General features: G+C 38.9%; 5 protein-coding genes and 1 long non-coding RNA gene across 17 annotated transcripts in view; 1 reads left to right on the top strand and 5 right to left on the bottom strand.

Moving 5' to 3' along the window:
• Positions 1-2,398, bottom strand: part of micall2b (mical-like 2b) — a 20,018-nt gene extending 17,620 nt beyond the window's left edge. Inside the window, exon 1 of the mRNA XM_067585300.1 lies at positions 2,064-2,398. Within this exon, the coding sequence (XP_067441401.1) occupies positions 2,064-2,206 (143 nt within the window). The 5' untranslated portion in view covers positions 2,207-2,398. The remainder of the gene's footprint in view (positions 1-2,063) is intronic.
• A 5,286-nt stretch (positions 2,399-7,684) lies between these two features.
• On the bottom strand, positions 7,685-22,178 carry gaa2 (alpha glucosidase 2). The gene is made up of 21 exons (XM_067585299.1): positions 22,018-22,178; positions 20,654-20,799; positions 18,885-19,445; positions 18,391-18,536; positions 18,098-18,263; positions 17,853-17,952; positions 17,142-17,261; positions 15,955-16,073; positions 15,719-15,850; positions 15,524-15,634; positions 15,304-15,417; positions 14,738-14,822; positions 14,519-14,636; positions 14,112-14,245; positions 13,394-13,545; positions 13,154-13,302; positions 12,443-12,584; positions 12,247-12,345; positions 11,201-11,365; positions 10,662-10,808; positions 7,685-9,683 (listed from the first exon to the last, which is right to left on the bottom strand). Exons 2-21 carry the CDS (start codon positions 20,744-20,746, stop codon positions 9,621-9,623), a joined length of 2,916 nt encoding a protein of 971 aa, XP_067441400.1. The 5' UTR covers positions 20,747-20,799; positions 22,018-22,178; the 3' UTR covers positions 7,685-9,620.
• Positions 22,179-23,649: 1,471 nt separating this feature from the next.
• Positions 23,650-32,755, bottom strand: LOC137180081 (zinc finger protein 271-like). Of its 6 annotated transcripts, none has more exons than XM_067585294.1 (6): positions 32,661-32,755; positions 29,865-29,995; positions 27,704-28,653; positions 27,410-27,593; positions 27,153-27,284; positions 23,650-25,241 (listed from the first exon to the last, which is right to left on the bottom strand). In XM_067585294.1, exons 2-6 carry the CDS (start codon positions 29,980-29,982, stop codon positions 24,544-24,546), a joined length of 2,082 nt encoding a protein of 693 aa, XP_067441395.1. In that variant the 5' UTR covers positions 29,983-29,995; positions 32,661-32,755; the 3' UTR covers positions 23,650-24,543. The 6 variants fall into 6 exon arrangements, with proteins under 6 accessions (XP_067441395.1, XP_067441394.1, XP_067441396.1 ...); XM_067585293.1 differs by lacking the exon at positions 32,661-32,755 and adding an exon at positions 32,388-32,503; XM_067585295.1 differs by lacking the exon at positions 32,661-32,755 and adding an exon at positions 32,204-32,271.
• A 1,441-nt stretch (positions 32,756-34,196) lies between these two features.
• Positions 34,197-55,118, bottom strand: LOC137180079 (zinc finger protein 234-like). 3 transcript variants are annotated; one of them, XM_067585286.1, is made up of 11 exons: positions 54,913-55,118; positions 52,632-52,921; positions 52,164-52,528; positions 51,479-51,859; positions 50,199-50,699; positions 48,592-49,305; positions 47,656-47,717; positions 47,420-47,572; positions 42,955-43,174; positions 36,558-36,830; positions 34,197-35,048 (listed from the first exon to the last, which is right to left on the bottom strand). In XM_067585286.1, exons 3-11 carry the CDS (start codon positions 52,249-52,251, stop codon positions 34,426-34,428), a joined length of 3,015 nt encoding a protein of 1,004 aa, XP_067441387.1. In that variant the 5' UTR covers positions 52,252-52,528; positions 52,632-52,921; positions 54,913-55,118; the 3' UTR covers positions 34,197-34,425. The 3 variants fall into 3 exon arrangements, with proteins under 3 accessions (XP_067441387.1, XP_067441385.1, XP_067441386.1); XM_067585284.1 differs by lacking the exons at positions 34,197-35,048; positions 36,558-36,830 and adding exons at positions 41,039-41,898; positions 42,073-42,345 and having other exon boundaries at positions 54,913-55,112; XM_067585285.1 differs by lacking the exons at positions 34,197-35,048; positions 36,558-36,830 and adding exons at positions 41,039-41,898; positions 42,073-42,345 and having other exon boundaries at positions 52,164-52,518; positions 52,681-52,921; positions 54,913-55,112.
• LOC137180084 (uncharacterized) lies at positions 44,507-47,221 on the top strand. 4 transcript variants are annotated; one of them, XR_010927910.1, is made up of 4 exons: positions 44,507-44,902; positions 45,862-46,019; positions 46,120-46,240; positions 46,343-47,221. It is a non-coding gene; the product is annotated as an uncharacterized lncRNA (long non-coding RNA). The 4 variants fall into 4 exon arrangements; XR_010927909.1 differs by lacking the exon at positions 44,507-44,902 and having other exon boundaries at positions 45,786-46,019; positions 46,343-46,412; positions 46,506-47,221; XR_010927908.1 differs by lacking the exon at positions 44,507-44,902 and having other exon boundaries at positions 45,786-46,019.
• Positions 55,119-56,860: 1,742 nt separating the features above from the next.
• On the bottom strand, positions 56,861-67,207 carry LOC137180080 (zinc finger protein 37-like). 2 transcript variants are annotated; one of them, XM_067585287.1, is made up of 12 exons: positions 67,044-67,207; positions 63,583-63,757; positions 62,986-63,461; positions 62,485-62,668; positions 62,142-62,194; positions 61,329-61,494; positions 61,138-61,230; positions 60,856-60,930; positions 60,644-60,730; positions 60,165-60,227; positions 59,000-59,242; positions 56,861-58,010 (listed from the first exon to the last, which is right to left on the bottom strand). In XM_067585287.1, exons 1-12 carry the CDS (start codon positions 67,050-67,052, stop codon positions 57,232-57,234), a joined length of 2,403 nt encoding a protein of 800 aa, XP_067441388.1. In that variant the 5' UTR covers positions 67,053-67,207; the 3' UTR covers positions 56,861-57,231. The 2 variants fall into 2 exon arrangements, with proteins under 2 accessions (XP_067441388.1, XP_067441389.1); XM_067585288.1 differs by lacking the exon at positions 67,044-67,207 and having other exon boundaries at positions 63,596-63,730.
• Between the last annotated feature and the right edge of the window lie 3,436 nt (positions 67,208-70,643).

Raw genomic sequence — 70,643 nt, 5'->3', positions numbered from 1 at the left:
CACGAGAACAAACAGAGCTGGTTCTACGTCTTTTGGGGAAAGTCCAAATCCAGTCTGTCTCTCACTGAGCTGCTTCAGGGCAGATCTAAGTCAAGTCACAAGTCTTGATAAGCAAATTCAGTCTCTCAGGACTCTGAACACTCAAAATTACATTTCACCATTCCTTTCAAAGCTGTGTTAATATTGTCCTTTACAGCTGAGAGCTTTTTTTCAATGAATAGGCATTAAGATTAAATATGAGAGATGTATGGCTATGTGCCTGTTGCCCTCTTAGTTCTTTTAAAGGTCAAAATGAACACTTTTGCTTTCAGATCTCAAGTCAAGTCTTTAAAGATCCCCTCCAGACATGTTTTAAGACATATAGAAACATACAGCGGTGAATAATAATTTGCATCTGATATGTTTTCACTAAAAAGGCAAATGGTTTCATTTTAAAAAGTCTTGTTTTCTCCAACCATAGTCCAGAATTCAAAGATAATCAGTTTATTATCACATAGGAGTATAAAAAACCAGAATATATTCACATTTGGGACGCTGGAACCAGTGAGTTGTTGCAATTTCTGCAAAGATTCGACAATCAAAATCACTGACAATCATTAATCTGATTGTTGCAGCTCTACATATGATACTTCCTACTTCACTGTAACGTCTGTTCTCAGTACACGTGAACCGGAGGCTTCGGCTTTCCGCATCAAACTAGTTGTGACGTCACAGTTATAGCTCGCAGGAACATGTCTTGAACTCTGAGATTTAAGGTGAGTACAGACAAATGCGAAAACAGCTTCAAACTCTGCACAGTGAAGCTAAAACATCCGAGCGGCGATAAGCAAAACACATTTTTTGAGCGGAGGGGGAACTTTAAGGGGGTCTAATCTCAAGTCCCCCTTGTTGTTTACAGCTCTGCACAGTGTCTTATAAATATTGTGTAATGGGTGTTACAGACATGAGTGAAATGTCCAGTCGCTGATCTGAAAGCTGCACAGACAGATTCAAATCCAGTCCACGTGTAAAAACATGCAGACTCTCTGTATGACGGTTCCCCCTGTGGGCCACTGTGGATGTTAAGTAACACTACATGAAAGTGGATATTGTTTAAAACAATTGAATTGTTAATGTTTAGGTTTGTTCGGTCTAGTTTACATTCCTACACTACAACACATGGAGTGGCAGAAGCTGGACAGTTCATCTGTGACTTTTAGCTAAATATTTTGACCTCTCAGCTGGTTCCCATGCTGTCTCACTGGAAAAACATGGTCTTTTGTGTTACAGCTGACTCATGTTGGATGGAGGTAGGGCTGCAGCTAATGACTATTTTCATTAATGATTAATCTCATGATTACTTTCTCCGTTAGTCAATTAGTTTGGTCTGCAAAATGGTGAAAAATGTTCCCAAATGATCCCAAAGCCCAAAGTGACACCCTCAAATATCTTGTTTTGTCTTGACCAGCAGTCCACAACCCGAATATAGTCAGTTTACTATCATAGAGGACTAAAGAAACTAGAAAATATTCACATTAAAGACGCTTTTCTTCTTTTCTCATGACTCGAAAGAATTATCAACATGGTTGGCTATTATTTTTCTGTCTATCAACTAATCAATTAATCGACTAATCGTTGCAGCTCAGATGGAGGTGTGCACTCTTCAGTCAGCCTGTTGTAGCTCACAGCTTATTGGTTACCGTGACAACAAATTTACTTTAAACACAAATATGTGAATATGTTATTTTCTTTAATGTAATTATAATTTCTATCTTTTTAATCAGTTGAGCTACTCCACAATCTTCCCCTGTCAGCAGCAGAAGTGCTCTACAGACTGAATCCATCAGTCCACAGTTGAGCTCCTCTGCTGCTCCTGTTTTTCCTACAGACCAGTGAGACTCAACTGTTCCCTTTAATAAAGTCCCATTGCAACGTAAATCATAATGAAAGCAGGAGATGTTGTTCCCTAAACAGTTTGTGTTGTAAACAGACTGCAGGTTAAAGTTAAAAGGTTTGTGTCTAAAGAGTCTGAACTGAAAACTTCCTCTCCGTCGTCCAGTCTGCTGGTTTCAGCTGCTACTTACATGAGATCGGGTCTGTGTTTGTGGATGAGGGCGCAGAAAGCCATGCCGTCCCTGAAGGACGTGGTCATGTTGGTGATGGACACATCCCGGTAGCCCTCACACCGGACCCGGCACCACTGCTGCAGCGCCTTCACGGCCGACATCCTGGAGCTCCGAGCCGCACACAAACTGCTGCAGGAGCCGCGAGTCAGTGCAGCAGCGCCGCTTTAACACTCACGGAGCTCGCACCTCCCTCTCCAACCTCCCTGACAGCAAACTTTAGGAACTTTCCACAGCAGCCCGGACACACACTCCGGATCCGGGAAGAATAAGACTGCGGGAATCACCTTCCCTCCGCTGAGAACATGGAAAGAAACTGGATGTGACACCTGTTAAGAAAGGTCGACAGTGACGCGGCATGGGTGGAGTTCAGACCGCCTTTGTGTTGTTTAACTCTCTCCGTGTGTCACACTGGACTACATGCACACACTGAATCACAGGGTCATGAATAAGATGTTTAAATTACCCCACACCCTCATAAAGTCAGTTAATGTTTTCAAATCAGGCTTATGTTTATCTATTTAACTGATTTATTATGTTTTCTATACATTTTATCTCCAAAATACAAGTCTGAAGGCTGTTTCAGTGAATCTTCAACACTGCCAGAAGTAATTAACCCATTAATTTTGATGGATAAATGCTAAATTCCCATTTTAATTTAACCCAAACACATTGAATTAAAAGATCTTGACTATATAAAGCAGCTTTTTGAAGACTCTCTATGTGTAATTGTGGAATGTATATTTTTAAAATCCCCCAAAACAAACCTGAGGATGTGGAAACATGTAATTGAGCAATCACAACTAAATTTAGAGAACACATGAGCAAAGCAAAAACAAACAGTCCCTCATAATTTCATGTTTGTATGACGACACAGTCAAACTGACATGACTCAGCGCACTTCTTGCTTACTTTAAAGTGCAACTTGACACCAGATGAAATTCCTGTTTTTACTGACCTCCAGCGGTTTGACTTCAGTGACTCATTGGCTCTGCTAAGTCATATATTATCCTTTATGTCTATTTCCTGTGTTACTTTAGCAGAATGTAATACTTATTTAAGGGTTGTAATGTGTGGCTATTTTAGTTAAATGGAGGATAAACTGTGAAACCAGTTAACCAGGTGTGGTTGTTGCTTGTGAAAGCCAGCCTGTCTTGTCCTGTCCTGTTCACTGGGCGTGATAAAGGAGGCGGTTGGCGTCTGTTCACTAAAGTTATCTGACACCTGCACACATGCAGTGTTCATAAAGTAGGGGTCCGATAGCAGAGAGCGGCTTTGTTTGACTGATTCAAATGAGCAAATTCTTTGTACTTCCCCTTTTTCACTGTTGTGTTTGTTTGTTTGCAGGATAATCTGCAGATTTCAATGACATTAGGTGGAAAGTTATGGAAAGGAACAAATAAACAAATGATAGTTTCTGATGCTGATAGCGCCACCATGTGGGCATTCATAAAACACTTAAATCCTCCAATCTTGAACTGATTTGCACCAAATTTGATGCATGTTTCAATACCTTAAAAGTTTTTCATTTGCATTTTTGATGTTCTATATAATTTTCCTACATTTAGTGGCCAAATTCTTGTACGTGAGGCAATTAGGTAATTTTTCCTTTAAGTGGTGTTACGTCAACATGATTAAATAAACATATCTCAGTGCACTTTAAACCTGCGTCAAGTCTTATTTTGGCCACTTGGGGGCAGCAGATACAGGTTGTGAACATAACACGGACATATCATCACCTTTTAGGTTGATATGTTGAACTTGTTAGCAAACAGATTCTTATTTACACATCCAGCAATTATGGAGCAACATCATTTATTTGGAGTCGTGTTTAAGTCCAATATTCACTCTCTTTTAGTTCTGTTTTTGGTTTCTACCGACTCCTGAGGGAAATATTTGGCTCTTTAGCTGCTAAATGCTTCACTCTGTTCACCAGGTAGTTGTTAACTGTGTCTGTTTGCAGTTTGGTGCTAAGCAGGTGGTGTACAGTGGATTTTTACAGTGGTTTTTCCATGAAAACAGCTGCCTGAGTGAACCAAAACAGTAAATTTGCAGCCGGACAGCAAAACAATGAGCTGAAACTCACTATAAAGCTCCGTAAATCCAAGCGGAGCTGCAGAGTCGCTGATAATTCTCTGTAGGTTCATCACTAACAGCAACGCCGCTGATATTACACATTGTCATTTGATTGTTGTTATGAAAAGTATTGATTATAGAAGCTTTAAAATTAGTCTGACCAGTTTAAAGTTACTATTTAAAGCAGTATTCTTTGATTTTTTTGGCCACTTGGCGGCAGTGGACCAAGTCGTGAACACTGACATATTGTCACCTCGTAAAATTTATACATCAAACGGTGTAACAAAGAGTCGCCTATTCACACTTCCAGCAAAATTAGCTTTTATTAGGAGTTGAGTTTCTGATGAGAGCCGTGAGAGTGAACCAAAATGTTGCGAGCCGTAAAAATCAAAACAAAGAGCTGGAAGACGCTAAAACGCTTCATAGAATTGAGAAGAAATGCAGAGTTGTGTAATAATTATTTGTCATTTCAAATCACTTTCATGGCACACAGCCATTTGATTTATTGTTAATATCTATTATTTTAAAAAAAAATCTATTATTCCAGCCATTTGGCAAATTAATCTGTTTAAAGGGTTCTAATATTCCCAGACATTCCTAGACATTCCCAGGTTTTGTCCTAAACTTATGGCCACAGTCAGCCAATCATAACCGTCTATCACTGTGTGTGGTAACGCAGATCTGGATTCACAAACTAAAGCTTCCTAAATATTTTCAGTTATTGTAGGATTGCACAGCTTTGGCGGAGGTCCAGTATGTACTTCCTGCTGCTTTTTAGTTTATCATGATTGTATCGCTCAGGGTTGATTGATGTATTCTTGTGCTGTGACAGTGGCATTGTCAACCGCATATTAGCCCACATGCTCTGAATCATCAGTTTCCTCTTTATGTTAGGGGTCAAACAAGTTTTTTCTATACTTACACTGTGGAAATAACTATCAGTTTATTCATATCCAGCTGCTGTTTGTCCGCTAGATGCTAAAGTTATTGCTGGAACAGATAAATGGACACAACGTCAACCACCAATGATGAATTAAAGCTGCAGACCAAGGAAATCTGTCATCTGGAGGACATCTTTCTGGACTTTCCAAGCCTAATTTGGTTCTGTGATAAGCAGACAATAATTTTTGTTTACAAATCAGAAACATACAGACAAAGACTTTGCATAAACATGATGTCAACTGGAGCAGAAATGAAACAGTTGAGAGCAAATAGAAAGGAAAAGTAAGGAGCTGGATCCCATCTGATTACAGGGTAAATATTTGACTAGGTAAGTCATATCATGGAGCGACAGACCTCACCACACCTTAAAGAAAGACCAAAATCCAAGGACTATAGGTGTGTGTAGGTGTACAGATTAATAGAAAGACTTTAGACTTTAAAGAGTGCAGACGATCTCTTCTTCCAAATGCTTTCACTGAAGAATTTGTTGCAACATTTAACAAGTACTCACATTTTTTACTGTGGTAAAAAGAAACAACAGGATGACTTAAAAATCATTTTTGTGTCAGATTATTGCAGAAATGTTGCTTTTTTTTAACCCCTTATGTTAGTTCACCAACATGCTTTTAATGTTTCCCCTTTAAGAAGTTACACATTTATAAAACAATACATAGAACCATCTATGTGTGACATTTCTTCCCTTAATTATTACCTACATCTAACTCAGATATTCCTCAGGAAGTGAGAACTCGCCAAAAGTGACCTCACTTTACAAAACTGGTGGTCTTGATAGACTGAATAGAAGCAGTGAAACATGCACACATAAGAGCTGTAGTTAGGTTTGTTGTGCTCTTTTGTCCCAGACCACTAACTTGAACGCTTCAGAGTGAAAATAAAAGGAAAGAAACAAAGAAGGAAGGTTGTTTTTTTTTTTTAGCTTTTTATGACCCATAACAGCCTCATGCTTGATTACATACCAAAGCCATTTTATTTTTAAATGAAGTTGAACATATTTCATTTCACAACAATATTTAACAGTTTTTTTTGTTGTTGTTTGGGAAGTTTTCTGTATGAAATGTTCTACAGAAATGTGACTCAACATGACAAAACAAGCCAACCTCAGAACTCCAATGAAACACTATTTGGCAACAATGGTTTTTCTCAGCTCTGTGTGCCTTCAAAAATCTGTTTCATGTTTTCCTAACTAGCATTACGAGGATGGTTACGCAAATCCAACATGCACAGAATCCCCCCCAAAAAAGATCTGTACTTTGTCCCTCTCTCCACATGCCGACCCCACAAACACCCCCCACGCACAAATACTTAATCCTCCCAAATCCAGACAGGAAATGCCCTCGTCAGTAGAGCAGAATGCTTTTGACAGACCCCCGCTGCTCGCTCTCTCTCTCTTTCTGCTCTCTCCTCCCCCTCTGTTGAATGATATATATGCCCTCCGCAAACTGCCATCTGGAAACAGTTAGCCTGTGAACGTTTGCACAGAGCCAATAAAAACATGTCTATCCTGAATGCAGCTTATCAGTAGTGGAGTACAATTCAACCCCCGCCATCAGAGGGGAATATGGGACACGCTATTTGCTTTCACTTTCTGCCACTTGTGTGTGCGTGTGTGTGCGTGTGTGTGTGTTAGGGACAGTCGAATACTTGTTTGGTGTCATGACTCATGAGATCCAGTTTTTGGCTCAATGCGACAATGCTCCTTTCACAGTTTACTTTCCTTGTATGTTTCTATGGAGATAACATTTTATATATATATATATATATTTTTAGGACACAAACTATTTTAGCTCAGTCCTCAGGCGACCCGTGTATCTTAATTACAGACATCCTGAAACTCCTCTATCTACATAAGCACTGGGTTTACATGGATGGAGAGCTGGTTAAATGGGAGCAATGGGGAACTGAACTTGAACTTGATTCCTCCTTGGTCTTCCTAATGTGCATATTGCTATGGACCATCATAGACAAAATTCAAGACATTTTGTACAAGTAGAAATATGTTTCTTCAGTGGATTTCCTGTAAGACTCCCACTATCTCCGGCTGGCATAAGATAATCATGAAGTATGTTCCGCTGGACTTCCTGACTGGATAATTCACTCCAGGACTGTTAATTTTTTGTGTATATAAATGTGAACGTGTCTGCGATTTTTAACTAGAAGTTTTATATGAATTATGTGAGATAATAAAGCCTAACTATGGTGATTGCTGTGTTGTTATAACTGACTCAAAGTGATGTGCAATGTGCATGTAAAGAAGGATGTTTTTTCCTTTTCTTTACCGTCTAAGCTGAGCTTAACAGTTTTGTGCTTGAAATCGCTTTTAATGATCTTTTAAAGCATAAAACAGGAAGAGAGAACAAAAGAGGTGAAACCAGTAAGAACCTCTGATGCTGTGAAGACAATAGGAGGGAAATGTGATATATTTCTTTAGACAGGAAACAAAGAGTTTTAGTCAATTTAAGCAGAAACACAACCAGATTTTCCACCTTGTTGATGGCTCAAATAGCAACCATGCAAAAATATATCAGATAAACATCAACAACACATTTTGCCAGTCCACATGGGTTGTAATTTATTCTAGATTAGTTGGTGGTAAAAGATGAGACAATTAGATGTTACAGTTAAACAGATATTACATTGAAACTGTAGTTTAAGTCTCATGCAGAAGGCAGTGGGAGGGAACAGCGTTTGTTATTCAGTTTCATCCCTAAAAACATTCTGCTCTTGTGTTTCAAACCAGAAAAGCACAAAAAAAACCTAGTTACTTTCAGTAATTAAGGCTGACAAACGTATCTGAAGTCAAATCCTTTGTCGCCATGAGGAAAATGACAGTTTCTGTTATGAGAAATAAGACCAACAATCGTCACAGTGCTGAGAAATTGTGTCCTCTAGTGGCACATGAGCTCCGGTGCTTCAGGTTCAAGATCCCAATGCAGGCAAGCTCAAAATACTATTTATTCAGATATGATCTGTTGATCACAACAGAGCTCAAATAAATGGAACTTGGTTCTTATAAATCTGCAATTTAAAAATAATAGAACTAAGATTTTTCTTTGCCTTGAATCTTTAACATGACATAAGTTTAGAAATCAACAAATGTTCTTTTTCTTTACTTGTTGTTGTGCTAAAAGGTGTCAATCATCATTTTTGGTAACGTGCTGAAAAAAACAATTTCTTCATATTGTTCATATAATTAAATCTGAACAATCACACAAAAAATAATACTCAAATATTGCAAACTGTTGTGGTGCTGTTGACTTATATTGCATTATACTTAGAGGTATTTCTAATACTGTGTCCACCTTATTAATATGAAAGAGTGTAACTTTTCAGTTAGTGTGTGTTGTGAGAAAAGCCTTTAGACATTCATATCAGATGTCCACAGCATCATGGTCAGATTTAAGCAGAATGAATCTTGAAAATGTAACTAAACTGCCTCAAGAAGTTCATCTGGCTTCAGTTTTTAAACTGCATTCTGTCAGAAAATCAGTGCTGAGAAAATTCACAGTATATTTACAAGAACCCTCATGGCTGCTAATGGTATCATTTTCCATTTAAAGCCACTGTCAGGCACAGCAGTACCATGGTCTTCAGCATTGCAAACATGTTTACAACATAAAGCAACATAAAAAAAAAAAAAGGATCATCTGGAACAAACCCAGAGATGCTCAAAAACACAGAAACAGGAATCATAAGGCACCTGTATCTACCTATAAATTACTGCAGGACTAATTAGTGCAAAAATAGGCTGTCGACTGCATTCACACATGTACAATATATTACATCATGAACTCTAATAAGACTCTTGTCACATTTGCAGGAAAGTAGATTCTCCTCTCTGTAATTCATTGCACTTTATCCTTCTGCTGATGAGAATTTTCAAAAATACAGATTTGATATACAGATAAAAACTAATAATTAGTAACAAGGCCAAGCCAAGCTTTTTGGTTAAAATCAGCCGACGGTTCGTCTATAATTTATCATTTATGAAATGTCCGCACAGATATTAAAAGCAGCGTCGAGGCTACCGTTGGATTGTGTTTTGTTGTTTAATAAGCGTGTTTTTGCACAAAGAAACACTTTTGTGTGCAAAGCCTCTTCAAGATGATGTTGCAACTATGAATAAGATGAACACGATCACAACCTTGCTCCCTCCAGAGCGCCTCCGCTTTGTCTTATCTGCTCATCTCTCCTGACGGATGGACAGTTTTGTGTTGGCTCTGTACTCCGGCACGCTGTTTACGAAATGAAAACAATAACTATAAAGTTTAAAGCGCTGACTCTCCTAAACTGTTCACCGGATATGGACGTGAACTTTAACACTTTAACCTCAGTTATCGTTCCCTTTATCATCCAGTGTAGAGTAGAGAGCCAAAACAGTGAAAAACATCACTGTGCTAATACTGACAGGCTGCGCTCTGTGTGTCAGCTTCAATAGGCGTCAACAAAATAAAACCAACAAATGAAACAAAATCTGATTCTTTACATCCAGCTGATGGTGAAGTTGTGACTGAGGTTCAGACCCAGATTTGTAACCGTCAACACCTGCAGGGACACAAAGAAAAACAAAGATCATTTCAACGCGAAGAATTTATTCAGTCTGTAAACTAAAAGCATAAAAAACATGCAAACTGCACACATCAACGCGCTTTTAAATCAAGTTCAACTGGGTCTGCTCTTACATAGCTTCATAGATATTAATAATTTAGTTTATTAAATCTATAAACATGAATCTCATACAAAGAGATGTATTGTTTAGCTACTAGCTAGATCATTTCCATCTGTGGTCACCGAGCAGGTAACATAAACACAAATACAACTAATGCAATTAATAATTAATATTATAAAATGGAGAAGTAGCTGTTTCTAGTAAGTTCTTGCACACCATGAAGTCTCAAGAAGCAAAAACTGTTGACTTGGAAAGAAAACAAACTCTGTTTATATGCTTCCAATATTCATCAATCTTCTTGTTAAGATACATTTCTCTTCATATATATCTTGTATATTTTCTCCTGTTGATATGAATGATTTTGGAGTATTTTGTTTTTTAGGCTTTTTTCCATTGTTAGATTGCTTTTAGTTTTTTTTCTACTTTTTGAAGAATATTGACTACATTGTGTAAAATGGGACTGATTTGTTCATAAAGGACCTTATTGACTGATGTGATCCTACTTTCTATTATATTTTTTTTTACAACTGGAAGAGCTCATTATCATGTTTCTTTATATTTAGTGCTCATTGACCTTGATTTACATGCATACCAAGTGTTGCAGGTGTCCTCTGATTGGCAGCTTTTTCCCTGCTGTTTGTCTCTATTAATTTTGCCTGATAAAGATATGATGGCTGAAATGTCGTCAATAAAGTGAGAACAAGTGATGGACAATGTGTGTGATTCTTTGTTTTCCCTCAAAGACAAAATGTAAAAGCGAAACTAACAATCATGTTTCACCGGATGCAAGATCTCCATCGAGCCTGAGCGACTGAGTGTGAATAAACTAACACGACCTCTGACCCTCGCCTCACCTGATTGACTCTGTAGCTGAACGGTGCATCTTGGGAGTTCACCAGCACTCTGCTTGGTTCCTGCTTCACGCCGTAGAAGGTCACCGACCTCACCGTGATGTATGTGGCCTCCACGTTGCTGTGGAGCACCTGTGATGTCATCACTTTCTATATAATAAGCAGATGGACGAGTGTGAGTTTTATGGCAAGACATGTTTTAAAGAACAGTGACCCAACATTAGATATTAATTAATAATAAATTAACGTCTGGGTTCATTTAGTCACTGCTCGGACTCCTGGAGGCCAAATGTACACAATGTGATGTGGATTTATTTGCAGCACGGCAACAATTCTCGTTGAAAGACTTTTGATTATCTTAGGTTCTCACGAGAAACCCCAATTTCTACCAACGAGACCTGGACTCAGTAGACCAGAATGCATTGCTGTGTTCTTTTCATCTACACAGATACCCCACAACTAGATCCATTTAGTTCAGAAATGGGAAATGTGAGTAATGAGACAAAGTGACAGATACTGAGAGTAAAAACAGACGTGAGCACCTGAGTGACGTTGAAGGTGATGTAGGCGTACTGGTTGTTCTCGTAGGTGTCGATGGTCTCTCCGTCATCCCAGAACAGATCTCCGCTGGCTGAGCCATCATCAGAAAGAGCACAGACCAGGTGGAGAGGCTGACCGCTGCTCACCCACAGGGTCACGTTGGGCTCCTGCGTGTGAGGTCAGCAAACATTACGTTACAAAATTTAGGAAGCGTTCACAAGTCAGATCCAAATATCAGGTGTGACCAATATTCTTGTTTCTCTAGAACATTTGAAATGTGGTTTTAAAGTTTTGTCAGGTTCACTTAAAACATCTTGAAGGGTCAGTTCACCCAAAATACAAAAAAAATCCCAACAATTTTATCTTTTTTTTACCAATTTTCTGACTTATCTCTAGTGGTTAATTACCACACAGAGAAATGAGCTTTTATGTGTATAGATTTTGAAATGTCTGCTTCTGAGATTTCTGCCTCCAACCAAACTCAGTGCAGTTGAATGGAATTTCATTTGCAGAGCTCAAAATGTTGAAAAAAATTGGAAAAAACTCAACATCTCTCTCCAGAAACAACATCCCGTTTGCTCAGGATAATCGCACAGAGGTCAAAGACAAAACAGTTTTCAATGGAATCACTTCCTGTGAAAGAAACAGTCTTGACAAATCCTGTCGTATAAAGCTACAACGACTAGTCGATTGACAGAGAATTAATCTTCAACTATTTAATAATCGAATAATCATTTCAGTCATTTCAAAATGATCAGTCATTTCAATCAAAAATGCCAAATATTTGCTGGTTTAAGCTTCTCATATGTGATGATTTAATACTTTTCTTTGTCATAAACTGATCATCTTTTGGTTTGGGACTGTTTGACAAATGCAAAAAAGATATATGAAGAAGTTTTAACAATTTTTCTTTCTCAAATACTGTACATGCTCTGTTTTATCAGCTGGTGCAAGTACTTTACTCTCGTGTCAAGTTTGGTAAACCACTTCTAAAATCTATCAGAAAAAATACATAAACAATGTAAATTTATCCAAGAATCTGATTTACCTGTGTTGGTATAACAGATCCTTCACGCAAATGCAGGTTGATCTTCTCTAGAGGTGCTACGAGTCGCGTCTCTTCACCTTTACTGTTCAAAACGTCGCCCTGGATAGAAGAGGAGCACATGTTGGTGTATGAGTACACAGTTTACAACGTTTCATTCCCAGCTCATACAACAGCGTATATAATGTGTGGGTCTTACCGTGTAGTAGTCATACCACAGACCCGCTGGGAAGTAACCATCCACGTAGTCGACGCCAGGATCCAACACCGGTGTCACCAATAAACTCTTCCCCCACAGGAACTGTTTGTCAATCCCATAGGTTCTTATATCTTTTGGGAACCTGTTGAATACATACAAGACACATAAAGACTAGAGATGCAACAAATTACTATTTTCATTATCAGTTAATCCGATCGATTATTTTCTCGATAAATCCTTTAGAAAACTTCAAAGAATTGTGTTTTAAATGTAAAAAAAATGTTTAGTTTACAATCACATATAGAAAAGAAACAAAAATTAACAATAAAGAAGCTGGAAATGGTGAATTTGAATAATGACAATTAACAACAATTAATTGATTATTAATTGATTTTCTTTCAATGAATGATTCATTAATAGAGTAATTGGGAAGAGACTAAATGCCCCTACTCTTTTATATTACTATTTTACCCTAATCATTTCACTTCTTATGTCTAAACCTAACCAATCGACTGCAAGGTATACCGGGTATGCATGCACAACAACAGCACTCAGTCTCTCCTGAGTAATTGTTGCTGCCCGAATAAAGACACAATACATGTAAAGCAAAGGATCTGCCCAGCCAACCCGAAATATAAAATCAAAGAATTATTGTTTAAAAGTAAAATTAAACATAAAAAAATGAAGAATACAATGCTGTGCTTCACTTACTCAAACATGATTGGCCGTGCAACAGTGTGTCCGTGTACGTGAGCATGATGGAAGAGCGTGTAGAGGAGTGGGAAGAGAGAATAGCGCAACAGCAACGCTTGCTTCATGGCGAGCTGAGCCTGAGGGCTGAAAGCTGTTGGGTCTTGGGGCTGAAAATAGATTTCAAAAATAAAATATTTAAGAAATAAACTATGAAAAAAAGACAACAGAGCAGTTGGAGCAGTGATGTTAAATACTTACGTTCATGTTGATGGCGTTGTGGTTGCGCATGAAGGGATAGAAAGCTCCCACCTGCGTCCAGCGGACACAGAGTTCCTCCTGCGGCTCCTCACTGAAGCCACAAATATCTGCTCCCACCAACGGTATGCCCAGAAGGTTAAAGGTCAGGATACCTGAAGGAGAGAAAGGAAAGGTAGGTGATGTTTGGAGAATATGGAAAGGAGGTACTTGGCTAAACTAAGAAAAGTGAACAGAGTAACTGCCTTGTGAAACAGCTTCAGCTCTGTGGATAGCATTTTTCTTCAACAGCTAGTCACTAACTTTGCCAGACATTTGATGTTGGGTAGTATAGAGTTGGTTTATCAGAGCATTTTTACTGAAAACTGCTGCCTGCTGCTGCTGGAAGTGTGGCTGATGAGAACGGTGAAACAGCACCATACCGCAAATGTGTGGGCTAAAAAAAACAAAACAATGCTAAAGAGGTTAAAAGATGCTAAAAAAGCTCTGCAGAGTCAGGTGATCATTCTCTATGGGGTCATCACTACAAGCAACACCTGGACCTTGAAGAAGAAACAATGTGAAGGAACCATTTAGTTGGCTTGAGTCAATTCAATGTTAAATATCTCAATAAAGATCAGAGAACTTAAATGTTAATATTAGAATCCACTATTAGCTGTGTGTGAGAGCATGTTTGTATTTTTTAAAATACGTCTATGTGATCTAAAGTCTGGAATCTAACCTGCTATAGAGGTGTACAGGTCTTTCCACTGGCTCCTGTTGTCTCCCAGCCAGTGTCCAGAGTACAGCCCCTGACTGGGGAAGGTGGAGCGAGAGATCACAAAAGGCCTCTTTGCCACGATCCGCTTCAGAGCACTGGACAAGAGGACAGAAAGCAAGAGGAGATGACCGACAAGTAGAAGATTTAAGGAGAGAACAAAGACAAATTGTTCAGTTTTTTTAGCCATGCTAGCAGCAGTTGGTCGAGACTGAAATATCTCAGCAACTATTGGTTGGATTACCATGAAATTCTCGACCGACATTCACTGTCCCCAGAGCAGCTAGCATGGCTGTAGACTTAGTCTTGTTAATAAAGACACTTTTATAGCATTTGATTTCTTTTCACATGTGCACATTATAAGTCCTAACCTTGCAGAGGCCTTCGCTTCCATGAGTCCATACAGGCTGTGCATGTTATAGTGTGTGGACTGCTTCTGCTGTGCAGATGCACACACAGTTTTGGCTCTCAGCAAACCTCCTAGTATACCTACAAGGTAAAAGACATAGTTTTACATTTTGACAATCATGTGTACTCTGTAATTGTGAGTTTGTGTAACGGTTGTGTGGTGTGAGCTCCATGTCTCCCACCTGGTGTGTAAGGTGGATTTTCAAGACTGTTTGATGGACATCCATTAGTGGACCCATCTAAGAAATTTGATGGCTCGTTCATGTCCTAAAACGAATGAGACAAAGATCAGGGAGAAGATCATGAATTGTTGAGAAGCACTACAACAATGGGATTAAAATCAAAGTTGCTCGGTTTTTAAAGGACCAGTATGTAGAATTTAGTGGCATCTAGTGGTGAGGTTGCAGATTGCAACCAACTGAATGTCCCTCCCCTTCCCCTTTCAAGCGTGTAGGAGAACCTGCAGTGACCATGAAACTCACATAAAAGGCCCTCTCTAGAGCCAGTGTTTGGTTTGTCCTTTCTGGGCTACTGTAGAAACATGGCGGGCTCTGTAGAAGAGGACCTGCTCCCTATGTAGATATAAAGGGCTCATTCTAAGGTAACGATTCTTATTTTCATGGGATTATACACTAATTAAAACATACTTATGAACATTATACTCCATTTCTGCCAAGTCTTTTCCGCTAGATGCCACTAAATTCTTCACGATGGTCCTTTAAATAATGTCTCCCATTTCCATACTTACAATCCATAATCCATCAAACGGCACCTTCTCATGGAACTTCTGAAGGTTTTCGTACCACCATTCATGCGTCTCATCGTTAGAGAAATCAGGATATGCTGTCAGACCAGGCCACACCTGGAAGGAGGGATTGAGATTTTCTTCTGTAAAACACACTATATGTTTCCTTCCGAAAAGACAAGCAGTTGAGTAGTAAGTGGGTAAGTGGGGATTTGTGTCTCACCTTCCCAATAAGTGTTTTTCCTTCAGCATCTTTAATAAAAACTTCTCTCCTCAGCCCTTCATCGTACGGCCAGTACGATCCCTCAGGCTGAGTGCTACTGATACCCGGATCCTGCAGGGTGACAAACAACGGTCACATACAGATATGCAAAACAAGAAGCAGCACGTATGAAAGCAAGTGCACACTCCTTTGTACCAGGATCATCACGTAGCGCTGGTCATGAGCGTGCAGGTCTTTGACCAGGTCAGGCAGCGTGGCAAAATTTGTTTGGTCAAAAGTGAAGTCCAAAAATTGCTCCATGTAGTCGATATCATTCCACTGGACGTCCTGCAAAGAAACACAGAATACACACAAATTGTTATTTCAGAAAATAACTTAAAATTCAAAATGAACACTGAATTTAAATGCTCAGTCTGCTGATTCAAGTTTACCTGAGGTATCCCGTAATTCCTCAAGCTCTTGACAACGTTCCAGGTGGATTCGCTTGAGTTAAACCCCCACCGACAGAGATGGTAGCCTAAAGCCCAGTAAATAGGCATCGCTGGGTAGCCTGTGACAAGATGGAGGGAGATATCAGAGGGAAAATGCTTAAATTGAGGGTGACAGAACTGATTACACTGAACACAGATAAATACCAAAAAATATGTATAAATAGCAACCTGCAGGCCAGTGGTTTGTAGAGCATTTAACTACTTTTCTCAGTTTCTGTGTCAAATTGCCATAATTCATACAGATTCAGGCTGTCCAGAGAGTGTTAATCAAAATTGAAAACCTTCACATATAACTGCAACATCAGTCCATAAATGTTCTGTAGACAGTATTGAATCTATTCATCTTTTACCTTTACTTATATAAAAAAAGGTGTTATGGGTTTTACAGCTATTTAAGTCAAATGTGGTGGTGAATAAACTCTACTTAGAAGGAGAGGAAGAGGAGGGAGAAAACAGTTACTTAAAAAGGACAAAGCTGATATTATTCTTAAGGTCAGCAAACCTCATAAAAAGGCCAAAACCAACAATATTTTAGATGTTGTCTCAGTACTTTATGATTTCCCACACTTGTCTGTAGCACAATGTGCCAATGTGCCCCTCCTACAGATGTAAATCTTTAAAAACAAACCACAAATATAATTTCATTTTTGAATAAGGCACAGTGTTTTCTTAAAGCAGTTTGGCATTTTACTGTAGTTTTATCAAATGTTACTGTAAAAGGAATAAATGGTGCATTTGTTGGGTGAGGATTAAAACACATTTGGCGCTCTAGAGAGTATTTTTGTAGCAGGAGGACGGTGGATGTGGGTTCAAATCAAAATAAACTACAGTGTTCTTTTCATGGGATTTGTTGACTATAGGCAAAATATAGAATAGCACCAGCCTTATCCTTTCACAGGGTGAAGTTTTCAATATCGCTATTTACATCTACCCTGGTTTGTTTGTTCATGGTCACTTTATTCAGGATGTAATGTGGCAACAGTTCAACAGGAGCACCTTAGACTGACTGAAATCTCTTTAAGTAAACAGTTGGAGTGAAATATATGTTGCGTAAAAACGGTTTACGATCATGCAGCTGCAGTAGAGAACATTCCCACGTGCCCACGTAACAGCAAACTCTTACTGACCAATGACTTCCATATACTGTCCAATCACTGAACCGGGATCAGGACCAAGGAAAACGTAGAAGTCAAGGATTCCACCAATAGAGCGCCAGGTGAGGGCCGGGGCAGGCTGAAGGGCCACATCTGATCAAACAGAAAAAAAACCACTGATGAAACATTTATTACAGGAAAATCATACTAAGCTATAATCAAGACTAATGAGATACACCTGAAGCAACAAAGCAAGGAAAACCACTACATGGGCTATAAGGAGTAGCTGAGAATAAAATGAACAGAACAGAGCAGCTGATTGTTGCTCCTGTGTGGAAACAAGAAAGTACAAAGATCTGCGTTATATCATTAAATTTTCAACAGTTTTTTTGTTGATGGCAGTGGATGACAAGTGTTCAGCTTTGATAAAGTGTGCACGCTCGTTAGCTTTGTTAGTTAAAATAAAACATGACCTCTAAATTTCCTCCTTTATACAATAGAGGAAAGTTAATATCTAATGGTGCTGCAGTCACGTTGCTGTCACACCACAGAAATGAATCACGTTAACTGCCACATGCAACTTCTGTTTTTGTTAAATTGCTTCATGTTGTCATCTGAACAGTTGTGAAACTGTAAGAATCAGCTACATTTCTGTTGCTGCTGTGCACTGATTCCAGCTATCATGTGTATTATTGCACGTGGAGAAACCAGAAGTGGAAGCGACAGGGCGACTAGCAGACTGACCCATCGCATTGCTGTTCAGCAGGAAGAAGCCATGATATGCGATCCCTCCTTCCTCTATTGCCAGGTAAAAAGGATGAGCTCCATACAGGTTTGTCTGTTCCTACATGGTGAAGAGCAACACAAGAACACTGTAATTCATTTCATACTACTTGCACAAAAGTGAACTGCACACTCATAAATCCGTGTTTGTGGCTAAAATATTATAACTACAACCAGAACAATGACATAAAGAGGAGTTTCATTACCATCGGAGGCACATCTCTGGCCCACATGGTGAGCGTGTTCCAGTGAACATCATGCAGAAAGGTGGAACGGTGCTCCCCGAGGCCGTAGATGAACTGACTGGGCAGGGAGGTGGAGAACTGGAGGAACTGATCCGCATAGAAGAGAGGAGCCACTGTGGTGTTCAGACTGACAGGAAACGGTTGGACAGACATTTAATGTTATAGTGCAAGTTGTACATTTTTAGTATACAATACTTGTCTAACTCTGACCGTGGTCCTTTCCTCTAATCCGATCAAATGTAGCTAAAACTTACAGCACGGCTCCTGTAGAGCTCCTCTTCACAATGAGGCCAAACGGCTCCTTAGAAATCTCCACAATGTATTCTGGATTTTCAGCCTTCTTGGTGACGGTGGGAACAGAGATTGGAACTTCAAAACGTGAACTCGAAGGGTCTGTAATCTAGATTTAGAAATGTGGGGGGAAAAAAAGTTTGTAATCGAGTTACAGACAAGAAAATTTGCAGTGTTATGTTATAAACATTTAATCAACTGACCTATCATATACACCCACACTGTTTGATCAAAAGATTACACATCACAGATAGATCTTGTTTGTCTTACACAAGTACTACAAAAAGGGTACAGCTCTGAATGTGGACTGTTGTCTGCTCACCTGCTTAATGGGTTGATGTACATGTTCCTCAAATACATGCTAGATCATTTATGATGCTTAAAGTCATCGTTCTTGTGCGAAAACAGAAACTATTGCTGTATGATTATCAGATTATCATGTGAGCACTGTACTCACCCTGACACGTAGCCGAGTGTCTGTCTCATGACGTATGTCCACCTCCAGAGTGAGAATGTCTCCTGGGTAGTAGGTCTTCACCTTCTTCACAAGCGCACCTTTCTGTCCCAGTAACGTGCCTTTCATTGACTTGAGCGAGTAGGAGGGGAAATCGGGAGGATAGAAACACCAAGGGATACCGTTTTTCCCTGACGGGCGGGTGAGAGAGGAGGCGGGAGAGGATGCGGGGATAAAGCAACAGTTCCTCGCTTCACACAACTCTCTGGTAACAACGGCTCCTCTTTCAGGATAGCAATCAAACCTCCACGCCTCAGGGATTAAACTGCAAGCTTCTCGGCGGGAGGCAGCTGCAGTGTTGTTCAGAGAGTCTGGTGTTGGTGCCGGGGCCGGTGCTGGGGGTTTATGTGGCTGTTGGTTGGAGGGACTGTGCAACCAGAACATGGTGCCCAGGAGCCAGCCTCCACAGAGGAGCAGCAGCAGGCAGCCAATCACCAGGACGCCTGTGGTGACAGAACATGACAGCCTGCGTGGAAGCAAAGTGGCTTCTTCTTGCTCCGGCACCTTGAGACACAGCAGGGAAATCAAATATCACACTAAGAAAAGAAACCCATCAACAGGAACTAGACTAGTCCCTTACACTGTAAAAAATATGTTGAAATTTTTTCCAATCAGGGTAACCATGATGAGGGAAAAGTCGCTTAGTGAATAAAGCTTTATTGAGTCTAATAATCTACTTTTCAGTTTAGTTGAATATATGCAGCAATGACACAACATAAAATATCTAAAAATTAGACTCAAAAACAATGCAATAAACAAAACTGATGAGAAGACCACATCCTAGAACAATCCAAAACCATATAAGAACTTGAAAAAAAAAATCTCACAACAAGGTCCATTTAGTAACTGTTCTTGAGCTTTCAGTCGTATCACACAGTCTTCCTCAGCTGATGGAGTATATCTAATTGTCATGGAATACTAAACGTTCAAATTCCCATTTTTCCTGAACACTTTAAGGACTTTAGAACAGCTACTAAATAGGAGGGGTCGAAAAAAAACAATCAAGTCACATAAGAATCATGACTCTTATTTTCTACAATTCTGAATCAGTTCAAAAATGCCAAAAAAACATTTTTATATAAACAAAATGAAAAAAAAGGCAGAAGTCAATTGCAAGAGCAGTGCAGCAACTGGACAGTCTTCAAAAAAGGAAAGGATCGGGTACATTTTGGGTTTAATGCCTAAATAATTACCTTTGCAAGACAAACGTGAAGACTGTAAGATGCTTCCAGTTAACTTTTTAAAATCAAAACACTCTCTCCCCTGCTGACACTGACATTAATCAAGACCATGTATCTTAACTGCCAGTTATGTTTCATATAACATTTCATCGGACTAAGGAAACCAGTGAATAGTTTGGCACAAAGTGTACCGGACTAAGAGCCTAAAAATAGTGTCACCTTTTCTACTCATTTAATCGAGAATCGATTCTGAATCGAATCGTGAGATGCTCAAAGGTTCCCACTCCTGCTGTACAGACCTTGTAGTGAGATTGTTTTGCCAACTACACTTTCCAAAGCCAAGAATAAAGTTTCAGTCTCAACCTACAATAAATAACAATCAAAAAACCAAATTCTAACAAATTAATGAGACAAATACATCCAAAAACATCTGCAGCCAGATGACACAGCACACAGTTTCTGCAGCAAAGACTTAAATTCACTGACAGACCAAAAGATGTAGAAATATGATATAATGCAATATGAACTCACTGAAACTTCCTCTTGGACAGGACGGGGATCCACTGACAATACTTCACTGGAAAACTGAACATCCTCTGGGTTCAGGCGCTTGTATGACACCATCCTGATATTGTGTGTCTGTCTAAGTGAGACTGTGTGCCTATAAGAGAGAGAGACTGTGACAGACAGAGAGGGAGGTCAGTACAGTGGTATATGTCATTTCCTGATGTTTGGAGTTGGTGGGAGAAGTGTGTTTAAAAATGCTGAAGTGAAAATGATGGTTTCTCTGATTTGCAGCTGAAATAAACTGCAGGTTAAGAGTCAGATTATGTCACATTACTTTAAATAAGTTATCATAGATGTGCAATTACACTGCTGTTAATCACCAAAAGCATGCTCAGTGATCATATCTGGATAGTGGTCCATCAAGACCAACCTGCATTGAACTACCCACATTTAGCACATCTCAAAATGACCTTATTATATAAAGTCTATGTTTCACATAAATCCATTTCATGTATAACTGATTGTAGAGTATAGATTAACTTTTCTGTTAGAAAAAAACGTTGCAGTGACCACTTGAGGACTGGCCACACAGTCATTTTTTGCAAAAATATGTTTATCTGAAGCTTATATGAGGGTTCAGCAGTCTGAGTTAACCAAATAAAGTTAATATCTTCCACAGATAAAGTCTTGTGTTTCCTCAGACAGTTTCCCTGCTGAGCTGTGGTGGGAGTATAGTAACAAAAAGAGGGACTCTGGCACTAAAAAGACTATAACGTTGAAAGATATCTACTTGATTTGACTCATTTGGACGGCTGAAGCTTTATATTAGCTTCAGGTAAACTTTTAAATACATTTTTACACAGAAGGAGGCTTGTAGAGGCTTTGTCCCCCATTACAAGTGTATTATGAAGGGATCTTCTAATATATGAACAACATATGAACAGCAGGAATGATTACAGCAAGAAAAACCCTGTTTCAGTGTTCATTTGGGAACCTGCCTATTGTTTTAAGACAGACTTGAAAAATTGTGAACCCGTCCTTTAAAAACTCTGGTTACACCCACTTTACATAATCTACAGCTGCTGAAATATGACCGCTCACACTTCTATGAAGTTCAGGGAACAGTATGTTGAAGCTAACTTTAGCTAGCCCTGCACAGAAATTCACGTAAATGTCAAAGTTCACCACGGAGACGTTTGACCACTTCATAACAGGCCTTGTTAGACCCCGGTCATTACTCTGTAGAAATAAAGACAACCATGACTGATCGTCTGAAACTGGCAGAGGTCAAACGTCTGTTAGCTTTAGCTAACTTCAGCAGCAGGGTAAACTTTAGCTAACAGGAGCTACTGTAGGCTCACAAGGGCGATGACGTCAGCTTTTCTTACCTGGATATCACTGCAGTTTTTCAGAGACGAAAAATGCAGCAAACAGAGCAAAACCTTTTCACTAATTATATATATGGTTAGCTAAATGATTCGTAACGTTGACGCCTTCAGCTGTCTACACGCTGTGCGTCTGTTTATCTCCATGACACGTTCAGTGTACCTCGTAATTTCAAGCACTTCCGTTTGATGAGTCCTGCAACCATATTATATCTAAGCCTGCAACGATCTAATGCTCTGTGAACTAAACTCAAAATGTCATGTACTAATCGTCAGCTATGTTATGCTGTATAAACATAACATGCTGCTTATTTATGATTGGTCAAGTGGTGTCTTTTTTTTTGTTATTGTTTTTTCAAAACACTTTTCCTTGCGGTGCTGCCTTCAGGAGCAGCTGTGGATTTTGTAAACGCATGTGTTTACATGTTTTCGGCAGTGCTGAGAAAGTAACTAATTAGCTACATTTACTCAAGTACTTTACTTAAGTACAATTTTGAGGTACTTGTACTTTACTTGAGTATTTGATACTACCTTGTACTTCTATTCCACTACATTTCAGAGGAAATACTGTACTTTTTACTCCACTACATATATTAATCAGCTATAGTTCCTAACTACTCTTCAGATCTATATTTTATATAAAAACATGGGAAAATCTTTATAAAATAGCAATTATAGATGATACTATCCAACAGTATTAATTGTGAAGATTATCTCTGCGTTGACAACTCTAATATGCTGCTCACATGTACACATGTCAATAAATCAGTATTTAGATTCCAGTAATATATTTATGATAAATATGAGGACAGTTTGCATAATGAGTACTTAACATTTTAAATGCAGTACTGTTACTTGTAATGGAGTATTTTTTCATTGAATTATTGCTACTTTTACTTAAGTTTAAAGATCTCAGTACTTCTTTGACTACTGCAGAATACATAACCAGTAAGTCCTAATATGAATTATAATTGTATATAATATGAACAAGTCATCTCATTTAAGATATTGTTTTATGTTCCATGTCTTGGGCTGAAGGAAAAAAAGAAAGAGAAAATTTACAGTCAGAAAATGGTAAACAAAAAATTCCTGTAATTTCTGGTAGAGAATAATTAGTGATAGTTAGATTACCCAATAACACAGATAGTTTAATCAGTATAATATAAATATTGTGAATAAACAGCTTATTAAAATATTCCACACTAAATAATTAATGACCAGCACCTTTCAAAGAGATACTATTTTATATACTGTGTTGTGTGGCAAACATGACACAAAGAGTTAATTTCATTCATGTACTGTTGCAACATTAAGTGAAGACCTCCAATTTTGTTCCTTTGGGAAAAACATCTTCTACCGTTGCCTTTACCCACAATATATGTGTAGTATTTTTTGCACACACCTTTAAGCAGGTTTTGGAAATCATAATAATGTATGTGAATCTTCTCTGGAAGAAACTAGCTCACATTCAGCAGATAAAAAGCAAACATTTCTGAGCATTTCTTGGTCAATTTCAAGCAAAATTAGGTTAAATTGATTGAGAATATTTTTAACTTTTGATGCAAATTAAGCACAATTTAATTCATTTTCTCCAACAATAATATCAGCATGCAGCAACCTCACCAAAGCAAAAAATAGTCTTCAGTACTTTTATCTTTATTGTTCAGTATAACATTTCCCATACAATTAGACAGAGGCAGCACTGGGCAAAATTTACCATCTACATTTCTTCAAATTATTGCCTTTCGTGTCACAAGCCAATGATCGATTTATTCACAATGTTTACTTGGCCTTAAAGAGAAGACGAAAGCAGGTGAACCCGATTCATGATTTGGATCTCAGGTAACAAAAAATGAATCACCACTAAGGCAAAAATGGTTTTGGCACAAACCTGATGAATGTAATGATCCCATAATTTCACTACTGGCTAAATTTTTACTGACATAATAAACCGTAATCTCAGCACCCATCTCATGAAATCCGGTTTCACCTGATTCTGAGACTGCTCACTGGCCGCTGTAACGTCCGATACAAAAACATCATTACTCTTAAGTCCAATTTCCACGTACACGATTAGCTTGAATGACAAATACTGCATGGAAGAAGTGAAATCACAGACCTTAAATGAGTCTTTTGTACTACCATAAATACTCTAAATGTGAGTGCAATATTTTGATGCAGCTAACATATGTAAGAGTGATAAACAAGAGTATATATGACTTCTAAAATTTGCCATCTAAACAGTTTAAGATTTTACAAAAGTTTTGTTTGTAGTAAATACGTTTTGGTCGTTTTTCTTTGAAACAGTGTTGCTAGTCACCTGACGCGTACCTGTTCATCATGTTTTTTTTCTGCACCTTTCTGGGAGTTTTAATATTTCAGCTTTGATACTTTTATGGTGAACCACCATGTAAAGGTTGGTCTATTCACAGAGGTAGTCCCTTATTTTTATTATTAACTGCCTAAAATCTTGACAACAGTATTATTATACTACTACTCGTATCTGTATGGTTTTATATAAATACGTTATCAGTCATTTTTGTCTGTTATACACATATTTATCGGGGAGTTATCGTCACTCTGCGATAAATCGTCGTTCTTCGCGTTGAATGCGGACTCCTCCTCAGTCTGAATCGGATCGTGTTTCCGTTTGTGGAGCCTCAGGCTTTGAGAGCGGCTGAAGCCTCTGCCGCAGATGTCGCAGCCATACGGCCTCTCTCCCGTGTGAAGCCTGAAATGGTTCTTGAGGCTTGAAGCTCTCGTGAAACTCTTTTCGCACTCGGGGCAGTCGAACTTCTCCCCGAAGTGGATTTTCTCGTGTTCCCTCAAGCGGCCGGACTGGTTGAAGCTCCGGTCGCACATGGAGCAGTGGTAGGGCCTCTCTCCCGTGTGCGTGAGCCGGTGTCTGTTCATGGCCCCCGAGTGGGCGAAGCTCTTCCCGCAGTCGGGGCAGGAAAACGGTTTCTCTCCAGTGTGGACCTTCTGGTGACCTTTGAGTTGACCTTTCTGGGTGAACTGCTTCCCACACAGAGTGCACTGATAAGGTTTCTCCCCTGAGTGAATCCGCATGTGAATTTGCAGCGCCGACATCTTATGACAGTCTCTTCCGCAGAGCCCGCAGCAGTAAGAGCTTTTCGTCAGATTGTTGTTAAACTGTTCCTGCTCCGGTGATGCTGGAGGACGGTCTTTATCCCCGTCGGCGGCGTGATCAGGATCCTCTCGAGACACTGTGGAAACATAAACGGGAGGAAATGAAACATGCCATTTATAAACAATGAAGACAAAGCTTTTGCTTGTTAAGACACTGCTGCTCACTGTGGAATCCAACATGATATAAGACTGAAAGGAGACCGAATGAGATAAAAAAGATTAGCAGATGATCGAGTTTCAACTCATCTGTGTTCTCAATAAGCATTATCATCCAGCCCAGGTGTTAAGTAAAGGCCTATATGAGTTTATGTTTCTGTAGTACAATGCAAGGTGCATCAAATGTCTCACCCCACTGTGGACAGACACCTGCCTCCCATCTTAAATACTGTGTATGTTCAGAGCAGCAACATTAACACAGCTGTTGATAAAGTCTTTTTACAGGTACAAGTAAGAAACCTTTCAGAGGCTTAAGACTGATCCTAGAAGAAAGGACAAAGGGAACTGTTGGCTTTTCTTCTGATTTTAACAAGGTATATCAATGGTCTTATTAGTCAGTCCCTAAAAACTAAACCTCTGGCAGATTAGTTACAGATTAATCAGAGGAAATTCTATCAAATTCTAGAAAATCAGGAGACTTTAGCAAAAAAAAAAACAAGAAATCCACACTAACCACAAACTGCAGGGTTCTCATTTTCGAACCAGTCAGCCAGAGACATCAAAAAGTCAGCCGGAGTGAACTGCAAAAAGACACAGCCCACGTTCTATCATTTTAAATACTGAAATACTTATCTTTGGCTGAGCATGAACAGTACAGAAAAGCTGCTTGCAGGGAGCACATTAAGCAGACAACAGCCAAGATTTTCATTTTGTTGTTTGGCCAACTCACAGAATGAATTGACTAAAGTTGAAATTGGCTAAAAATGAGAAGCCTGCTAATATAATCTTGAGTTAAAGTGGCTACAGTCAATATTTTCATATTAACAATGGATCACATGACAGAGACTCTGCGGCTCCTGTCAGCTCTCTGAAGATTTATCGCGTCTTTCAGTTTATAGTTTTGGCTTTCTGGCCAAAACACAATTTTACTGTTTTGGTTCAGTCTCACCGCTCTCATAGCGATGTTTCCAGAAGCAGCCACCTGATAAAAAAAAACTCTAAACCCACTGTACACTGTATGCCCAGCACCAAACTGCAGACGGACAAAGTTAGTCACTTGCTGGTGAACACAGTCGAGCTAAAACGCAGCTAAAAGGAGAGTAAATATCGGACTAAATATTCATCAGGTGACCAGAAACACGACTCCAAATTAACACCAATGTTGCTCCGTGTCTGCAGGGTGTGTAAATAGGCAACTGATTGCTAAAAAGCATCAATTTGAAAGATAATGTTAGTGTTGTCATTGCCACAGTTTGCTTACGCTGCCCCCTGGTGGCCAAAAACAAAAATCACTGACTGTAGTCAATGCAGGTTTAAGTTCTGCCAGCTACAGTGATGCTTTTGTATTTTTGGGGCATTTTTGTCTTGGGTGACTGAGGCTCAGCTGAGCACATCGTCCACTAATCCCAGAGTTGAGAGTTTGATCCCCACCTTGTTCTAGCTGCATGTCAGAGTGTCACTGAGCAAGACACTGAACCCAAAATTGCTCCTGATGGTTAGGAGTGAAGGTGTGTGAGAATGGGTGAATAAGAGGCAAAAAATATATATAAATGCAGCCCATTTACTAAAATGGGGGGGGAGGATGACATGCAAGAAAGCTTTGCAGCCAGAATGACATGATGTGGCAGTCACTTTATACATTTTCATCACTAAACCACCATGATGCATCTGATAAGATTTATTCAGTGGCGACAAGCACTGTCTCACTCAACAGATTGTTTAGGACGGACCTAGACTGAGACCTGCTCTAGTAAAAGACAGTACATATAGTATAGTGATAAAATTACCATACTGACATTTAACATCTGCACTCCAGTAAAGTATTTACTTACTGTTGACAAGTTCCTCTTCTTCCTCCTTGACTGTAATTCGAATTTCTGTGTTGCTTTCCTGCTGCTGCTCTTCACTTTCTTCTGGCATGGTGCAATCTTCACTACCAGACACTTCATCAGGAGCTTCATCTACTGGGATAAACACAAATCAAACAACCCAAGGGGATTTAAAATCTTTCTCAAGGGCATTACTATTCCTTTTTATGTACTATATCTATATATCTACAACAGAAATCTGTAATCTCATGTTGATGTACCGCACAAAGGTTCCTCTTCCTCCTCCTCTTTCACTATTACATTCATGTGTGGACTGGATGTGCTGTCCTCCAGCCGGTCTTCTGTCTCTCTCAAGTTATTTTCACACTGGCCGGCTTTGTCGCAGTTAAGACCCTCTGAGGAATGAGCCTCGACTTCGACTGGTACACTCTGACTGTCAGACACCTGCAAGAACAGATCAGAGTCAGAAACAAGCGCTGATTCAGGTCAAAAATGATGCTGTGATGTCAAAATTTGATGTACACAGTAAATGAACCGCTGTGTAACGTCATTACCTCAGTGATATTATTGACCACGTCTTGCTGGGATGATTCACCAACCGTAGCTTGAACCGAGCCTGAGATGAGACCTGTAGCTGATCCGTTCTTGTTCTGTGTGCATGACCTTTTATGGTTTCTGAGCGTCCCCGCCAAAGAGAAGTGCCTCCCGCAGTCCGCGCAGGTGTACGGCTTCTCGCCGGTGTGGATCCTGGTGTGCCTCCGAAGCTCTCCGGGAGCTACGAAAGACTTATCGCACTGTGTGCAGCTGTAGGGTTTTTCACCCGTGTGAGTCCTCATGTGCGTCGTCAGAGTCCACTGCTGTGAAAATGTCTTCCCGCAGTCGGAGCAGTGGTAGGGTGTTATGCCGGTGTGGAGACGCTCGTGTCTCACAAGAGTACCCGACAAGGCGAACCGTTTGTCACAGAACGAGCACTGATAGGGCCTCTCGCCAGTGTGAGTTCTCTGATGATCTCTCAGCTCGGCCGCTGAGTTACAGCTCTTATCGCAGTCAGAACACGGGAACTTCTTCCTCGTAAAGCCCGCGACAACCTCAGAGTGCATCGCCTCTAAGTGAGTTTTCAGATGCCAGTGACGAGAAAAGCTCTTCAGACAGATGGAGCAGTGATACGGCCTCTCGCCAGTGTGAGTCCGCCGGTGTAGTCTCAGCTCGCCCTGACTGGCGAACCTTTTCTCGCAGAAAGTGCACGGGAACGGCTTTTCCCCAGTATGGACCCTTTCGTGAATCATGAGCAACCCCTTCTCAGGAAACCTCTTCTCACACATGGAGCAGGGGAAAGGCCTCTCTCCCGAGTGAGTGCGTAGGTGGCGTTGGAGTTTAGAGGCGTAAGGGAAGTCTTTCCCACACACTGAGCAGCTATGAAGAGATGGTGGTTTTTCATTTTGACTTTGACCAAATGTCTTTGAGGGGGTCTCCGCAACTCCGATGCCAGGGATAGCTCCGTCTCCTGTGTGAACAGAAAGATATGAGGGGGTGTTTTATTTAGGAAAACAAAAAAGCATAAACCTTTTCTAAACAATAAATCTTTGAATACAACCGTGGTGATGGTAAAGATGGACAGACGTGTGGCAGCGTCCCAGATAGGTCCGTGTGATAATTCAGTGTCATTTAAGGTCTCACAGGTTTCTAACAAGTGTAAGAAATTTGAAGTATACCGATTTTCAACTGAAAAAAAAAGAACTTAAAGTATCAGGTCTCAGTACATTTATAGTCTGAGTAGGTAATTAACTGTGCAGAAATTGTGCATTTAATTTTTTTTAAATGTATTTTATTTGCACAATAAAAACAAAGCAGCATAAACACAACGACAAAAGAGAAGAAACAAATTGTGCAGGTGAGATTTAAACCCCCCCCCCAGAGGCTGGTAGTGATCTCCCCTCATTACGCATTATAAGCAAATACAAAAGTCATGTGATCCACAAAAATAAACAAACAAGCAACCACAGAATCAAAAGCAAAACATAAAGTAGGCAGCACAAAGCAAGCAAAGACACAAAAGAGATAAAATAATGTAACGAGAGTGGGTGTGTGTACGTGTGTGGCATTCAGGTACCTCCAGGGATTCACAGGAAAATCAAATACAATAGCTTGGCTGGGAATGAATAGAGGAGACTCTGGATATTTCTTTTTCCATGAGGTGCATCCAGTGGCTGCACATTTTTCTTTCATCTGTGACTAATGTTCGACCTCCACAGAAGATACTATCAGGGCTAACTCAAAAGCAAAATTAGCATGTTGTAATTTCTTTGTGAGTCAATTCGAGGTGATCAGATTTAGATTTTCTAGGAACAGTCTTACATCAAACATTAGTTTAAAGAATCCTGTTCAGCAATCATTATTTATAAACTATTGTATTCAGGTGTCACAGGAGTTGAAATAAAATTAAATATATCGACTTATTTAAAGTTCTCAAATTATTTATTTATCTGTTGAATCAATTCTGAGGTAAGTTTTGCTCCTGCAGTTTGTGATGACGTATCTGACTGCATTATAATGAAAGGTGTTTAATATTTTATCCATGTCAAAGAAACTCCACACAATACACTTAAATCCAATAAAATATTACGTTTCACAAAGATGATATTTGTTACAGGACTGTTGTATTGGATTGCATTATTAAGTACTGTTTTTCTTTGCTGTTATAAACCATTTACTCACCGAGATCTGAGAAATCCACTTCTTCTCCATCAGAGTTGATCAGGCCTCCGATTTCATGCTGATCTTCTTCGGCCAGGATCACAGCTGGTTCAAAGTCCTCTGGGTTTTCAGAGCCCATCCCTCAAACAAACCTTACAGAGAAGAACAATCAAGTGTCAGTCAGTAAGTCGAGACTCAACTTAGCAGGTCAATAATCACAAGAGGAAAATGTTATTTGAAAGATTTACATGCGCACAGTTAATAAATAATGACGTAGCGTTAAAACAATCATAGTCCTATTACAATAGTTTTATACAGTCATGTTCCAATCACAGATATTCCTGTGTAGATGTTTTCAGAGCAGAAACCAGGCTTGTATTATTGATGACTAATTCAAACAGCACATTTCTTTATTCGTTAACATGTCCTAAACATCTCAGCTCTCTTATCACTTAGATATCAGCTGATCAGAACTATTTTAAATGACACTGGTTGTACACTGGAGGCTAATACGGACAAAATAAATAAATATTTTCACAATGAGCATCACTATACACTCATCAGCCACTTCATTAGGAACATCTGTCCTAATGCAATCCAATACAACAGCTCTGCCATGAATTCTACTTTTACGAAGCTTATACATTTCCAGTTTTTGTTGACATTGTCAGAAAGGTTTATGTTTGTTATTGAGATCATAGTGGGTGGTGATGGTGTACTAGAGTGCATGACATTGAACCGTGTTTCTAATATTTTGTCCACTCCATTAACATACATGAGGGGGGCTAAATATTCAGTAGACCACCACCCACTTCCGAGTTGTTGAGGTGTTGTATTGGATTGTGTTACATTGTTCCTAATGGAGTGGCCAGTGAGTGTATGTCTCTTTGCTTTATTGTATAGTGTATTTTGTTTTGTATGAATACAAAGATCCCAAGGGTTCATTCAGTGACTGTAGTTGTCTTTTTTATGTCTTTCTGTAGCGCTCGTTAAGATAAGATAGGACTTAATTGATCCCCAGAGGGAAAATTAGCATTTTACAGCAGTGCAGGAAACAAGGTAGCTGATAAGAACTAAACACAACAAAATAAAAAGTCAAGTAAATGGAATTCAATCTATATACATTATAAACATTAAACACATTACAATACTGGGCTACATGACCTGACTTGTGGGTTGTAAAAATAGAGAAGTTGTTAAAAACATATGCATTATTAATGGTTCTGGTGGATGTAGCTATAGATACGTATGTAGATGTTATATAGGTGAAAGTTCAAACTAAATTCCCAGCAGATCTCTATGGGAGAAGTATTGTTGTCACTCTTCCCCTTCAGCAGGGAGGACTGCTTGTACCAGCAGTGCCTCCATCCTTTTAAAATGCATCCATTATCCTGCTCAAGGACACTTCAGCAGGGCGGATGCTTTGTTGTGACAACCTGACTGGGCCTTAAAGCAACAGGAAAATCTCCCTGAAGGATGAGCTGTCCTTAAAATGTTTACTGCATAACGAATATCTTATCCAGGTGCAACATTACTGGTCATGGCACTATGTTGCTGTGTTTATTATGTACTGTGTGTGTGTGTGAAACATCTTATCTGCACTGGGTATCCCTGCTAGCTACGTAGCATTAGCTAGCTGTGACTGCTTTATGCCACATCATTTAAATCCCACATTAGTCTTGATTTGAGGTTAGATATCAACCTCACTGACTGACCTGTTGGTGTCTGCGGTGTCATAATAACACACATAACATGAGGAACAAACGCGACCAGCAGTGCAGACACCAGTATTTGACCTCTGAATGAGATGTCTCAGTCGGTGACCAGCTCTTTGGTCAAACGACCACCTCTGCCTCAGAGAAGAAGACTGCTATTAGCCAGCTAGCCACAACCGTCACAGCGTTCACTCGCTTTGCTTGAGCTTAGCAATTAGCTCACGATTAGCCACCTAAGCTACAACCGCTATTCAACAATAACAAATGAGAGTCCCGACAGATCAACAGTTAAATCCAAGCGTGAACATGCAAAAAAAAAACGTGCTGCAAAATTCACATCAGCTCAGGGCAACACTCGCTAAGTTAGCTAGCTAACGTTTACCAACAGACAATAGACGTTTTGACCAACCTCAGCATAGATTCTCCCTCAGGTAAAAAAAAAAAAAAAAAAAAAAAAAAAAAAAAAAGTAGTCGCTCGATAGAAGTTTATTGAGACGACCTGACAATATTCCTACTTTTCTCTCATTTTCATGCCCAGTGTGTTCAAATAGCGTGTCTAATTAATGACAACTAACTAATGAGGTAAGTTAAATAAGCGTTTGGAGCTGATGACAACCTTTCTAGCATTAGCTGGTAGCCACTTACAGTACAGTCGGAACTTCCGGTTGGCTTTTAACATTAAGTCAAGTCAATAATAGACCCAATAACATGATATTATACTGTAGGTTAAGATCCTCTCCACACGTTCACCGATGTTTATAAAATACTATACTTTGAATAATAATTTGTAACTGACATATTTTTTTCCACACAAAAAAATTTGAATTACCTTGTTAAAATCCTTAAAGCCCCCCTCCACTCAAAAATGTTTCTCTTCTTGTCCCTTGTGATGTATGTGCAGAGTTTGACACTAGAAGGCTGTTTTAACATTTGCGTGCTGAAAGTAGAAAGTTTCTCTGTGCTCACTGATAAATACCATTTTAAAGGTGCAGTGTGTAGAGTTTAGTAGTGGCACGAACTTGGCAGAAATGTTATATAATATTCCTAAGTATGTTTTAATTAGTGTAAAATCACGTGAAAATAAGAATTGTGTTTTTGTTACCTTAGAACGAGCCCTTTATATCTACATAGGGAGCAGGTCCTCTTCTACAGTGGCCGCCATGTTGCACTGCCGTGTTTCTACGGCAGCCCAGAATGGACTAACCAAACACTGGCCTTTCGCATTTTTAGCAAGTTTTGTGGTCACCATAGGTTATCCTTTATGCCTGGAAGGGGAGGGGTGTTCAGTTGCTAGATGCCTCTAAATTCTACACACTGGTCCTTTAAGGGGCGGGCCTATGAGCACTGATTTATGACATCACAACTGGTTTGAAGCCAATCATGGTCCAATATTCAACTTGCAAAAGTGTGATGTGGAAACTTGAAGCCTCCAGTGTACAAACACTGAGAATGGAGTTTTCAGTGAAATAGGAAACATCTTGTGTTCAACAGTTAAATTTCTGAAATGAACAATATTTGCATATTTACGGATTTTGGATTGAAAAATAGCAAAAATCTTGATGTAAACTATGAAAGTGAACAGTTAACCTTTCTTCAGGGGCCAAATATTTAATGGAGGGCCAACAAATAGCTCACGGGCCACTATTTGCCTACCATCATTCTACAGCTTCTGTAATCACACATGAATCACATAGGACTCACAAACTAAATCTAGCATGACTCACTTCTTAAAAATGTACAAATATATGGAAAAAATCTCAATAAAAAACACTCTTTTCTATTTCTACCTCTCTTTTGCTATGGCTGCTGTTAATCTAATCTTATAATCTCATCATTTTAGTGGAAACAAGAACGCCGACAAATACACATCCCTGTTTTACTTTAGTTAAAAAAATTAAAAGAGGCAAGATGTTTCAAAATATTTATTTTTGTATGATCCTAGATGCCTCCATGTGAAATTTTTCCAGGGTTGTTGGATTGGTACGTTAATCTGGGGCAGAATATCAGCAGGAATACCAAGAACAAGACTCTGATAAAATACTGAATATTTATAGACAGATTGATAGATGGCGTTCAAAGAGAGATTTAAGACTAAATCAGTGCTTCTTCACTTGGATGTTGGCAGAAAAATGTGGAGAGAAAACACCACTGACACAGGTGTAACTAACATTAATTGCTGCATTGCATGGCAGTAATTGCTGTAATTAGTTCCAACGGTACTTTTCTTGCTATGACAAGAGTGCCCATGTAGTGATGATATTATTGCAATAAAATTCTCCTTTTGTTTTTCGTTGTTTTGTTTTTTCTCATATTTCACATTTTTGCAATTTTTTTGGTTTCCAAAGCAGCTTTGGCAAAAAAAAACTCTGGATGAAATAGTGGAATTTGGTTACTAACATTAACTCCTAACAATAGCAGAGATAATATTAAAACTACTAAACTGTAAAAGTTTGACTGAAACATCTAGCATATATAAATCAATAAAACGTCTTTGTTTAGTTCTTCTGTCAAGAACGCAGTAAGACCTTTTTCCTTTGTAAAATACTGATTCATGTGGTGACTTGTGAAGTTAAACTATTTGATCAAATCAACCTTTGTCAAAGGTCAAGTTTGGGTCAATCACAAATATTCACAAAGATTCACAAGATCATGATTTATTTTCTTAAAAACCAAAGTCCCACACAAGTAACAATGGAGCCGACTGTACACACAATAACGTACCTAAGAGTACTATCATATTGCTTGACCTATTACTTCAGTCACTTGAAAGATATTTTATTTCACATAGTAATAGTTGGTAAAAAAAAAAAGAGATGTACTTTTTCCCTGTATGTCTGCTCAGATTACTGTAACTTTCCCAGATGACTTTAGTGATTATTTTCCACTAACAGCTGTTGTTTTGGTCTGCCCAGCGGCTTTGTTGGCGGTTTTGGCTTCTTGTCATGAATCTTCAGATGCTTTCGATAACCTTGAGAGTAATAGTAGCACTTCCCACATTTCTCACAAGTATACGGTTTCTCTCCAGTGTGAACTCGCAGATGAGCCTTGAGAGCACATGCCTTGGAGTAACTTTTACCACAAATTGAACACAGGTGAGGCCGCTCTCCGCTGTGAGTTTTGAGGTGCCCGGTGAGGTGAGAGGCCTGTGAGAAGGCTCTCCCGCACTGCTCGCAGTGGTAGTTCTTCTCTCCAGTGTGCGTCAACTCGTGTTTTTTAAGTATGTCTGCTGTGAGGCAACTCTTTCCGCACTCCGAGCAGAGAAACGGTGAGTCTCCTGAGTGACTGCGCTTGTGTAGTTTAAAATAATACTCGTTTTTGAACGTCTTGTCACAGTGCGGACAAGCGTAAGGCTTCTTGTGACTCTCGCGGTGTTCTTCCAGCTGTTGTTTCTGAGGGAAGTCCATCCCACACTCTCCACACATGTGAACTGTTACAGGAGATTCTTTAGGGGCACTCTTCTCTTGAACTAATGTCCAATTTGGTAACACTCCTGTAAGAAAAACAAAGACGTTTCATAATTAAATGTAGAACAGGTCTGCATTATTAGACATATTATAATCACTGAAAAAAAACACATGACCAGGGGTCTCATTTATAAAACCAGCGATGGAGGATCCATACTAAAAGTATACATGCACACAACAGCTGAAAACATTGTGTGCCAAAAAATCTGATTTATAAAACCGTTCATACACACAAATGCATGTATATTTCCCTTCATAAATCACAGTCCACTTGGAAATGTGCGCACGTGGATCAGCCTCATATCCCGCCCACATTCAACCATAAATGGTTGATGCAGAAGTATTCATGAATACTGATGTACATGTGTTTCTTTCGCTGGGCCAATCAGTCTCTCTGTCTTTAGACTTCTGACCAATCAGTGTTGAGAGTCAGCGTATGCGCCCTCTCATTCGTCACTTTCACTCAGGCAGCTGCAGATGAAGGACCGTGACTGCCATGAACGGACTTTTATTGTTTTATTTCCCCATTTTTGGACTTCTTGAAGTTATGTGTGTAACTAAAAACAACCATATACAACTTCAATAAACATTCCTGTTGATCATAACGTCAGACATCTCTGGTTAAGTTCTTACCAGACACCCTGCAGCGGGCCGGCCCCCAGTTAATCAGTTTTAAGTAGTTTTTACACTCAATATCTACAATACAATAAACACCATATTCATTGATATTTACTCCAGAATCCAGCGCACAGGTGTTTCTCTAATTTACACAGTCCTCATATGAGTGCAGGAGGTGAAGAAGTGCTGTTGAGATGACTGGAGAAGACAGAGTGTGTGTAGCAGCCAACGCTGTGTCTCCAGTGACAATCATGTGTTCACTGCAGTGATTTTACACATATAAACTATATGAAAACTAAAATCATACCTGGTGATATATGCACAGTATTAGAAGATATTAAAAATCTATTAGTGCTTTGGAATCAGTATATTCACGCTTTATATCAAGGAAAGGCAAACCAGACTTTCCTGCAGCTGCTGCAACTGAGCCTCTCCTCCTCCTCGCTGATGAAGTGTTGAGAGGACTTTGATGTAAGATTTGCGTTGGCTTATATCTTCTCAAATTGAAAGGTGCTTATGGAATAGTTATGGCTCACTAAGAGCGCAAGTACAGATAACACTGCTGGTTTGAATGTTTATGATAACGTGGATCTATAATTAAGGTTTGATATTAAGTGAAATTAAATGTTTGAGAGGATTATTATACAATCTGGCTTCAATTCACCATCTGCATCGCCAATTTTCTATCTTCTAAATGTTCGTATGCTTGGATCACAGCTTACGTACAGATGCGCACATTCTGCCATCAAGTTTTTTATAGATCACAATTTTATCCTGGGAAGTGGCAAACGCCTCTTTCTGGCCCCGTTTTGTGCGAACACAATGGTTATAAATGAGACCCCAGATCTTTCTACAAGCATCTGTATAAAAAAACAAACAAACAATATGGACGACAGGAGCTTCTGGTTGCTTCTGACCTTTGTGAACTTTCATGTGTGTTTTGAGGTTTCCACTCTGGGTGAATCCTCTTCCGCATATGAAGCACTTGAAAGGTCTTTTCCCTGAGTGGATCACGAGATGTCGTTGCAGAGCGGCGTTGTGAGAGAACGCTCTCCCGCAGGTCGGACAGTCGTAGCTCTTCTTGGGTCTACGTGGCCCCTGGGGTTGTTTCGGCTCCTCTGATGGCTCTTCCTGAAGCTGCTCGTTGGAGCTGCTGAGTTCATCGACGGGTTCTGTTCTTCTTGAATTTTCTTTAAAACAAAACAAAAAAAAAACAAAAGTTAGTGTGAACATGGCAGTTTTCTGAGTCCCTTTAACCATTGTTGCACTACTTTCTTGTTGTTTATGGTATTTCTTATGTACTTTCAGTTGTTTCTTACTTTAATAATTATTTTAAAAAAATCTTCTCAATGCACTTGTACCTGATCAGATACTTGAGAATTTGTACCACTGCTCTTTCTGAGTCACTGTCCTCTAATGCTTGACTGTCCTGCCTCACTTAGAAGTGGCTTTTGATAATTAAATAACAATAATTATAATTTTTAATGACCTATTTTTAATAAAGACCAGAAAAAAGGTTGAACTTAACCACTGTATTTTGAATTTAATCACTTTATTTGCACACCTAAAAACTACCATACTGGCGAGCTGACCTGTTCTTTATCAATCGACCGTTTCCTCACCGTCTGCACTCATTTTCTCTCTCCACGCTGTTTCTGTTGTTGCGTCACATGTCGACGGTGCAACCGAACAACACACCTGTTAAATGATTGGCTGTTTGCGTGTCACTCGCAGCACGCTCAATTATCAAAAAGATAATTTAGGCTGTTTTTATGAGGCAGGGAGGGAGCACGCTTAGGGTTCGTCTGTTAAATGATTGGCTGTTTGCGTGTCACTCGCAGGGTATGATAGGCTGATTATGAGCCGGGGAGGGGGCACGCTCAGGGGGGGTCTCTAACAGCATAGCTAATGCTCAGTTACTCCGCTGAGTTAACGCTAACAGCGCTACAGCCGCTAGCATGAAGATATAAAGCAGAAACAAGCTAAAGTTACTGTTAGTAATCGTCTACAGCACCGTGCACAGAGTCCTCCATGCTGATAGTTGGAAGCGCATCCAAGCAAATCTGGGTCTTTAGAGCAGCGCCAGTCCTGTTGTAATAAAAATAATTATGAAAAATCAAAAAAACCAAAAAACACAATAAGTTGACTGTAAGCAGAGCCACAGGGTATTGAACCTACCGCACACAACTACGAGGCATATAATCTTCATCGTTACTGTCATCGTAGTCTGTTTCTACTTCCCTTGTTTCATCTTCCTCTAACGATGACACAGACTCTGCCTCCTTATCAGAATACCATGTGTCATCTTCCCAGTCAATACTAGCGAAGAAAAAGGATAAATTCAGAGAGTATTATTCACACACGAAATAATCATTTCCCCCAAGAAAAAGAAAAGTAAAAACATCTCCGCAGTCCACACAGCAACTTTAGGTGGAGTTTTGAATGTTGTTAAATTCATCTGCACTGATGTCATCAACGTTTAGATCCAGTGTGGACATACTAAACAGAGAGAAAAAAAAAACAACAACAAAGGACGGGATGTTACATCACCACATGTCGCTGAAGTCATTCAGGGACCAAGAATTTAGTACTTTGGAAATAATGTGAACAGAATTCGTCACTACAGTTACCGTACCTTGCATCCATTTCCTGAATGGCCGACTCCTGAGCGCCGCTGTTGTCCAACTCCTCCACTCCAGCTACTGAGAAGTCATCATCTCTGCAAAAATGACAGTAATTACAAAAATAATTACACAAGAACATCTGGATCTGTTTACAGGACATTAAATTGTTCTTCCTTCTTTTAAAAAGGACACAACGCAGGACTGTTGCTATATAGAAATGGAAACATGGTAGTAGCTCAGCTGATGAAAATGTGAATATTTTTTCTATTGTATCTCTGCCTATACTTCAACCATCCTTCATGTGTCTAAAACAAACAAGCTACGTATGAGAGAAAGACACATGTTTATGAATATTGCCCATCAAAGAGAGCAGTGGTCTAAGCTGTGTTCTTATCTGCATCACTCACCGGTCGGAGAGAGACTCTGCTAATATGATAGAGACGGAAGGCGGTGGGGGTCCAGTCAGTCCGTGCTCCGAAGGTGTGGACGATGAATCTTTCTCATAACTACAAAAACACAAAGGCTACAATCACCACATTTGTAAATCGTCAAGTTCAAAGCCAACATAGACTTACAAAAGATAAATACCATCAAACAACACTCGCTCACACCTATAATGCAGACACCGGTGTTACACCGTATTTGGTGACCCATCAGATTCTGTGACCTGCAGTGTTGGTGGAGGTACTCAGATTCTTTACTTAAGTATTAATACTACTTTACGAGTAAAAATCCTGCATTTAAAATCCTACTGAAGTAAAAGTATAGAAGTATCACCAGCTAAGTTTACATAAAGTACTAATTTTGCAGAAAACTGAGCCCAATTTTCTGCAAAATGAGTATTTTTACTTTAATACTACTAGGATTTTCACTTGTAGGGAAATATTTTTACATTGTGGTATTAATACTTTTACTTAGGTTTTCAGAAAGCTGCTGCTCGAGTCCTCCATAAGACCAAGAAAATGGATCACATCACTCCAGTTCTCAGATCTTTACAGTGGCTTCCTGTTGATCAAAGAATAGATTTTAAAATACTACTGTTGGTTTATAAAGCACTGAATGATTTAGGGCCACTATACATTTCTGATCTGCTGCTACGTAATGAACCATCCAGACCTGTCAGCTCATCTGGGACTGGTCTGCTTTCTGTCCCAGGAGCCAAAACTCAACATAGAGAAGCAGCGTTCAGTTTTTATGCTTCATATATCTGGAACAAACTCCCTGAAAACTGCAGGTCTGCTGCAACTCTAAGCTCTTTAAATCACAGCTGAAGACTTTTCTGTTTGCTGCTGCCTTTTATTAAATCAAATTTGAGGCTTTTGATTAATATCTTACACTGCACTGTGACTTTTACTCTCCTGCTTTATCTCTTATTCTTTTAGCTTATTTTTATTTCCAATTGAACGCTTTTTTCATAACTGTATTTAAATGTGTTTTTATATTGCCTTGTGTTGCTTTTACATGTCTTAATGCCTTTTAAGTTATGTAAAGCACTCTGAGTTACCTTGTTGTTGAAATGTCATTCACATATAAACTTGCCTTGCCCTAAATAAATGATCTTCCAACACTTCAGGTCACCATATACGGTGTGACACCGGTGAACAGTGTAAACAAACACAGCTACACAGTCTAGTTACTACATTACACCTGCAGCGTAGCTAACATTAGCGTTGGGCTAATGAATACAGTAGCTGCATAAGTTAGCTCCATGTTGACTACATACTTCAGGAAAATTACCAACAAAAACAAAACAAACCAGATAATTACCTGTCCAACAGAAACACAGCGACCATGGCATCACTCTTCAGGCCCTTCATCTCTCTCAGTTGTCGCCATCGTTGAAAAGCGACACCGATGTTGACTCTGGTTTGAGCTCTGGCTTGATCCAACCTCTTTTTGGTCATCGCCTTCTCGACTACTGTCTTTCTCTTCTTGCTTTGTTTAGCGCTGCACGTTGTTGGACGTAGAGGCGGATTTGGACATTTTGGCTGCACTTTCTCTGCCATGCTTGTGCTACTAGCTCGTTAGCTTTAGCAATATGTCCGCTTAGCCGAGAGGAGTCCAGCTGTCCGGCTCATGATGGTCCAGCTGCGGCCTTGTTGCGGAACCTACAAACCACGCCCACTCGAACAAGACACTACAGTGGCCGAGGAGGACCATAGACCATAGCAGATGGAAAATACATAGAAAATGTTATTAAAGGTAGCAATTTTAGCAACTATTAAGCAAAGAAAAAAAGGATATGCGTTTGAGCGACACCAATATATGACTTTCAAATAATGTGGTCTAATCGATGAATGAATGCAAACAAAAGGTGGCGTAGGGAAACAAAAATTTAAAAAATAAATATAAATGTAGGTATTTCAGTAATAATAATAATAATAAGCATAATGAGGATAATATTGATATTTATGAACATTGAAAAAGTTCCACCTGCTCAGATCATATTAATAATAATAATATTTTGCAATAAAATTCTCCTCTTTTCACTACTTTCCTGTATTTCACATTTTTCACAATTTGTTTTGGCTTACAAAGGGGTGTCTGGGAACCACTGGATAAATACTGTAATTTGGATAACATATATGAACCAACAAAACATATTTTTAAGCTTTTTGTTTTTACTTCTTCTGTTAAGAATGTAGTAGGATCTTTTTCCTTTGTAACACATCAATTCATACTGTAATTTGTGAAGTCAAACTACTGGATAAAATCAACACTGGTCAAGAGTGAAGTTTGGGTCAATCACAAATATAAACAAATATTCACAATGATTCACAATATGATGATTTATTTTCTTAAATACCAAAGTCCCACACAAGTAACAATGGAGCTGACTGTACATGCAATAACGTACATACGAGTACTATCATATTGCTCGATCTACCACTTCAGTCACTTGAAAGATGTTATATTTCACTTGGTAATAATAGTTGGGTAAAGAATGATTTATTTACTTTTTTGCTTGTATTGTATGTCTGCTCAGATTACTGTAACTTCCCCAGATGACTTTAGTGATTATTTTCCACTAACAGCTGTTGTTTTGGTCTGCCCAGCGGCTTTGTTGGCGGTTTTGGCTTCTTGTCATGAATCTTCAGATGCGCTTGATAACCTTGATAGTAATAGAAGCACTTCCCACATTTCTCACAAGTATACGGTTTCTCTCCAGTGTGAACTCGCAGATGAACCTTCAGAACATATGCCTTTGAGTAACTTTTACCACAGATTGAACACAAGTAAGGCCGCTCTCCGCTGTGGGTTTTGAGGTGTCCTTTGAGGTGGGAGGCCTGTGAAAACGCCCTCCCGCACTGCTCGCAGTGGAAGTTCTTCTCTCCAGTGTGTGTCAGCTTGTGTTTTTTAAGTGAGTTTGTAGTGAGGAAACTCTTTCCGCACTCTGAGCAGAAAAACAGATAATCTCCCGAGTGTCTGCGCTGATGTAGTTTAAAATAATACTCGTTTTTGAATGTTTTACCACAGTCGGGACAAGCGTAAGCCTTCTTGTGACTCTCGCGGTGTTCTTCCAGTTGTTGTTTCTGAGGGAAGTCCATCCCACACTCTCCACACATGTGAACTGTTTCAGGAGATTCTTTAGGGGCACTCTTCTCTTGAACTAATGTCCAATTTGGTAACTCTCCTTTAAGAGAAACAAAGATATTCATAATTAAATGTAGAACAAGTCAGCATTATTGGACATATTTGACATTACACAAGAGCATCTCAATGAAAAAACTCATGATCAGATCTTTCCACAAGCATCTGTATGAAAAACAAACAATATGGATGACAGGAGCTTCCGGTTGCTTCTGACCTTTGTGAACTTTCATGTGTGTTTTGAGGTTTCCACTCTGGGTGAATCCTCTTCCGCATATGAAGCACTTGAAAGGTCTTTTCCCTGAGTGGATCACGAGATGTCGTTGCAGAGCGGTGTTGTGAGAGAACCCTCTTCCACAGGTCGGACAGTCGTAGCTCTTCTTGGGTCTACGTGGCCCCTGGTGTTGTTTCGGCTCCTCTGACGGTTCTTCCTGAAGCTGCTCATTGGAGCTGCTGAGTTCATCAACAGGTTCTGATCTTCTTGGACTTTCTTTCAAACAAAACCAAAAAAAACACACAAGTTAGTGTGAACATAGCAGTTTTCTAAGCCCCTTTAACCATTGTTGCACTACTTTCTTGTTGTTTATGGTATTTCTTATGTACATATCTACTTCTAGTTGTTTCGTGCTTTAACAATTATTTTAAAAAAACAAACAAACAAAAAAAACTTCTGTCTAACACTCTTGCACTTGCAACTGGTCAGCTACTTAAGAATTTGTACCAGGGCTCACTCTGAGTCACTGTCCTCTAACGAGTGATTGTCTTGCCTCACGTGTAAGTTGCTTTGGATAAAAGCATCTCCAAAATGACTAAATGTAAATGTAAACATTTAATAAGTGGTTCCAATAGTTGCAGTACTGATTTGTCATTTTAAAACCTGTATTAATTGTTTTTCTGGCCACTTGAGGGCAGCATAAACAAGCTGTAAACACAACAATAACATTGGAGTTGGTATAGAAAGCTTGTTAGCAAACAGTTGCTTGTTTACACCAGCAGATTCAAACATTAATTTGGAGTCGTGTTTGATCACATACAAGTAGTGATGTGATCCATTGTCGATATAAAGACACTTGATAATATCAACTAACTGATAACCAACCTATAGGTGCTGTGCTGGGATCCTGGTCCTGTGCTGCAGGTGTCTGATCTTCATGGTGATTTATCTCTGCAGGACTCTTGCTCACGTGCATTTTCTTTGACGTGGTGTTATGTGTGTGAGATGGACCGAGCCCAACCTGAGAAGGTGGAGCCACAGAGGAAGTCCCAGAGGGCCAGGAGGGCTGCTCTGCTGGACAACTCTCCTCAAGGTGTTCCTGATCCTGTCAACACAAGATGTTTTAAATTATTACCAAGCAGATACTCTTAAGACTCTTTCACCTCTTTCTTCAATATTGAGAATGATTAAAAGAGAAAAAATCTTTATTATCAGATCTGCAAGATACGAAACTAAAATCAGGCAGGGGAGTCTTTGGGCCTTCTCCCTCTGAAGAAAATTTTAGCGATTTTAAAACGACATCCAAAAGTGTAATAGACGCACACATCCCATAAACTTTAAACAGGTGCTTGGATACAGTGTGCGGACTTTGATCTTTCTTTGTTACAGTGATTTGAATATGAAAATGAAGCCTTTTGGAGCGCTTTGAGATTAGAATACAATGAGAAAATAACATCTTGTTTTGATAAACACATTTGTTTTATTGAATTTTGATTATTTTAACCACAATGTCTAACTACAGGTGAGAGAGGGGGAGAAGAGGGAGAGCACACATCATGCTTTTCTTTCTTTTTACTTTTAAAGTCTCTTTACCCGCACAAGCGTTTCACATGCACCACACTGTAGAAGTAAAAGTCCTGCACTGAAAATATTATTTAAGTATAACAATTAAAATATACTTAAGTAACAAAAGAGTACTCTTTATGCAGAATGGCCCATCTAAAAATAATATATATTATATTATTGGATTATAATTATTGATGCATTCATGTGTTCATCGCTTTAATGTTGCAGCTGTAAATTAGCTAATTTGAATTTTTTTGTATTTATTACTTTAAGTACTGCTGGGTAGCTTGTGAATTTCCCCCTGGAAACCAATAAAACCTTATTGATGTAATGATATAATAATATCATAATTCATTCATTGATTATAGTCTGTATTGTCAATCTGAATCTGCAAACTAGTCACTAAAGCTGTCAGATAAATGTAGTGGAGTAAAAAGTACAATATTTACCCCTAAAAGTATAAATAAGCAGGAAATAGAAATACTAAAGTTAAGTACAAGTACCTCAAATTCGTATTTCTGTGCAGTACGTGAGTAAATGTACTCAGTTACTTTCTACCAGTGGTAACTGAGTTGACAAACGCCATGAAGTTAGCTAATGCTAGCTAGTTTAGCTAACATCACATATCAAGAAGGTGGCTTTAAACGCTCCACGTTATTTACGTAATCTGCACCGCTAACGACTCTATTTGATCAGGCTGCAGGTGATCAAACTTCACTCACAGTAAACTCTCTCATGCGATGGATAATCATTCTGGCGTAATTCACTTTAGCCTGACCAAACAAAGTGCCGCACTGTAACCTCCAAACATGACTAGAGTAACGATGCACTTTAACGTTCGCGACGAAAATAAAACCGTACCTCAACGTCACGTAGCAGACGAGATCAAAGTTCCGATTGGCCCATAGAAATGCACATAAATCGGCGGGAAGAACAATCTCAGCAAAAACAGATAATTGATATTTTATCCACCCGCATTCCGCGAAGACCCGCCCCTCCTCTGCCTCTGATTGGCTCTGACTGTCATATTCTCATCCTAACCCAATCATCTCACTCCTCCTGGCTAAACCTAACCAGAGCCAGCCAATCAGAGGCAGAGTAGGGCGGGTCTTCGCGGAATGCGGCTGGGAAAAAATGAGAGGGGTCCGGCTGCGGCCTGTGGACCATGAATGTGTAAAGACAACTCAATTTATACATCCATGCTGTAGACCAGGAGGCGTCAGCCTCTACTTAAAACCTCGGGTGTAATCCCCCCTGCGACCACCATGTAAGTTGCAATGGCAGAGTGGCGCTGTCCGTTTACCTGCTCGTTGACTCCACGGGAAATTAAGACAGCAGAAGCAGCAACAAAGTTTACAACTAACTTGAAACTAACCCTGAAAACTTTAGCCTAAATATGAGATATTCGTGTCTTTTTTATGTTTGTGGTGAATGAAACTCTGAAGACTTTTCTTTGTTCGAGCTGATATTTATCTGCTGGCCTTCAGTAAGTTTGTTCCTGACATTTATTCAGCTGTTTCTCCGCCGTGGAGCCGGATGAACGATAAGAGACAATGTTGTTTCATCTCCGAATTTTTTTGTCATATTGATAACGTAATCTTATCGATCATCTCTCCACGCGATAACACTAGTAATATTAATTGGTAACAACACCAATGAACACCAGGTGACCGTACTGCTCTGTCTCCTGTATTTGTGACTGACAGTAAACCAGAGCATTATTGTCTGTGATGTAGTCAGACTGATAAACAAAGCCACGCCACGCTTTTATAAAAGGTAAACACGGCTGTGCACGATGTAACTCAGTAAATAAACACTAAAACTCAGTAATATTTGAAGTGTGAGTTATATAAATGAATTCTGCATCTTGTTGTCTGAGCTGTGAGAAACTGATCTGGACTCTTTCCAGACTGACACAAGACAGAAGAGTTAGTTTGTTTTTCCTGTTTTGGAATACACGTGCACACTGAATTATTGACCTTTTACACTGAAATGTCTTATTTTTATTTTAACCCTAATCCTGTCTGTCCCTGTATTCTGATCACAGGCTGCAGGTTCAGTAAATCCAGATTTCTTTAGTTCTGTCTTTCTCTGTCTGAAATCAGTGCAGTTCAGGTCCGTTCAGCTGCTGAAGAACTATGAGGCAGCATGTGGAGCAGCAGGACTGATTGATATGTTTGTGAATGTATTGTTATATTTCAGATCTTTTTTTCTTGGTAAAAGCAGAGTCACAGACAGCAGGATGACGTAGCTGCAGCTACAGAAATAGCAGATACCTGCTCAGCCTTCTCATCATGACCTCTGACCCTCATAGCAGCCTTCACTCAGGCCTCTAATCCTGCAGGTCTGATGGCTCCAGGATGAGGATGAGGATCATACACTGGGTGAGTACATAGTTTCAGTTCAGCATCATGCTTTTTCCACAGCTGATCTGTACTGATGAGTGTCAGTAATCTCACTGGGTTGTGCATATTTTCTTTACAGTCAGCAGAGACTCAGCCTGATCTGAACCAAAAGGTTCTCTGTGATCACAGTGATAGATACGTCTATAATTCTGTGACATCATCAGGAGATCTGGATCAACAGACCTGATGCTGCTTGTCAAGTAAATATGCACTTGTGTTTATTTCATAGTGCAAAGTTGTTTTGTGTAAATTGTTTTTAGTTAAGTAATGTTTATTTTATGTCCCTGTGTTTTTTTATTTAGCCCTGTAAAAGCTCCTGTGTCTCCTTGATCTGGTCTCATCTTCATTCCTTCAGTGCATCAGTGCAACATGGTGAGGAATGAAACTTTTACTGCTGTTGGTTCATAAACCGACAGTTTATGTTCATTATATCACATTGAGTCGTACTGACTTCTGTCCCTCCAGCCTCTGTCCAGACTCTTCTGGTCGTCCTCCTTCACCTCAGACCTCCATACATCCCTCCTCTGGTCAGACTGCAGCCTCAGCTCTGACAGGACCACAACCAGCCAGACTTTTTGTTTGCCATGTCTGTATTGACCTTGTGTATTCATCAACATCATCAACATGTGTATAAGCCAATCATATTGGCTGTTATGTATGATTTGATCAAATGTATGGAATAATAAGCCCAATAAATGTCAAGAATCTATTGTCTGCTTTGATTAGTTGTGTGAATAACATGCAGTGATCTTTACACAGACTATATATGTTTATCAAAAATGACAAAGTTAAGAAAATGTTTGTATGAAAAGAAGAGAACCTAATAATATTTAATAATCATCATTAGTTAAGAGTAACGATCATCGTCACTCTGGACCAGGACACTGCTGAAAAAGATTGTCAGTGTCATCTCAATGAGGTTTTCCAGGTTAAATAAAGGTTAAGTAAAAGTAAATTAATTTATAAAAACAATAATAATAAAAATGTGTTTAAATGGTAAATGTCATAACTGTTGGTCAGAATGCCTTTTATTCAAGTCAGAGTCATTTTGCAGAACATAATTTTACATTGTGAGTGTTTGAAACATTGAAAATGATCTGAAAAAGTATTTTGTACAAATTTTGAATTAATTGTGTGCGACGAGTTTGCAGATATATATTTATGCCACTTTCCTGATTGTCTAATAAAATGAATATTTCCAAACCTCAAACCTGCAGATTTTTGGTACCATGGATTTTACAGCACCACTTGGTGACATTTTTAACTTCCAACCTTTAAAATTTCATTATCATGTGTGGCCAAGAATGATGAGCTCCTTTAATCGCATTTATCATACATCAAAAAAAAAAAAAATAGCAGTGTGATTTAATATCACTTACTGTCATGCCCCTGAGCAAGGCACTGAAACTCACGCCTCCCCCTCCTGGACCACTGTAATCCTGGTCACCCTCTGCTGCTCTCCAGTTAGATGTATTCGGGTTTTGGTCCCACGAGTTGAATGACAGGTAGTGAGCAAAGTTCCATGAAGACGTCTGGAAAATATGAACAATGAATGTGAAGGTTGTGAACAGGCAGCGAGTTTATACTACAATGTAAAAGACGTCATGTCTCTCACCTGGACCTGGTTCTCTGCAGCATGATTTCCTTGGTCGCCATGGTGATGATGAGGGCTCCTTCCTGTATCAACAAATGATTCCTATTCATTATATTATAGCCACCAGTTACATAATAAATAACTAATGCTTTATTATATATGTACTTAACAGTTGTGACTTCTGATCACTTGAGGACTGCAGAAGTAACACGACTGTGGAATTAAACTATTAAATCCTGAGATTATTATTACAATACAGTCCACACTTGTCCTGTATTATATTGTGACTGACAATAAGTATTACAAATATATTGGCAACAAAAAAGTAGAGCACTAACAGGAACATTTCTGGTGTTGCTCTTGGAGGGAAAACGTTATATATGTGGCACAAACAATCCAATTCCAGGCACACGAGTGGATGGTTAGAAAATAAAAAACCTGTCAGTACAAACAGAGAGGGGAAGACGTTCACAAGAGTCCTGAAGCCAATGAATAAAGTCTTTCTAAATGATGGAAAAAATGTATTGACAAAACTGACAACTTAGTGGAAGTTAATATTAATTCATCCCACTATTTCAGACCCTAAGAAATGACTTTATTACTAATAAAACTGGTTAAGGTTCTTATTTGCTCAATAAAACACACTTTTGGCATATATTCTATAGAAAAATCAAGCTGTGTTATATTTGTATTGATCTTTGGGTGAGTTGTGTCATGTTGTGTGGTCTACAATAGACACAAGTATATAAAATAAAAAGAAACATCTTCAAACTGGACTAAGTTCTTGCATATTATAGTTTCCAACTGCTTATCTCATTTGGTAAAATCATATAAATCTGTAAAGTTGCATATAGATTTACTACTGATGTTAAATACTTCACATTTTTCATTTAAACTTAACACACTTACATTTTATTTTTTGGCTCACAGATCGAGTCAGTCAGTCTGCAAACCTACCGACATCAGGAGGCTCCCAGGTCGGGTCTTCTCCATCTGAGTCAGGCAGAGCGCTCTGTGAGACCTTCTCGGGCCCGTCCGTCTTCCTGGGACTCTCCCGCTGTCTGGGTCTGCCGAGCTGCCTGGTGGGCCCTATGGGTTTGGCGTTGTGAGTCTTCTTATGGTTGTTAAAGCCTTGCCTGTAGTAGAAACTCTTCCCACACTTGTCACACTGGTACGGTTTTTCTCCCGTATGAACTCTGAGGTGAACTTTGAGCTCTTCGGTTCTCGCGTAACGTTTACCACAGATGGAGCAGAGGTGAGGCCTCTCTCCAGAATGCGTCACGTAGTGGGCTCTCAGAGTAGACTCCTGCTTAAATCTTTTACCACATATAACGCACGGGAAAGGTTTCTCTCCCGTGTGATCTCGCATGTGGTTCTCTAGTCCCTTTGAGGTCTGGAAACTTTTATCACACTGCGAGCACTGGTAGGACTTCAGACCCTTGTGTCCAGCCTCATGTTCTTTTAGTTTCTGGATATATGTGAATCTCTTGCCACACTGTGTGCAGGAGAATTGTTTCTTTGATTCATGGACTTGCTTCATGTGTTCATCTAACAGTTGTTTTTCAGAAAATTGTGTCCAACACAGGTGACAAAAACAGGTTTCCACTGATGACTGCGCCTCTTCGGGTTGAGCAGAACTGTTTTCTAAAGCTGCCGTGTTGATAGATTTCCCTGTTGGAAGAAAAACAAGATTAAGTTCATACATCCTTAAAGCTACATGAATACATATTTTTAAATTAACAATGGATTGAATGACTGTGTGTAATGTGAAAGGTTTCCTTCATAGCGATGAACCCACAGAAAAAGATCACCTGAGTCTACAGTTCCCCTCAGCTCTACAGAGTGTTTAAGCGTCTTTCAGCTCATTGTTTGGTTTTACAGCTTGTAATTTTACTGCTTTGGTTCATTGTCAGTTTCCAGATGTTTTCAGTGAAAAAAAAAATCTTTCAAACACACACCACGCTACCTGACCAGTAGACAAAGTCAGTGACAAGCTGGTGAACATAATTGAGCATTTAGCAGCTAAAGGACCGGATATTTTACTCAGGAATTAGTGGAAACCAAACCGGAGCTAGAAGGACTTACATGTGTCATATGGCCAAAACATGATTCCAAAAGAATGCTAATGTTGATCTGGATCTGCCTGATGTGTAAAATAGCCCAAGTTCGCTAATATGTTCTCCATATCAACTTCTTATGAATGGGGTGTGTTCTACTTGTTGTTCTGCCCTAAAGAGGCTAAAAAAAATCAATTAATGTGAGTTGAGGTGCTTTTTAGATCTTTTATCTTAGCTTTATGTAATGGGTAAAACAGTTGAGACATTGAAATATATTAATACAGTATTTCCAGTTTTTAAGCACATCTTGCAGCAACTAGTGGAGTATAGAGTTTGAATGATGAATATTTGTAGCTTTACTCTTTACCTCAACAGCACCGTAGAACCTGAAAACCTTAAGTACTTGTAAACCAACTGCCTGTTCACCAGAGAGACAAACACAGTGATAAAAAAAACTGTCTCAACATAAAAAACCACAACAAATGTTGTGAACCTCAGTGCTCTCACCTTTATGAACCTTCTGGTGTGTTTTGAGGTTTCCAATCTGTGTGAAACCTCTTCCACACAAAGTGCACTTGTACGGTTTCTTCCCTGAGTGAATAATAAGGTGCCTTTTCAGAGAGGCACTAGTAGGGAACTGCTTTCCACACGTTGAACAAATGTAGGTCTTTGGAGGCCTGCGCTCTTCTTGTGGCTCCACAGCTGCTGCCGGTGTTGGATGGTAGATCCGCTGATGAACTATCAAACTTCGATTAGCTCTAAAAGTCTGTCCGCAGTCGCTGCACTTGTGAAGCGAGTGTTTGCCATGTTTCTCTCTCAGATGGCGGTCTCTGGCGTAAACGCTCTGGAAGTCTTTGCCGCAATCTGTGCAGCTGAAGAGCTTCTCAGCCTCAGTTTTCTTCTGACGTTTCCCGTGCGTTGCTGTTTTCAGAGAACGGTTGGGTTCAGGTTCGGTTGGTGTAGCTGTGTGCGTGTCACCAGGTAATGATGTAACACCAGGAGCCGTACCTACATGTATGAAACAAAAAGGCTGGTAGGTTGTACAGATAACAACACCAAAACTGTCACTCTTTCTTCTCTGTTTGGAACATCCTCCTGAATTTTGTTGACTGACAATATCTCATTTTTGTCTTATGTTTTCATTTATCTCTTGGTTTTTTAAATCAATCTACTGTACAATTTTATTTTTGCTTCAGACCTACTTGTGATACTATCATTTAAGTGTCTTTTCACCCAAATGACTAAAAAAACATATTTTCTCACATATGTCTAGTGATATCTAGCCATGTACATAGTTTTGGTTTATGTGTCGAGATTTTGAGATCTCTTTCTCTATTTCTGCCTCTGTCAAACACAATCGAGGTGTGTTGAACTAAATTTGTGGTGCTCAAAGCTCCATTCTTTCCAGAATCAGTGCTCCTGTTACTATGAATAACCCACAGACTGTGGACTGTCAATATTTTTCACTGGAACTAATTTCTACTGAGGAAATACGTCCTGTGGATACTGTTCAGAGTAAGATCAGTGGATTATCCCAAAGACACATTACTGTTGGGTTTTTCAAATGTGATTGTCGATGGTTTAAATTACTAATTTACTGTCTTTGTATTGTGATGGCAGGTCAAATTTCAAAGATCTCAAAAGCTGACCCTTTAAACTGGAAGCACTTCATTATTTTAACAGCTCTGCTGACAAAATGTTTACAGTAACATTCTATGTCCAATAACTTATTTGACTCTCAGGTCTGATGGACACCGCACTGTTGTTCTACTACTGAACAGACCTACCCTCGGGATTCCTGTCCACGTTAACATCTGAGGTAATCAGGCCTCCAGCAGGTTCTCCTCCATCCAAAGCTTCAGGTGACCACCCGTGTATACTGAGGTGTTCCTTCAGTCTGTCCTTGTGGGAGAATCTCTTGTTACACACTGGACAGGTAGAAGGTTTGTCTTTGGTGTGGATTAAAAGGTGTCTCTTCAGTCTGTTCAGGAAATTAAACCCTTTCCCACATTGGGAACATTTGTGAGGTCTGGTTCCTGTGTGCATCCTCTGATGTCGTTGTAGGGCTCTGCTGTTCGGGAATTTCTTGCCACACACTTGGCAGCAAGACCAATCCGTGCATCTGCCCAGCTGCTGATCATCAGTTTGATGCACATCAGGAATGTCTCCTACGCACAGAAACAGGGACAGTTAGTTGTCAGATAGAAATACAGACAGCAAGACATCCCCTCTCATCATTTAACAGCATCAGCAGGAAGTCAATATATTATTATTCTCCTCTCCATTTGTAGCTGAATCAAATAATGTGAATGAGCTGATCTTAGCGTCAAAATGTTGTAGCTTCTCTGTGTTGAGCTCTCAGGACTTTTGCAGCTTCTCACTGAATCTTTGTGGTTTGGAGTTTGGTTTCACTCCACTGTTGCTGTTTTTACTTTCATATATTACATTTACTTATTTACTGTGTCCACTTACCAGAGCTGGCAGGATCCTGTTCTAACTCTTCTCCTCCTGAGTTGATCAGAACACCAGCTGCCTCCTCTTCTAGCTGCACATTGGTCATGACAGCTGTCTCTTTAGTGTGTGTTTTCAGATGAGACTTCACATCAGAGAAAGGCTTCTCTCTAGTGTGGCTTCATAGGTGGACTATCAAGTAAAATTCTTCGGACAATAGATACATTTGTACGGTTTGATTCCTCCATGATGTTTCTTGGTGTTTTGGCGCAGACGACTTTAAGTACTGAATTCTTTTTAACAGAGTTGACAGAAATGTTTCCTGTCTTTGTGGGTCTGGTATCTGGTTTTTCTGCTGCAGTCATCACTAAACAATCTAACTTTTTCTGCAGGAAAGAAAACAAACAATCACAGAATACATTTGATACAAGTTTTAAAGGGTTTAGTGTCAGATTTAAATGGTGTCTCTTCCTCTGGTGTTTTACTCACCTGGCTGTATGAGAATCCAAGGAAATTCAGCTACAACCTCTGAAGCAACTCCGCACTTTCTGCACTTCTCATCTTCAGTTTTTATCTGTTGTGAAACTATTTCACATGTAGTCGTTTCTTATGTTGTCATGTCCAAGCGAAGGATTATTTCCACAGTGACTTCCATCCCTGTGAAGCCATTCGTCACTTACGTTGTCATCACTGGGTTGGCTCCCATGTTGCCGTCCATGGTTGGCTTCAGATAAATGATCAGACAGGGTGCCATGGTCAGGGCATTTACAAGAAGATTCCTAAAAGGGAAACAGCAAAGTAAAGTAAATAAAAAGTAACTCTTTCATACCTTTATGACAGTCCGGTCCACTTTGGCTTTGGGTTATAGGTTCATATCAAATCTATTCAGTGTGTTTTCTATATTGACTAAATGCTAATCACATTTTAAAATATTGCTCACACCCTGCTTCATCACAATTCTCCAGACTTTTCATGACGTTTTTTCAAATACTGTGGTCAAATTTTCATTTAGATGCTTCCTACCTCTTGTGCAGTTTTATATGAAAATATACAGTATATGTGTGTATATTTGGATGTATGTAAGTGTGTTTGTGTATTTGTATGTAAACGCTTCTGTCCGTTATATCTTTTACATTGCTGTAATTTGCCTAAAGATAATATTTTTTTTATCTTGTGCGCACAAGAAAAAAATAATCCTTCAGACCTTCAGCGCTCTGTATTAATGTGCAAACAAATAATAATATTAGTAGTATCTGACTACCAGTCAGATGTAAGTTTCAAGTCATTATTATCTGTTTGCACATTAATACCGGGTCCCTGAAGTTCCTGACATTTTATAACCCAAAATATTTAATAAATGAATCAATAAAAATATTCAAGCAGCAGCCTGATAAAAGCCATCTTAAAAAACTGAATTACCTGTTGCTGCTGTAATGGACTTGCTTGCTTTTTAGTTCCTCCACAAATGATTACAAATAAGACTTCTCAACATTATAAGTTCTTTGTTCACACATAAAAATTGACTATTAATTTGTGAGCTCTTATAACATATGGGCTACATTTATCCTAAACAAAAAAAACTATTTCGAAGCATGTAATGCTTTGGAATAGTCTTCCACTTTCAATCAATCAATTTTATCTAAAGTGCAGAATCACCATGCTGTGTGGTCCCAATACACTTTACATCTTACTCAAGTACTGTACTTAAGCACAACTATGAGGTACTTGTACTTTACTTGAGTATTTGCATTTGATGCTACTTTATACTTCCACTCCACTACATTTCAGAGGGATATATTGTACTTTCTACTCCACCACATTTATTTGACAACTTTAGTTACTTTTCAGATGGAGATTTGACACAATGGATAATATAACAATCTTTTAAAATACAACACATTGTTAAAGATGAAACCAGTGGTTTCCAGCCTTTTTGGCTTTTGACGTCTTATAAAAAGTAGTGTGTAGTCGGGGTCACAGTTCAGATGTCTGTGAGTTGTTAACAGCTCCACCAAATAGTGATTTTTCCCTCTAAACTTCTCACATGGTTTTATTTTAATGAATGTCCAAATGATTCAATATTTCACCAAAAATCAAAGATTAAAGAATAAATCCAAAAACTGTGAAACAAGATTTGTGCATCAGAACTTGTTTTTATTTATTTATTTTTCCTTTCTCATTAATCATCTCACGACCCCTCAGATATATGTGGTGGCCTTTTAGAGGGTCCCGACCCCTAGGTTGGGAACCACTGGACTAAACTAGCTAACTGTATATAAAGTAGTTGAAACTAGCTCCACCTCCAGCAGCTACAACAGTAACATGCTGCTCTAAAACTGATGCTTCAGTATTAATAATATAAAGATGTCATATATAACAATATATCAGTAAGAGGGACCAAACCACTACTTTTACTGCAATACTTCAACTACATTTGACTGATAATACGTGTGCACTTTTACTTAAGTAGGATTTTTCATGCAGGACTTCTACATTACTTGTAGGGAAGTAATTTCACATCGCTGTATTGGCACTTTTACTTAAGGATCTGCGTATGTCTGATCAGTAACAGTATTTTAACTACTAACTTGAGCTGCTTCAAAATAACTAACAGACAGCTATAGCTGATACGGTTTAACCAGAATAACTGAGGGCAACAAACTGGATGCTCACGATGCTACTCACTTGCATTTTGTTATTGGACCGTTGGCTAACGGCTAGCTAGCATGTTGCGCTGAGTCGGCCGTTTTGGGCAATTTTTTAGACTCACCTCATTCATGGCAGATTAAAAAAATACGACGTTAGCTTTAACTCAGAAACCCGAATCTCAGCGTCACCACTGTACGTTTGCCAAAAGATTATGCATGTGTTTGTAAAAGCAATAATAACACTACAGCAGTTAGCTTGAGATGTTAATGTAGAAGGGGGAAGCTAGCTTTAGGGTTGCCAGTTAGGTGGTCTGAAATAAGCAATCCAAGCTGCCAACGACACCTAACGGCTGTCTAACGGCTGTCTAACGGCTGTTTAACGTTCACTTTCATACACTGATGGCTGAAAACATTGTTCTGCTTTTCAAGTTTAAGTCACTTTATTTAAAATGATTCTTAAAACACGCATTAATATCTAAATCTCTGACAAAGAGAAATGTGAATTTGTGATTTCTATATTGCCCTGATTTTTTTTGAAATTTTTACTGTCTATACATTATTTTACAGTATTACTCGCTAGATATCATTCAAGGATTAATAGGCAATATTCAAAAATGAAATACCTGATTGTCTAAAAACACACAAAACTGTGTGGACCTTTTAACTAATTATGGCTGTTATATGAGAGAAAGAGAAGTGTTTTTCCACATTAGCGCAAAATCTGAATATTAATGCACCATTAACCCCTATATAAAGACGGCTTCACAATTTTTCAAGTCTGTCTTAAAACAAGTCAGGTGTATGAACAGTGAAACAGGTTTTTCCTCCTGTTCATACTGACCATTAGAAGATCCCTTCATAATGCACTTAAAATATAAGTGATGGAGGCCAAAATCCACAGCCCTCCTTCTGTGCAAAAAATGTATATAAAAGTTTATCTGAAGCTAATATGAAGCTTCAGCCATCAAAATTAGTCAAATCAAGTAGACATCTTTCAACATTGGTCTTTTTAGCACCAGATTCCCTCTTTTTGTTATTATACGTCCACCACAGCTCAACAGGGAAACACAAAGAGGGAATTTGATGCTAAAATGACTGTAAATGTGGCAGATATCCACTTGCTATGACTAACTCAGACTGCTGAAGCCTCATATAAGCTTCAGATCAACTTTTAAATGCATTTTTGCACAAAATGATTGTGTGGACACAATGTGGATTTTAGCTCCCATCAGTCCCATTAAAAGCACATTTGAAGATCTTTCAACAGCCAGTATGAACAGGAGGAATGATTACAGAGAGCGAAACCTTTTTCAGTGTTCATATCACGAACAAACATATTATTACGTTAGCTGTAGACTGCAGTTCATCTCTAAAAAAAGCAGGTAGTCGCAGGGATTTAATAACATTCTTCCAGTTTTTATGATCAAACGAAAGACGATCCCCTGTAATTCCTGCAAATTCCTGTGGCGACACTTTGTAAAGCTGTGATCTCTTTATTACACACATTTCACTCATTCACTCACTGTACTCACTCAGCCTGTTACACCAAATTACTACTACATTAAAGTGATACTCCACCCGCAGTCTTTTTAGTTTCACTTACCTCCCTGAAGGCATGAAGTAAGGAGACTGTTAAAAGTCGGTAGTGTCGTCTCTCAGAGGACAGCAGCTGTATTCAGCTTGAGGTTTTTACTCAAACGTCTATATAAACTTATGAAACTACTGCTGTATGTCATACTTTCACTGATATATGGCTTGATACTAAATATTGTTCAGTTCAACAACACCCAATCACAGTGTAATTGGATCTTTTTCCATTACTTAACAGAAAAAAGTCAAACTGATACACTACATATGAAAAATCTAACGTCTTGCATAAATACTGACGACTTTTACTGCACATCTTAATGATCACTGGTGCAGCCAATGGTTTTTAGAAGTCACATAATGAGTTAAATGAGTGTGATGAAGAGATAGAGCTTGAACATCTGGGAAACTCTGTGGGTCTTAATATAAATTTCATAATGTTAAGGATCCATTATTTCAAATGTAGAAAAACACTCAGACATGTTTCTGAAAAAAGTCTGTATTCCATCAACATGGACTTTAAAATAATAAGGATATTGTGCATAATTTTTTTAACATTAAGTACTAGTATTTGGCATGCAGGATACAAAGGCACTCAAATTGTACAGATGGGCTACTAGAGAATAGTAAACATAAAAACATGGGTACAAAACATGAATACAAGACAGACAACACAGTAAGCTTCCAAATTATTCTTGGCAACCCACACTGACTGTAGCGCAAACTGTATTTTCAGACAGTAACTGTCTCTGCTGAGGAATTGAAGGAAGGAGAGCAGAAGAGAAGCTCAATTTACTGTAATATTTTCAGACACAGTTAACAACAAAAAAAAAAAAAACGACGCATCAACAGAGCTAGATGTCCAGCCTGGCCTGTTGCTTCGGTCTACCGAGCTGTCTGGTCGGCCCGATGCGCCTTCCGGCGTGTGTGCGCTGATGCTGTCGCAGACCCTGGCGATAAATGAAACTCTTCCCGCATTCTCCGCACTCGTAGGGTCTCTCCCCGGTGTGCAGCCTGTGGTGCACCTTCAGTTCCTCGGCTCTGGAGTAGCCTTTCCCACAGACGCAACAAATGAAAGGTCTGTCTTTAATGTGGGTCTGGTAATGTGCTGTTAGGTACGAGTTTATCCGAAACTTCTTCCCGCAGATGGAGCAGGCGAACGGCCTCTCCTCGGAGTGCTGCATCTCGTGCAGCTTGAGAGAGGAAGCGGTGTGGAAGCCTCTTCCGCACTGGGAACAGAGGAAAGGTTTCTCCCCGGTGTGGATGCGCTGGTGGATCTGTATGTAGCTTTCGTTGATGAACTTTTTGCCGCAGTCGGGGCACGAGTAGGGCTTCTCCTTCACGTGGGTTTTCATGTGTTCTTCCAGCTTCTCTTTCTCGGTGAACTGAATGCCACAGCGGCGGCAGAAGAGAAGCTGTGTTGCGCTGTGCTCGACCGTTTCCGATTCAGCGGCTGTGTGTGTGGTGATGTGGTGTGCTTGTAGAGCTGACTGACTCTCACAGTCCTTTCCGCACTCCAGGCAATGAAGGGACGACCTGATCCTCGACTCCCCCGGCAGAGACTTCAAGTATTCAGAGAGTTCTGACGCTATGGGGTTCACCTCGTCGTCAAAATCCACAGCACCCTTTCGACCTTCAGAGAGACCAAAGAGAGACAAATCAGATTTTACTCTTTGTCATCTTCTTAAGGAGTTCACAACTACTTCACTTTTATGTTTTTGTCACGTAAGTAACGTCTGTAATTTTCCAGACTTTCACAACTATTCTATAAATTGACCACAAGAGGGTAGTGACAAGTTTATTTTTTCCAATGTTAAAATGTCCTGTCCAGCACATTTCTTGGTCGCAATTGTAAAACCAAAAGAAAAATATGAATGTAATGGGTTGTGTAAAGAAAATCAATATTAACCGATATATCATTATCGGATTTCAGCCTCAAAAATCCATCTAATCAGTCAGACTATGGTAGAAATGCAAATATCTGAGAGAGTTGTAAATAGTTATAAAGTTGGCATTGTTCTTTAGTTTTGTTATTATCAACAAATCCCATGAAAAGACAAAAATTAACAACACATTAGTCCATCTTTCAATATGTGAAGTATTGAGAGATGGACTAATTGCCTGTCTGTGGCTCTCAAAGCCAATTCCTTCCAACTGAAGACACAAATCTTTAAAAAAAAAAGTGCATCACAAATATATACTTTCATTTTTTAAACAGGCTAAATAATTTCCTAACAACAGCTGGGAACAGAAGTTTTAATCAAATGTAACTCAAACAGGAGAAAATTGTGCATTTATTGAGGACTATTTCCAGATTTGGTGCTCTCTTGTGAGTATTTACTGCAGCAGCAGTGATATTGGAATTACTTAAAATAAACTACAGCGCCCATGTTCATAGTAATAAAAGAACATGTGACCCAGTGCAATAATGAAGCTTATTGATGTGTGTTTTTTATAGTTTTAAGACAACAGAGGAATAGGCTACATCAGGCTTTGGAAACAGGCAACAGGACACGTTTGTTAGTATAAATTCATTCTTAATTTTGAACTTTTCATGAGATTTGTAAAATTACCCGAGTATTACCCGACATATCCTTTAAGTACAGTATCTACAGCTCTCACCTAAGTGGACTTTGTAGTGTGTTTTGAGGTTTCCCTTCTGGTTGAAACCGCGACCACAGATGGAGCAGCAGTAAGGTTTCTCTCCTGTGTGGATCAGCTCGTGTCTCTCTAGTTTGTAGGCATGAGGGAACTCTTTGCCACACACTGAGCAGTGGTAGTCTATCTTCTCTTTGGGCTTCTTCAGGAGCTCAGGAGGTATTTCTATCGGTACGTGAACCATCTTTCTGCCGGGACGCTTCTTCCCTGTGTGGGGAAAACGAAAGTGAAATTACAGTTATGATATGAGCTTGTAGACTAATCACATACCAACCAGATATTGCGCTAACATCCTTAATAGTTTGATGAAACAACTGCAGTCAAATCTGTTTTTTACAAGAAAGATGCTAAAAACGTAATGGAACTGGTTTGTAATTTACTCACAAACTCAAACCTCCCTAACATTCCTCAGCATGCTATCGGCCAAAATAAAGTAAAAATGGGCAATAATTTGACACCAGCCTTCTGTAGATATTAAATACTCAATATGAAATATGACTTAGCTGCTGACTGTAAAACACATAGTTAGCTTTTGAAGGTTCTGTAAAGGAATATATATCATTTATTTCGACTTTGAAACATCTATGACCTTTAGCTTTTTTAGCTCAGACAAAAATTAGTTAATATAAAGCCACTAAAACCACAAAACAATAAAAAAGATATGTAAATGACTTCCACACCACCCAAGTTTCCTCCAATACCCTTTATTCCTTGTTTTTCTTGTCTGCAGATCCTATCTATTAATCCTATTTTCTAAACTGCTGCTGCTGCAGTTTTTTGGTGACTGATGACACTAGTCGGACTGGAACTGCAGGTCTGAAACTGCTGCTGCTCTGCATTAGGATGATAATGATACTTTGCATCAGTGATGCTGTGTGTCCTTGTTCTATAATGTGTCTTCCTTGTGTGTGTGTGTGTGTGTTAGATTAAATTAGAAAAAGTTCAGCATTGATACTTATACTGTGGCCTGACAGGCTGGAGTTTGTCCATTAACAGAAAATAACTGGCAGGTTTACATTAAATCATAGTTCCTGTCAACAGTGTGTCCGCTGTTCTAAATCACTGCACCAAGTAGATTTAACAAACAAACAAACAAACAAACAAACATTAGCCAGAGCTGTGCTGGTACCTGTACTTTCGCCTCCTTCAGAAGACAGTTTGGCGTCTTTTCTTTTTCTGTAAAGTCTCTTTGCTGGTGAAAGAAAAAATAAGTTAATTGTTTTCTATCTGCAACATAAAACTACTGTTAAATTAATGAGGATTGATGAGGGTTGGGTATCGAGAACCAGTTCTGAATTGGTTCTGATTAAACATTTTTTAAAACTAGGAAAATGCACTTTTTGATTCTACTCACTCAGCGATGTTTTATCTTACTGGTGTGTTCAAAGTTTGATGTGCCCTGTCTGCTGTAATCGCTCCTCATCTGATCAGCTTCTTGAAAACTAAAAAGCATAAAAAATATCCATATCATAGATTTATTTTTCTTTTCTTGCTCAAATAACGCACCAACCAGGACCAGTAACTGTTATGAACTCAAACCAATAAGCGGAACTGGATTCAGAAACGATACCCAACCCTACCGATAAATGTCTTTTTTCCTCGTCTTACCCGCCGCACGACGGAGACTTTTTGAGTTTAGTTCTTCTGTTTCCACCGTTGTAGGGAACGTTCTCTTTCTTCTGGTACGCCTTGATACTATGAGATAAAAATACAGTACAATACAATACAATACAATATTAATGTACGAAACAGTAACATGAAAAAATCATCATTTTATATGCCAAACATTCGGTCACCATGACGTTAAGAGGAAAACTCACTTCCTGGCTCTGCCTCCAAATCTTCACTTGGCAACTGTGGAGTTTCTGAAATCTTTCTTCTGCTCCTTCTTTTGACTTAGTGATGAGGAAAAAGAGAAGAAAATGTTACCATATGGAGAGAAACACATAACACCACACAGAAACAATTATTGAATGTTAAGCAAGACAAATATCGATGCCTAAATCTGAATGCCTTTAAAATAAAATATTTCACACTACTCTTACTGTGATTCTTCCAAAGCTGTAACATTTCCCGCTTCAACCAACCGTCGCTTTACTCACCACGTTTTGCAGGACCTTCTTTATCTTCATCTGGGATGTCTGGCGATACCACCGTTACCTCAGGAGCCTTTTTCTTCCTTCTGCGTCTTTTTCCTGTTAACATCAGGTACAAAAAAAAGATCAACTCAGAACTGTGTCTGATATTATGTACAACCAGTATCTTTTTTTTTTTCCTTTTCGCTTGTGTTTACCACGATTTACTGGCGAAACAGCTGTCATCTTCACTACTCTCTCTTTATCCTCCCCTTCATCCCTTTCTTCATCTTCCCCCACAGACACAACTTCCATGATGAGTGTTGGACTACTGCTGTCTCTCTGGTTTTGGCCTTGCAGCTGAGACTCTGACAGGACGACACCCTGTGATCATAACCATTAAAAACCATTAAAAACCATTAGAAGCACTCCTATTCCAGAGTGGCTGATGTTTTTATGTTTAATAACCAGTACGCATGAAGCTGCAGTTATGTGTGTTTATGCTCCAGTGAACCATAAAGACACTGAACCTTGTTATAATCTTTAAAAGGGAAAGTCTAGCATAAAACAGAATTTACACTGTGCTATTCCAATCATTTTAGACTGTAAAATTAACATCTTAAGACTTAAAATAGATGTTTATGTCTGACATCTACTGCAAATAAAAATTAGAAATTAGAGAAATAGAATTTGGGGGACAAATAACAGCTGCACCATCATTTTGGTTTGGATGCACATGAAAACTTCTGTCGGCAAACTGGTTTTTTAATCTAGTCAAGAGTTTTCAAAATGGAAACCTACATTACAAAACTATTACTATGTGATTGTATTACGGGGGGGGGGACCAAAACTTCCTGGAAGCCATCGATAGTACAGGAGTAGTGTGTAGTTATCGGATTTGCCGCTAGATAGCGTGTACCAACAGCTCGGTGAAACTAAAATTTGCAGAATGCAATTGCAATTTTGTATTATGGGAGTAATCCCTAATCTACACATTTATCTCTAGAGAGTGATGCCTAAAAACAAATTACCTTGCTTGGGTTGGGACCTTCTGTGCTTTCAGAGCCTCTGTCAGGACTGTCTCCTGTAAAAATCAAGATGTTCAATATGTTAAACATTATATCAAAAGCTTCAGTTCATGTTTCCCTAAAAAAACTAAACTCAATTCATACTAACAGTTATTTCTTACTACCCAGTCAACTAATGGACATATAACGACGAAGCAAACAAGAGACGTATGGCTTTGTACAATTCATTTTTAAAATATATCATTGGTCTTGTTTGGAATACCAAATAAACTCTTCAAAGCTCACATGGAGAAAGAAACGAGAACTCTCTCTGAAGTAAATAAACGTACAGTTATGAATCACTTACTGCTATCCCACTCCACCACTTCGCCATCAGAGTTGATTAAACCACCGATTTCTTCGTCTTGTTCCTCCTCTTCCTCCTCTTCCCCCGCTTGCAGCCTGACAGTCAGATGGAGCGTTTGGTCCTCTAAGTTTGCAGACGCCATCTTGAGTCCGTGTGACATTATGGGTTTACGTTCAGGAGAATCCTAAATACAGACGACAGATTGATAAGGCGTTCATCCACTCTGATTTCTTTACGTCTTTAAGGTGTTTTGACCCACAAGTTGAGTCTGACGAGAAGAAGTGACGCCAAATTTGAACATTTGTCTCGTTTGGTTGGTTTGCACAGTGATTCATCTGCCTACATTGATAGTCTTAATTTGTTTGATGCCTAAAATATCAGTTTTATTACTTAATGTCTACTGGATAACTAGAAAAACAAGAGAAAGGACATTTTTCTTTATAAATACACTAATGTTTGCATAATGTAAAATAAATTTCTACAGAAAATATTCCTACATACTGTTTGGTAAGGTGCTGATATTTTGGTCTGATGTCCTTCTGCTTCTGTTGACAAAGATGTGCTTTGTTTTCCGTCAAGATTCTGGTCTTGAGCGTAACCCTCCTCCCCTCTCTCGCAGACTTTCGCGTTCCTTTTGTGACCGGGGGTCGTCTCACGTACTGCGCAGGAGAAAGGTTTCTCTCCTGCGTTATTGCACTGATGCACAGACACATGTCCCGGCCCGTTTCCGCGAATACACGAAAGCTTAGGTTTCTCATCTGAATCCATGTGTCTCTGTTGCTCCTCTGTTGCAGAGGAACTTTGCTCACAGTAAGCGGGACCGGCGGACTCCTCAGAGCATTCCTCCACAGAACAGGATCTCTGGTGTCTCTGTACTCGACATGAAACGGAGCTGTCCCTCCCACATGCTTTGAAGTGGGAATGACAAGTGTGTGCAGAAGTATCCTCGTTCTCTACGTCCGAGCCGAAGCTCTCATCTGTATTTAACAATAAAAAAAAAGGCAAAAACAGAAACTTGAAGAATCAAGACAAAAGTGACTGTGTGTATCTCATCTAGTAAGGTGGTATTTAAAATATGGATTTCATTTTTCCACTCACGATTTTCACTCACAGTCCAGCCTTCCTCTTCCTCTTTGATGATTACTTGAATCTCAGGTGTCTCACAGGTGTAGTCGGGGCTTGACGGTGCTTTTTTTGACTCACGACATGGTGAATTCTGGTCACCATAGTTTTCATTTAGACTCAGTGACAATGGATCTTGGAGTTCAGGATCCTATTAAGAAATAAAGACAAACGCACTCGGTGAGATCCAGCAACGTACAGTAACAAACCTCAGAAACCTCAGAGTTTAGGGCAGATACCATGAAGGGGAAAATTTTGAAGAATATAAGCAAGTCTGGCAGAAATACTTCTGAAGACATGAATCTTAAATTCTAACAGATCAGGTTAGACGACTAATGCAACATTCATTAAGCCAGAACAGGAAGCAGGAAATTACCTTTGTGTCATCTTTGCAACTTGGGTGTATTCATGTATTATTCCAAGAATGTTACCTGCATTATCAATCCTGTAGCCTTATATTAAATGTCAGATTTAATATTGTCTTAATGCACGCCTGATAGACAGCTGTCTATTGCACTAAGTTGATTGAAAAAGCAAAATTTCGGTCACAGACCTTTGACAGGCACTAAACAACTCACATCATATTTGAAACACAAGTTGCAACAGCTAATCACAAATCAAATCAAAGAAGAAGGAAGATGGGTCCTTGTTTGTACTTTTCTTGCATATTTTGTAATGGCTGTCAAGTATTTTATATTTCCAGGTTACTTTTGTATTCTGTGAATGTTGTCACACTTTGCTCGTCTCATTTCATGGATGTTTTTGATCAATTACTGACATTGTAATTATCTCAGGTGTTTGTGGTTTGACTGGTTGTTGCAGCCAGTAGCACTTGTTGCAATAAAAAGTTGTAACACCTGACATGGACTTTTCAATGTGTGCCGTGTTTTAAACTGTAGAAATGTAAAAGAAGCCTAAAATAGCTGTTTTTATTGTGTTGCCTATCTCTACCAACGTGTCAATAAGTTAAACCAGATTTAAACAGAATTTATCATCTTTATGGCTCGACTTTAATGAACTGAACCAACCATATTATTGTTAATATTAGATTTTATTCACATTGATCTGCAGATGATAGTTGCAGCCATTGTGGCGACCGTTTGTTGACAAAGAAAGAGATATCAGAGCAAAGTGCTCTGGTGTGACCATAACAGTGTTTTTTGTGTGATTTGGCACATTTATGTCCGTTCACTGGCAAGCAGGTGGCCATTTCTCTACATATTGAGTGAGAAAAAGAAGCTGAGATAAGATTTACTGTGATTACATTTACGCAACACTAACAAATTTCAGTTTCAAATCACTGCTAGTTGATTTTCAAGTTGATGTGTGTACCATTCAGACAGAATAATCACAGCACTGTGTTGATGATCACACACACACAGTTGACAGTTTACACCTTGCTGAAACTACTGTGGCAGCCCTGCAATGAATCATACCTTTGAGTATTTTATATCATAGGATGTAGGCTAAATGTTAGAAACACCTCACAGTATAACATAATGCAGTTCAACAGCACCCCAAACTAAAGACCATTACATTGAAAACACCTCTCTGAATCACTTTCATGTCAAGTCACAACGGGAATTTACTGCAGGGCTGTTGCATTGTTGCTGCATGCATTAGTTTCAGCTATGTGTATGTAATTAACTGCTAAGACAGTGGTGAGGCCCTTTAAAGACCAGACACATAGATACTTCAAAGTGCTTTACAGATGACTGACAAGCTGATAAGAAGACAGTACAAATGTAAACAGAAAAACCATCTGAGACTAATACAAAAAGAAGTGAGATAATAAAACTATTGAAATAGGTAAGTATTTACACCTGCAGTATTTACACCTGCATACTACTTCTCTAGCTGAGTAATATATTGTATATATATATATATATATATATATATATATATATATATATATATATATATATATATATATATATATATATATATATATATATATATATATAGGGGCGCAACTGATATCGGATTTCTGGGGCCAATCCCAATATTAGGGAGTAAAAAAATTCCGATATTGATATATCGGCCGATAATCTTATTTATACAGAATATATACATAAACACACATTTTTTGCAATGATCCTTTAAATGTGGTTATCAAACACTTATGACAAAGCTATGTAATGGAGGCATAATATTTTACAGTTTAACAATAAACTTTGTTATATAAAATGACATCAGTCACTGAAACAGTAAACTTCGCTGTGATTTTAATAATTATAAATTCATATAAATTTAAAAAAACAAAACAAACAAAAAAACGTACATATATATTAAACTTGAATTAAGAAAAAGGATCAAATATACATATAATGCTGCTTATATAACTATATACAGCAATACCAATATATTTGTGATAGGCTGATAATAATAATAATAATAACAATAACAATAATGATAATAATAATAATAATAATAATAATAATAATAATAATATTCTATGAACACATCATTCTATTTTAATCTACTATTCAAACTCAATCCAGCATCTTAGTGTAAAGTGTTTATTGGATAGTATATTAGGATTATGGTTAATAGATATATTACCCTCTATACCTATTATCAATGAACAGTGTAAATTCAATACACATTAGAGTTATAATAAAGTCCTGGTATTTCTATTCTCAGACTTAATTTATTGAATATCTAGTATCTGTTATTTAAGGCTTTATCTCTATATTGTTTTCATATATAATGTTACCTCTTGAGCGTCCTTCATTTATTTATTTTTTGTGATTGATGTGACGTGGCTGTTCTTTCCATCTATTAATCTTTTTACTGGACAAAAAGTCAACATTTTGCATGCTTTCATTTGGCCAATGTAGCGTAGTAAAGCATTATGCCAAATTCACATATTTAAGGGAGGCTGCCAGCTTTAATTTACTCCTTTAATGGATAACAGAAGCAATAGAGATTTGTTCATACAGTGATGGTCTTGAATAAAAGCAATAAGCTGCTGTCTAAAACAAACTTCTCAGTTTTGTTACGTTGTGTAGCATTATCCACAAACATCACCATGAGCTATCCGTATTTTCATCAAACTTGGAAACAAAAGAAGCCCAAAAACATCCTGAGCGTCTCCAGAGAGTCATGAGCAGCACATCAATCATTGTAACTTTACATCTGTTATTAATTGCAACGCTATAGATTAATAACAAAACGCCACTAGCCAACTAGCTAGCTGTGGTGCTATTGTGACATTAATAGTAGTTAGGGCGGTTGTTAAATGTAAAAAAACTAAAGAAGGTTAATGTTTAAACTAATGTCACTCCAGCTGTGACACACATGTAACGAGGTACTTCTTGTTTAGCTGCATACACCTAGCTAACTAACTAACTGTTGTAACAGTAAAGCTAAATCTAAAAATCACAGCAAAACGGCTGCATGCTGTAGCCGAATGATAGCAAAGTTATGTAGGTTACCTCAAACATAGTGTGATGTGAGCTCCGGGCTTGAAGGATGTCATAAGAAAACCAGGCTGGACAGTAAATTAAGCTCAGATGCAGCGTTAGATGACAGCGGCTGTCAGCGAGAGCTAACGGAGTTGCGCCACCGCTTCTTCTTCTTCGTGTGTTTTTTTTTTTAAAAGAGCAGCCAGCATCCGTTATGGCGGGTAACAGAAGTACACCGCCCCCTACCGAGCAGAGCCTGACAACACACTGCTCCAAGAAGAAGACATTAGTTTACACGCAATTATTGAAAACACAAAAACTGATTGATTTTGTACATAATTCAAGTTCATATTGTGTATACTGTGTCTGTGTCTATTCTGCATTGTGTAGATGTACATAGATTTTTTAATTATTATTGTTAACTAAGATAAGATAAGATAAGGAGGAAACAAGGAAAACAGATAAGAAGGAATGAGGAGTAATAAAAGTAATAAAAGAAATAAGTAACAATAACAAACAAAGTAATAAAAAACAACAACATAAGAACTCAAGTGAATGGAATTCAATCTACATTACAATACTTAGGTTATATGCATCACCTGACTGGTGTGTTGTAAAAATAAAAAATAAAAATAAAATAAAAAAGTTGTGCAAAATATGTGAAGAAGTAATGGTTCTTGTAGGTGTAGCTGGCCATTTCATTAGGAGCACCTGTGTAATCTAATGCAATCCAATACAACAGCTCTGCCATAAATTCTACTATTAAGAAGCTTCTACATTTTAAGTTTTTGTTGACATTGTCAGAAAGGTGATAATTCTACTTTATGTTTGTTATTGAGGTCGTAGTAGGTGGTGGTCGTGTACTGAAGGTGCATCATATTGAACGGTGTTTCTAATATTTTGTCCACTTCATTAACATACATGAGGGGGGCTAAATATTAGGAACACTTTTCAATATAATGCACCTCAGTAAATGTAGTGGAGTAGAAGTACAAAATAGCATTAAATGAAGATACTCAAGTATAAGTACAAGTACCTTAAATTTGTACTTAAGTAAACGTACTCAGTTACAGTCCACCACTGTTGACACCCCTCCCCTCCAACAGGAGGTTCTCCAGCTGTTCCTCACCTCCCACATGGGGAATAACTTTTCCCAAAGGCTGTGAGACTCCTCAACATCCTGCTGCCCCCTCTGCACCCGACGGACACTTTTAGAGAGACTGTGCCTCACACACAACTCCCTCCTCCCCTTAACCCCTCTACACACACACACACACACACACACACACACACACACACACACACACACACACACACACACATCCAAATGCACTACCTCAGCATCTGGTCAATTTACGATTACTGGATCATCTGATCCTCTTGCACTATTTAACTTCTGTATATTCTGTGTTTCTGGATTGTATCTTTTGCACAATCCATGTTCATGAATGCTGCTACAGTTTCAACTGCCTGCATCAACTCAGCCTTGCACACTATATTCTTTAGTTTCTCATATTTTTTAATATACTTTTTATAATTTTTAAATACTTCTCTTGTATTTTACACTACTTTCTGACAAAAGCCCCGGGAAATGCAATTTCATGTCATTATGTGAAGCATTAAACTGAAAGGTAGAAATATAACTGTGGTGAAATAACGTTAAAGGTCCTTCTATCATTGTATGTGCAAACCTACATGGCAAAAAGCTGTTTTTGATTCTGGTCAGTTATAAACAGATCATAGCCAGAATTTTGGAAATGCTGAGATAATGTGTGCAAAGTTTCCTAAATACAGCAACATCACCCTGAGAATGTTTTGGAAAAATGCAGGTACACATATATATATTTTTTGTTTTACATTAGTTTAACTATCACATTATGTTTCTGTAAATTGCATTTCACTAAATGATCGTCTAAACACAACACTGCCAGCAGAAGAGTTCTGGTAGAGAAATATTTCAACCCCTTTATTTTACTTAGATGAGTAAACCAGAAGCGATTATCAGGTTTATTTGCTATGCATCTCTTAATGCTGTAAATCAGTGATCATGTGCACTTAGATTTTTGGTTTATTCATTTGCAGTGGGGGTAGAAGTACTCTGATAAGTACTACATAACTAATATTTAAGTAGTACTGTAATTAAGTTCTCAATCACATATAAAAAATGACTTAAGAATCAGAATCAGACTTTATTCACCAGTTAAGTACACATGCACAAGTACTGGTGCAGGTGTCAGAACAGCAAAATGAAGAAACAATATAGCAAATGCTAAATGGTAACTGGCATTTATATAGCACCTTTCTAGTCTTCCGACTACTCAAAGTGCTTTGAATACGGCCTGCATGTCAACAGTCAGCCATTCACACACGCACACATTCATACACTGATGGAAGAGGCTGACATGCAAGGTGCCAACCTGCTCATCAGGAAATCTAATCTAATAATCATTCACACACACTCACACACCATTGGAGCAATTTGAGGTTCACTATCTTGCCCGAAGACACTTCAACATATTGTGGTGGAAACTGCCTTTCCATGATCAAACGAATGTGCCAGTGAGTGTGCAAAGATAACATTATGTCAATAAGAGACAGTTCCTAGGGGGTTAGCAAGAAGGCTTATCTGTGGTGTAGCATTTTGGTTTTCTGTGTGAGATGATTAAAGGATGCTGAGACAGTGTTATTTCTAAGATAAATCATACTTGTATTATCACCAAGCGTCAAGGTTGCTCATGAACTCAGCAATAATGACCAAATGGTTGAGTATGATTAAAAAACAAGGTGGAGTCTAGAAAATAAGCTCCACAATATGAGGGGTTAAGAAGGGTAGAAAATATCATGTTTTATGATTTTGCATTAGGTTTTTTATCCCAGGATAAAGGTCTCGGTTTGCTTTGTAGTGCTCTTTATGCACAGTAAACCTATTCACATTGAACTCTACCAGCTTCCAGTGTATTTTTTGAGTCTTTCTCTTATAAGTTTTGAGTATAATACTAAGTTGTGACAAGATTTATTGGCCAATTTGAAGATTTTTCCACAACAATATGGACCGAGGGAGCCAGGGATCAAACCACTGATCTTCCTGAACCACAGCCGACCCCAAACAGTAAGTTAAGACAGAACCATCTCAGTCCTCATAACTAAACCTAACCAAGTGGGTGTGTCGTGTAAAGTACTACGAGTCTGCAGATACACCTACTTGCGAGAAAACGAGCTTTGTTATCTCGAGATGACGAGATAATCAACCCGTTATCGCAAGAAAACAAAAGGTTGTTTCCTCTTTTTACTTATAATGTTTATCAGAGATCAGGAGCGCCATGCCAGTGAGCATAGAGGGCATCTTGACATCTGTAGCAACTGATTTAAGCTGAAAATGTCAGATCAAGGAGTACCCATTATTATTATCAATACCTTTATGAGTCACGGCCAAATAGCAGGTTGATTAACTCCTGGTCATAATATGATGGGATGTTTCCTGTAGGAGAAGTAAAAAGAGTACCCATCAAGCATTTTCATTTTATTAGACTTACTGACAGAAAGGAAGGTGGGGTGGAGAGAGGGAATATCGATATCACAACATAAATTAATTCGTGATCTATTAAAAAAAAATGCAAGCACGTCCATTCT

Source organism: Thunnus thynnus, chromosome 3, assembly GCF_963924715.1.
Source record: "Thunnus thynnus chromosome 3, fThuThy2.1, whole genome shotgun sequence".
Classification (NCBI taxonomy): domain Eukaryota; kingdom Metazoa; phylum Chordata; class Actinopteri; order Scombriformes; family Scombridae; genus Thunnus; species Thunnus thynnus.
This window is presented reverse-complemented; position numbering and strand designations above follow the sequence as displayed.

Excerpts from the sequence above, each read along its gene's own strand:
- gaa2 (XM_067585299.1), bottom strand. The coding sequence starts at position 20,746 with ATGGTGTCATACAAGCGCCTGAACCCAGAGGATGTTCAGTTTTCCAGT. Across the intron at positions 14,246-14,518 it reads GAAGCGAAGGCCTCTGCAAG|TGCTCTGAAGCGGATCGTGG; the intron begins GTTAGGACTTAT and ends CCTCTTGTCCAG. Across the intron at positions 10,809-11,200 it reads TCACCTTCAACGTCACTCAG|AAAGTGATGACATCACAGGT; the intron begins GTGCTCACGTCT and ends CTTATTATATAG.
- LOC137180081 (XM_067585294.1), bottom strand. The coding sequence starts at position 29,982 with ATGGGCTCTGAAAACCCAGAGGACTTTGAACCAGCTGTGATCCTGGCC. Across the intron at positions 28,654-29,864 it reads AGTGGATTTCTCAGATCTCG|GAGACGGAGCTATCCCTGGC; the intron begins GTGAGTAAATGG and ends CTGTTCACACAG. Across the intron at positions 27,594-27,703 it reads TGGTCAATAATATCACTGAG|GTGTCTGACAGTCAGAGTGT; the intron begins GTAATGACGTTA and ends CTGTTCTTGCAG.
- LOC137180079 (XM_067585286.1), bottom strand. The coding sequence starts at position 52,251 with ATGACCAATGTGCAGCTAGAAGAGGAGGCAGCTGGTGTTCTGATCAAC. Across the intron at positions 51,860-52,163 it reads ACAGGATCCTGCCAGCTCTG|GAGACATTCCTGATGTGCAT; the intron begins GTAAGTGGACAC and ends TTCTGTGCGTAG. Across the intron at positions 50,700-51,478 it reads CGTGGACAGGAATCCCGAGG|GTACGGCTCCTGGTGTTACA; the intron begins GTAGGTCTGTTC and ends TCATACATGTAG.
- LOC137180080 (XM_067585287.1), bottom strand. Across the intron at positions 62,669-62,985 it reads TATCAGCACCTTACCAAACA|GATTCTCCTGAACGTAAACC; the intron begins GTATGTAGGAAT and ends GTCTGTATTTAG. Across the intron at positions 62,195-62,484 it reads AGTGGTGGAGTGGGATAGCA|GAGACAGTCCTGACAGAGGC; the intron begins GTAAGTGATTCA and ends TGATTTTTACAG.